A 72,089-nucleotide genomic window follows, 5' to 3' on the forward strand; every position below is an offset into this window, starting at 1 on the left:
GTCATCCAAACATTACATATAAAATTTATCACCTAACTTATAAATTATAATCTGTTGATATCTCATGATGCACATTAGCATGTTGCTGATGACTCCCGGATAAACTACCATGATCTAACACACCAAAACTAGGCATATTCCAACTATCGATTGGTTCATAACTTGTATAATTCATATCTAGCCGGTACCTCCTGTGGAATATATGAATGTTAATACAAATACAATACATAAAGCAAAATATCGTAATAAAAAGAAAAATTAAAGTTTACCACTCGACTTGTGGATTATGTAAACTTGGGGAGAAATTATTTCATCGCTCCTCATTCGTCCGTGGAGATAAGTTAAGATCTGGTCAAACTCTTTCAAATGGAACCTGTTCGGATAAAACTACTCCAAAAGAATCACCCGATGATTAAGGGTTATCTCTATTTTGTGGAACCTCAATATTGCGAACGTCTTCAGCCTTGACATATATTTCCAACTTTTTTATCACAAGAAGTTCCCAATTCATCCGGAGTTTTCAAAAAATCTGTCAGAGTTTCATTGTCTTTGATATTAAACTCAGCATAACAAGCAACCCCTTGCGAAGTAACAGAATACGAATATCTTTCGGTTACTTTAATATTAACCGAACGTTTCCTCACACTCATTTTTTTTACATAACAACGATACCAATCTATCGTACTCCATTGTAAGTGGCAACTTAACATGACACTATGGAGAAAAACTATAGCGTACTGAGTTATTTTCCACCACAACCTCACCCCCAACATAATGAAACCCTAATTTTTTACTCTTCAGACATTATGACAAAATGCAAAATAAGTTAACGAACATATATTTCGGAAAACTTGAAGGATCCTAAATGGATTTTTACCAAATTGTGAAACTCCTTAAATAAGCAAAAAACCAATCGGGGGAGGGGGGGGTGGTACAATAATTGGAGGTATAGCATATGCATAATAGGCGCTATATATGTAGCGCGTATTATGCATGCGCTATACTCTCAATTATTGGTGGGCCAGTAAAGTTCAAATGAATTATTGATGTGGCAGTAAAGTTTATATATAGCGGATGTAACCCATGCGCTATAACTTAACGGACAAACGTGCAGTTAAGGTATAGAGCGATGAAAAATCGTGTTATATATAAAATGATACTCAATTATTTTTTCTACCTATTTTTGTGCTTTGAGTCCGAAAAGACAATATTTTCGTTCTGGACTCCTCCTTCTCCAATATGAAATTATTCCAAGGGACTAAGGATGGAATAGGTCAAAGATTCTTACAGACGGTGTCAGTGATACCCTTCCGAAGATCGTGACCCATACCGTTGCTTCGAAGAAATCAACATCAGCTCGAGCCTCGTTTCCATTATTTACTCTCCTTAATGTGCAACCTCAAGATTCAGAACCGCTATCTATTTCCTTAGCTACAAATACCTAGATATCCCCACTTGTAATTTCAATTCGAGAAGAATAAGGAAAAGCCTTCTTAACACATGAAAATAGCTTTGTACTAGAACAATTGATATCGCTTCTCTAATTTGATCTATCCCACTTTTGGAGACTGTTCGAGATCAGAACTCAAGAAAAAGTCCTTGCCCCTTACTACTTTGCTCAATTTATATCCACTTTAATTATTTGTTACTGCTTATTTTTCTTTAACGCTTTGAATCAATCGAATTACTAATGGCCCTGAAATATAAATTCAAATATTTAATCTAAAACTAGTTTTTGGGTCACTAGATTGGCCTCACCGTGTGGCCTTGGAAATAAAGTATTCAATGTAAAAATTTTGTCGTCTTTATATTAAAAGTTCTTGCACAATATCACTTGATCTTTGTCAACCTAATGCGGGTATCATCGGACTGACGGCTAAAAAGACGGGGGGGGGGGGGGGGAGGGGGGACGCGAACTATAGACGATCACTCAACCAGATCCATATTACCTCGTGATTGAGTAGAGTCCCAGGCTAGATTTAGCAATAGTAATTCTGACATCCGTGGGCTGGAGAAAAATAATGAATGATTTCATGTCAGAACAACACTAATTGAACGCCCAAATCGGAGAAGCTCTAAAGGTTTGGACGAGCAGAGCAACTGTTATGACGTCAACCCCGCCTCCGAGAACAGACACAACTGATGGAACTCCCAACTCCAAAACGGAAAACACGAAACCCGAGAACTTCCGAACTGAGACGAAGCCGGAGGCTCAAGTACAAGTATAAAGGTTGAATTACAAATTATGATGCTAACCTTGCAGCATCAGCTCAAGGAGCAGAATGAGAGAGTGGAGCAAATTCCTGGAGTCTCACCAGTCGTGAAAAGGGATTGATGTGAACAAGTATTTATAGCAGTTGTCGAAGCCTAACGTGGTCTTGTTACTGATTTCGAAGAAATTCAAAATTTTAGATATCCCAAAGTACAATGGCATGCGAGACCCTCGTGACCAAATCATGGCTTATACAACTGGATTCAAAGGAAATGACGCCGGGAAGGAGAAAATCGGATCGGTGCTCGTCAAAAAGTTCAAAGAAACATTGACAAAAGGAGCCCTACCATGGTACTCTTGTTTACCTGAACATTCTATTAGTTCTTTTGCTGAACTTGCAGATGCCTTCATCAAAGCCCATTCTAGAGCACAAAAGGTGGAGAAATAGGTAGAAGATATCTTCAAAATCGTACAAAAAGGACAAAGTCACTCTGAGATTTCATTGATCGATTCCAGAGGGGAAGGATGTTGCTCCCAAAAGTTGAAGACAATTGGGTGGCTATGGCTTTTACCAGGAACCTTAATTCGAGCAGTTCGGAGGCATCGAGAAGACAGAAGGAGGGCATGAGAGAATTTCCTGTAAAACCTGGAATAATGTGTACCATTGATACAATACGAAGCTTTGAATGGAAGAAGACATCTCAGTGCTTCCCGGATTCAAAGGAAGAGATGTTTTCGGATATGACAGATGGTCGGATATGGCCTACAGACAAGATGATCCTAGACGTCGGGATCCCAGAGTATGCCACAAACCATATCCCAGACCCATATGGCGAGAAAGTAATCAGCGGCCAAGACTTACTCGAAATGATAGAATTTCTGGTCGAAGGGGTGAATTTATCACACACCGAGCTAGTAAGGAATCAGAAATATCCAAAGTTAGTGATTACCATTCTAGGCCAATAGTGGCTGACTACAACTTGGGCATGAACATAACGGAGTTGGTAGCGGCACTCAAAGATATGGGGGACAAAGTAAGGTGGCTAAAAGAAGTTAGGACGTACCAAAGCAAGAGAAGCCAAGAATTCTTATGCGAATTCAATAATGACCACGACCACACCTTAGATTGCAGGCTCCTCCAAGGCGAAATCGATCATTTACTCAAGAAAGGGTACGTAACCGAACTTTTAAGTGAAAAAGGCAAGTTGTCATATATGAAGAACATGAACAAATAAGAGCCACCAAAGGTCCTGACCCTAAGGGAATAATGAATGTCATCTTTGGAGGAGAATAAGGGAACAAAGTAACCTTCAAAGTGGCAAAGAAGTTCACAAAACTGTCCATCTCTCACGAAAAGTGCACTCGCCAAATACTAACCGGAGATAAATAACTTTTGATGATGAAGATGCAAATGGCTTGACTATAACACACAATGACGCCTTGGTAATCACTTTATGAATATTTGATAGTGACGTGAGAAGAGTTTTGGTTGATCTAGGTAGTTCAACAAATATCATCTAATTACGAGTGATCGAGGAAATAGAACTCACAGGCCAAGTCATCCCGAAGGTGCAACTACTCTCAGGGTTAAATAATTCCAGTGAGATGACCTGAGGAGAAGTGACCCTGGTATCCAACGCTGAAGGAATAATCAATGACATGTCATTCCAGGTGGTAGCAGAAGATATGGCATACAATCCCATCCCGGGAACGCCTTGTATTAACGAGATGGATGCAGTATCTTCAACTATACACCAAGTGATAAAACTCACATCGAAGTGGAGAATATGACAAATCCAAGGAGAACAAAGAGCGTCCCGGGAGATGAGTTTCATAGTAGCTGCAATTAACGCCCCCAAAGATGAAACTGCCAAATGCAACCACAACAACCAGGGGACAGGGACGCGGTTATCATCCCCGAAGCCAATCCCCATTTGGATAAAATCATCGAACCAGAAGAAGACGATGTTTTCACACCAAGTATAGAAGAATATGAAGAAGTGATTCTCTTTGTCCCACTATAAGAAAATTCACTATTTGAGACGGACACTTCCGTCACTATTCCGCCACAATTTAAGGTTTGCGACAGATTTATGATGGAATCGCTGGCATCTCATAAGCTTGGGTCACAAATCAGTTTTGACGTATCCACTTTCCGTTACAAATATTTGTGATAGAATTGTGACAAATTATCTGTCATTACATTCTAGAGCTCCACTGTGTTTGATTCTATCATAATTTTTGATTGATTTGTTACGACTCTATCCGTCATTAAATTTATAATAGAAATTTTTTTTTGCGACAATTTTATTTCTCACCACTCCATTCTTGACAGAATGTTATGTTACAAAAAATATAATCACGATAAATTTGCATAACTAATTTAATGATTGGTTAAATAGTTGTGACAAACTAAATCTGTCACAAATTTACTTTTAAACTTTCACATCTAATAAATAATAATTACATTCAATAAGCTAAAATCATAAAATAACTAACAATGACAACCAAAATATAACAAATATAACTTCAATATATTAACCAAAAGTTTGAAGTTAAAAACATACAAACTTCAGATGTTCTCTTAACAAAGCTACCAATATTAAACACTTATCCAGTAAAAAAGTAACAATATTCAATAGTTAAGCATCAATTAATCCCCTCTTAGAGGGACAAATATGATCACTAGATGGTTGGGGTGATAAGCCCATCTCTCCCATCATGCGCTTCTATTGCTCCTCTAAAGAATGAAGCCGATCTTCATTTTGTTGATTCAAATGCAAAACCTCATGTGCAACGCGTTGCTTCACCTCTTGCTCGACACGTTGTTGAAGAATCCTCTCTTGACTTTCTCTCATACACAACACCTCCTCCCCAAGAACTTTAATGCACTCTTCAGCAGCATGATTTGGCACAACATGTAAAGTGCGTGAAGTGGCAGTGTTGGAATATGGATATAAAGTCAAAGCTTGTGATCCCAAACCATACTTGCGACGTTTCTTCTCTCCACCCACAAGCTCAAAGTATAGACGATTCAAATCGACTTCCTATGAATCATCTAATGAGTTCGAATTAGCATCAGCTATTGCAACCTCCATTTTTTCCTGCATACAATTGTTAGAATAAATTCTTTTAACTTAAAGTAATCTCATAAACTTATTACATTTCTAATAAATGTTCAGATATGACTTTGAGCTCTTTTAGCTATGAGATCTGATGAGTTTTTCTTAAACAAGAAGTTACATAGGTAATCCAATATGGTTTTGATAACTTATCTTTTTTGGCACAGTCAATTCCATCTGCAAGTGATCAAAGAGGAACATTCTCTTAAAAGCTAGACTATTTCTTCTAAATGCTGTAGTTTCTATATTTTCCTTTCATATTTTGCTACTAAAATGAATGGAGCAGGTTTTAAGTGTACTAGCTAGGTAGTTTCCTCTTTGAAAGATGGGAAGAATCTTGTTTATGAAAACTTCTACAATTAAGTACTCAACTTTTAATTAGAATCTTGTTGCTTCATATGTTTTGATTTTTTTAATCTTTTTGAAAGATGAAAAACATGATCTCATGTTGTTTTCTTGGACATAAAGGGAAGCATGGGTCATCAAATCCAGAGGGTGAAAAGACCAAACATATCGAATCTATCCATTTTTAGAAGAAATAATTGCTTTTGTCCGATTAAAGGGCTAATAAGTGATTATGTTGAAGTGGGAAATATATCAAAAAGATAAAGATAAGTTAGAAAAGATATCCGAATAGAGAAAGGTGACAATGACACAAGAAAGAATGTTGATTTCCTAACCCAACAGATAATATACTAAGCACATAGTAAATCTAACTAAGTTTTTACGTGTATTCAAGTTAAAGTTGCTACATGGAATATGACCATGAAGTATATCAACATATCAAAGTAAATATAACTCTTAAGTTCAAAATGGTGATTACCAGAATCCAGGGAAGCAATATTGCCATCATACTACTGCAACATAGCAATCTCAATATTATCAAGAATCTAATCCCGTGACTGCAAACTACAACACTTGATATACTAATGGCATCACTAACACCAATAGTATTGAACCTGAACTCAATCATATTAGCTTCTTGAATTTTTGACTAAACCGCCTCGGCAAGTTCCAACAAATGCATATTACAAGTGTTGCCTTCATATCATATTGGTGATATTCCTGTATGGGATTTATTCATATCCTCGTAGGATAATTCTAGCACCCTCTCCAATACCAGTTTACTAGAAGCTATAAAAGCTGACAATCAGTATAAATTAGCACTCAAAAAAGTCGCCATACAAGATCATGAATAGGGAACTCAATTGAAAGCTTATAGATTTAGCATCAACAAAGTTGCCATCTTTTATTTGATGTAGCTTCTTGAATATATCCCATGAATTTGATGGATGATGTAACTCTTCTTCCTGTAAATATAATTTAATATTAAAATTAAAGATAATATTAGGTAATTACTCTATTAAAAGGTTAAAAGAAATACCAATTTTCTTGTATGCTCCATCGTAGACCTCTAGAACAACTAGTATGCTTGCTGGGACCCGTGCCCGGACCACCCATCTCGCTGCACCGGTTCTGAGCAGGAATACAAGATTTTTCAAGCCACTTGTCGGAGAACCAATGTGTATTCAAGTTGTTCCATACATCCTATGGAATCCAAGTAGGCTTGACTTTATCTTTTCGCCAAACGTACATCTTCTTATTGTACAAGGTGGATGTTACTTTATTTTAGGTATGTTTAATTATTGCATTTTCAATAGCAATCCACTGATACAATTTCTGTTAAAAGAAATCTCGATGAGTAACGACAATATACACAAACATACAGAATAACAATCAATAGTTACCATAAACTCATGTCAATAGAAGTCATAGGTGGATTGAGAAACATCCTTCCATGAGTAACCGGTAGCATCTTGTCGCTTCTTGAAGGTTTCCGTGATAGTTGTCGAGTTAGGATGACATTAGGAATGAACCCAGAGCATAATTAAAAATAAATACTTTACACATTTCATGATATTTAAACTTAGAAAAGTTAAAGAATATATACAAAAGCATATTTTCATACTTTTCTCCCTTAACTGAAATGACCGACCGACCAGATGTGCATAAGCCAGTAGTTGACCCAATAGAGACATCTGGAGTACCAGGAGTACTGGGAGTACTAGGAGTACTAGAAGCAGGAGTAGCAGGAACTGATGATGTTGAATCACTCATTCTTAACTAAATACACTTGACGATCAAATTCACCAAAATGATCAATAGTGGAACACCTATATCAACACTAATCAAATCAAAAAAAGTTCTAATTCATTAGTATATTAGGCAATATGTGGCATTTAGAAGTCAATCAAATTGAATTTGATAAAAAATTTGAATATACAAAAAAGATTTAGCATTTCAACAGTGATATGCCTTAACAACAACCAAAATTATTATAAGATCAAGCAACTGGTTTTCAAATTTCGGTTCATTTGACGATACATAAAAAGATGTATAAAACAAATTGCAAAATATAAGTAAAGGACATCACAAACTACCCATATTTCTATAGTGATACTAACTTATTTTACTGTCAACTTCATAAAATAGCTCATTCCACATCACGTGTTCTAACATATAATTCAAAATAAGGCCCGACCTAGACACAAATCAAATTCATTCAAAATTTGAGATTGTTATCACTTAAAATGTAACGACCCGATCGGTCGTTTTGCTTTTTAGATCCCCGTTCCTCTAACTAAAATTTCCTGTATGTGCTTTTACTATTTTATGACTTGTGGGAATGGTTAGTTTGGGTTGAAATCGGAACACTTAGTTCCTTAATAGTAGCATATAATGGTTAAGTTTGACTTGAGTCAATGTTTTGAGTAAACGACCTCGGAACCGAGATTCGACGGTCCCAATAGGTTTTTATGATGATTTTGGACTTGGGCGTGTGTTCGGATCGGGTTTCGGATGACCCGAGAGCGTTTCGGCATTTGATATTGAAAGTGTGCATTGAAGGTTTTCCAAGTTTTTTAAGTTTGGTTTGGAGTAGACATTGGTGTTATCGAGGTCCGTTTGAGATTCCAAGCTTGGTAATAGTTCCATACGGTGATTTAAGATTTGCACGTAAAATTTGGCGTCATTCCGAGTTGATTTGATAGGAATCGGACGCGCGGAAGTGTTTTTAGAAGTTTTTGAGTTTCATAATTTGATTCATACATTTTGGTGTCCAATTCGTATTTCTAGATATTATTTTGGTGTTTCGATCGTGCGAGCGGGTCCGTATTATATTTTTGGATATGTGAGTGCAATTGGATGGGGTCCCGGGGGCCCCGGATGCAAGACTGATTGAATTCAGACTCGAAATTGGACTTGGGGGAAAAAGTTCTGGTGCTTCTGATCTGGTGTGTTCGCACTTGCGTAGTTTTGGCCGCAGGTGAGAGCTCGCAGAAGCAAGCCTATGATTGCAGAATCGGCCTGGGAGTGGGTGGCCAGTGGTCTAGAGAAGCAAACTCGCTTCCGCGATGACTGGGCCACAGATGCGAAGGAAGGCCAGCTAGGCTTGGGTCGCAGGTGCGACTTTCGCAGAAGAGAAGAGAGGCGGCCTGGGCAAGGACCGCACCTACGAGGAGTTTTCCGCAAAAGTGGAGCCGCAGATGCGAAAATCGCTGGGCAGTGAGGCTTTTAATCCGAGACGTACACCTTTTTCCTCACATTTTCATTTAGTCTTGGGAGATTTTGAGAGCACTTTAGAGGGAAATTCTCATCAACATTCTAAGGTAAGTAGCTCCCACTCATTTTCAAGTTAATTATGCGGATTTTAGGTAGAGTAACCACGGAAAAATTGTGAAAACTTGGGGGATTTGTGAAAAACCTAGGGTTTTGATAAAAATGATATTTGACCATGAAAATTGGTTATGGAATTAAGTAAAAATTATATATTTGAGTTCGTGAGGCTATGAGTAATATTTATCTTCAAAAATTTTCGAAATTCGGGCATGTGGGTCCGAGGGCGAATTTTAAGAATCTTCCAATTTGGGTTGAGTAATTACTCTAATAGCTAAATTAATGACTTTTGAGCATATATTTATTAAATTATATAATATTTGACTAGTTTCGGATTGTTCGGCATCGACTTGGGTCTTTTAGAGCGGATTAGTGGACTGGAAGTGAGCTTGAAAATGAGGTAAGTTTTTTGCCTAACCTTGTAAGAGGGAGCTCATCCCATTAGGTGTATCTTGTTATGTATTACTTGTGTGGGAAGCTACGTACGCACTAGGTGACGAGAGTTCGTGCGTAACTATATTCCATGATATGTTCGGGTAGACTTAGATCCACATCATGCCTTTAATTGTACTATTGTGTTTATCATGCGTATTAACTGTCTTGAATAGAGCTGAGACTAAGGATTTTAAAGTTGCAATTATCGACTTAGCCTTCTTGTTTTGGAAAAATTGAGGAGTACTTAATAACTATGAAGAATCCATGTCCTCTCGCGTCACAAGTACTTCCACGAGCGAGGTAAACTTCTCTACTCTAATAGGATCACGCTGTTTGCCTCGGCAGTATAGTAACACCACTCTTATGGGGTCAGGCCGTTCGCCTCGGCAGTATGGTAATACCACTCTTATGGGATCGGGTCGTTCGCTTCGGCAGTATGATGGTAATACTATTCTTATGGGATAGGGCCGTTCTCCTCGGCAGTACTGAGTACCACTATTCTTATAGGATCGGGTCATTTGCCTAGGCAGTTGAGTACCACTATTCTTATGGGATCGGGCCGTTCACCTCGGCAACTTTGTGCTAAATAATCTAAACGGGTTCCAGTTTGGATATAATTGAGTTAGGGTCTTCACGACAAGTTATGAGATGTTGGTGATGTGTTACGAATTCCTGTTGTATTTATTGTAGTTGCTTTTATTTGCCTCATTGATACCCGTTGTATGTTCACCATGTCTACTTTATGCACTTTCATTATTATTATTGACCTCTAGTAAGTGTCAAGTCGACCCCTCGTCACTACTTCTTCGAGGTTAGACTAGATACTTACTGGGTACGCGTTGTTCTTCGTACTCACGCTATACTTCTGCCACTGATGTGCAGGTACTGAGATAGGTTCCACCAGTGGTCACGCAGGCGTATAGACGATTATCTACGGAGACTTAGGGGTGAGTTGCTTGCCTTGCTATGATCCGCAGCACGGGAGTCTCCTTCCATATTATTTACTATTCATGTCTATTACTTTCGGACAATAGTTTTAGTAGTTTTGTATATTCTCTAGATTGTTCATGTACTTGTGACGCCAGATTTTGGGATTTGTCGCACTCATGTACTGCTGTACTTGTCATTTTTATCTCCGCAGACTATGTACTCATTATGTTGATATTTTGTTTAAAAAGACTTATTACAGTTGCATGAAATTTAGTGTAATTCAAAAATATGTTGAAAAGGGATAAATAAATAGTAGTTTCGCTTGTGGGATTGCCTAACGACGGCGTTAGGTGCAGTCTCGACCTTGTACGGAATTTTCTTTATCTCATATCGTGCAGTTGATATTATACTAAGTGTCTTTCTATTGATCTTTCATAGATGGTGAGAACCCGCACGACGAATGTATCAGACGGTCGAGGGGCTACTCCCCCTGTTGCTAGAGGCCGAGGTAGAGGCCGGGGGAGGACTCCAACTCCAATCAGAGGAAGAGGGCGCCCTAGGGTTGCTCCTGTTGCACCACCATTGGATCTAGTGGAGGATCCTGTTGTTTAGGAGCAGGATGAGGTACCTGCAGCTGTGTCAGCCCCAACAGATTTCATGACTGCGTCTGGATTCCAGGAGGTCATGGGCCGTATGATACTTTTCATGGACTCTATGACGCAGGCTGGTTTATTTCCAGCGGACCCTGCCATATCTCAGGCGGGAGGGGGAGCACAGACCCCTACCCCTCAAGCTCCAGGGCACGCTGCTGCCGTTTATCAGACCCCATGTACACTACCTGCGGGCAGAGCCCAACCTGTTACAGCAGCTGTGCCAGAGGCTGTACCAGTCGCAACCGATGATCAGCAGAAGCGGCTGGACAGATGGACTAGGCTTTGCCCCCTACCTTTTGGGCTGAGCGGTCAGAGGACCCCTGGGATTTCATTGACCGGTGCAAGGATAGGCTCCAGAACATGGGGATATTGGAGTTCAACGGGGTGGAATTCACTATTTTTCAGCTTGAGGGCAAGGCCCGTAGATGGTGGCAGGCTTACCTTCTTAGCAGGCCAGTAAGTTCACCCCCTGACTTAGGATCAGTTTACACATATGTTCTTGGAGAAGTATATACCACCTTCTGAGAGAGAGGAGTTACGGGGTTAGTTTGAACGACTCCATTAGGGTCACATGTTTGTCACCGACTATGAGGCGAGATTCACTAACTTGTCTCATCATGAAACTATTATACTCCCCACAGATGTAGAGAGGGTGCGGAGGTTCATTGCAGGTCCGCACCCTAAGATTCATGTACCTTGGTTTTGTGACCGGAGTGTATTATAACTCTCAACTATATATTACTCACTCAATACCTCTCGGTTATAGAGTGATTTTGCCCAAATTGACTTTCTCAAACCCAATTGTGTATCAATTCAAATAGTTGATATTAGCTCAAGTCGGGTTTTTCCTATCTCTAGTTCAAACCCTTTAATTAGGCTAGCAAAAATCGTAACTAGCTCAATTTTTTGTTAGCCAAATTTTCCTAGACTAAGTCCATCTTTCTCAGGTAAGAACCAAGTCTAATAGGCATGAATAAATGTTTCCAACCATTAATTCTAGAAATAATGCATGAACAAGGCTAAATAATAAATACTCAATTATAAACAAACATTAAATTAATCACCCATAAGGTTTACACACTAGGGTTGGGTCACAACCCTAGAGAAAATCTAGCTACTCATGGTAGAAATTGAAGAAAACAAAGAAGAAGAACTAATTAAAGCCATAACAAATATTAAATGGATAAAACTAATAATTCCTGACCTAAAATAGTCACTAATTACCCAAAATAGTAAAATATAATGGCTACAACTCAAACTATTACAAAACTTTTCCTAAAAAAGTATTTTCCATCTATTTATAGTGGCCTAAAATTCGTTGACAAAAATACCCTTCGGGAGGTTCTGTGGCCATAGAATTCCATATGGGTCCGCACTTTTCTTGGCTCCAGCAAGTGTAGAGATTCTGTGGCCGCACTTTTCCTTCTGCAGTGGCACTTTGGGCAAGGCTTCACACTTGGTCATTTTGCACATTTTCTAAACTTTTTGAATTCTTATCAGTGCGACCCTGTTTTGCGGCCGCACATTTAGTATGCAGACCGCACTTCCCCAAAAATCCCTTGAGCTTCAGGAACCATATCTACGACCACTGAAGTATTTCTGCGGACTGCACTTTCTTCTGCGGACCGCAACTTTGGCCTGCTACACTCCTTCTTGCCTTCTTGAGATGGAACACTCATGTTTGAGTTAGAATTCTTCGTTGAGGTCCAATTCTCCAACATGCCTGCAATTTGCACAATTTCATTAGTTTTTGGAACAAGAATAAACACTTTTGGACTAAAAGTAAAGCAAGAAGGTACTAATAAGTAGTTAAAATTCAAACTTATCAACTCCCCCAAACTTAAGTCTTTGCTTGTCCTTAGGCAAATAGATTAGTTCCCACATCCTCAAAGTGAAAGGTCATTTCAAAAAGTCAATTGGAAGCCATTCATACTCAGTTGGGACCAACAATTACCCACAATACTCATGCATTTTCAACAAGGTGACAAATCACATATTATGCACATATAACTCCAATGTGACACTTGAGCTTCAAGAATTGACTTCACTCATGAAGGACTCTTGTTCTATCATGTAGATCACAGTGGACTCCAAACTCTTCCTCCTCTACCTTCCATTTGCCAAGCTCACTTCAAGAATTAGCGCTCAATCTTTAGATCAATGAAAGTTCCACTCTTCTCTCACAAAGGAATGTCACAAGTAAGGCTTAAAGTACCATAGGCTTGCCTCTCATGTAGATAACCACTAATGTAAGATCACTTAGTTCAAAATCAAGTAGGACTCCTTTTGGATTGTAATGAAGGTTTTTGGATTGGGGTAGGATACCATATGAGATAAGTGGTTCTACCCTTCCTTAAGCACTCAACATTTTCATTTCTTGGCTCACATTTACCAACTCTTAGAGGCATTTCCTTTTCTTGGGGGCTAGAGAGACTTGACATCACTCTTTTTCGTTCATTTCATTCTTTTTCTCCCTTGATGCTTGTACTAGAGATTGTTGCCTCTTTTTGATTTCATCAACCTTCCTTTTTATTCTCTTTTTGGCATTTTCTTCTTGCTTTTTTTTTCTTGCCTTCTCTTTTCATATAGATCATTTCTTTTCTCTTTTTGGTGCATTGATACCTCTTTTAAATTCCTCAACCCTCCCCCCAAACTTATGCCTTAAGACACTTATTTCATAAGAGTTTTAAGGAAGGTAAGAGTGCCAAGAGAGGACTTCAAACAAAATGGGTAAAGGCTTGTAGCATGGTTACCGATAGAAAAAGGCTAAAAGCTCAAAGGGGTTGACTAGGGATAACAAGCATTGGGTGGAAATAGAAAGCTCAAACGGACCAAGAAAATCCTACAATCATCTTTCAAACCAAGCAAACCTACGATTTCGTCTTGAAGCACATTTGGGGCAAGTTCTAGACCATTCACACAAATACTTGGACTAGTAACAAAATCACCTCACCCCTCATGTAACTAGACCATAAAAGAGGATAAGTCTAAAGCCTACAATAATCACAATCAATTTAAATATCATTATGGTCCAATCAACCACTCAATGATTATCAAAGTCAACTCAAGAGTCTCAAAGTCACTAACTAGAGCTATTTTCTTCCAAAAACCTTGTTTCAAACCATAAGCACGCAGTTAAGTGTGTTGGTGCCAAATGATGTATGAATACTATTTTTAGAGAATGACTTGATTAGGAATTTTATTCATTACTACTACTATTATTATCGCCTAAACACAAAAACGGACTCATTCCCTTAAGAAAGTTGTTGCACCATCCATCCTCGGGAAGAGTCACCCCATTAACACACAAGACCACCTTTGGAACGAACCGTGGCATTATGAAAACCAAAAGCTTATTATCCACACCACTATGAAAAACATGAAAACCACTAACATAAAAAGAAAATGATCTACTAACAAAAACAAAAATCAAAGTAAATAATTAAAGAAGCTAATGAATGCAATAACTAACTAAAGATAGATAAAAATATAAAGAAAGAGAGTCATCGAATTATTACAATCCAAATGTATCTAAATGTGTGAAATGTATCATTAAATAAACTCCAACTCCCTGAATAAAAGTAAGCATTGTCCCCAATGCTTAACAAAATAAGAGTAAAAAGAGAGAGGGCGAAGAAACTCCCTAAGCATCCTTGGACATCTCAGCGTCCCCAGCAGCATCAACCTCTGTTGGCTCAGCCAACTGAATATCATCATCATCATATCTGGTAGTGGCGGGAGTGGTGAACATCGCACGCACTACATCAGCAGTGTCGGCGGCAAGACATGGCTCCTCAGACTGGCCAACTTGAGCAAACTGTGTAGATGGATCTGGGGTGGTCTTGTTCGGATCAAGCAACATATCAAAGGGAAAATCCCCAGCTGTAGCTAGCCGGGTAACCTCAGCTCGTAGCTCATCCACTGACTTCTTGCTGGCTTGAAACTTCCTCATCTTCTTGACCTGCTTGATCAAGCCCTCAATAACTGAACCATGATGCACCAAAGTGTCAATAATCACCTTCTGGTTGTCTAGAATCTTGCCCAGCTTCTCATCAAGCTCAGTAGAATCCCGCGGTGCCTGTGTGGATGACTGCCCTGCAACAGTGCTAGATATCTCAGACAGTTTTGAAATGGCTGTCTGCATCCAGTTGTTGAGACTCGCCAATGTTTGGGAGACTTGCATAGCAGAAAGTGGGCCTATAGGCATGTGCACTGGTCTTAGAACCAAAGTAGGGACTGCCCTAGGAGCAGTTGAGGGAACTGTAGGCGGAGCTAAAGATGGCGGCTCAGTCATAGCAGCCGCTTCACTGGTAGAAGGCTCAACTGATATAGATGGTATCAGTTGTGTCAGAAACTACCACTATCGGCTCATCAGACTGGCCGACAGTAGTACAAGGCTGAGCACTCTTTTTCGGGTTGCTCAAATCCTGCAGCGAGTACCACTCAAATGGCTTCTTAGGCTTTACCTTTGTATCAAATGACTTGGGCTCTACCTTTGCATCTGTGAGGTACTTTGTAATAATGCTGGGGTAGGGGTAAGAAGTGTTAGTTTGCTACGCCACCAAACAAATGTTGGCCAACATTAGGGAACCCATATAGATCGGGTACCTGACCATGATACAAGCCACTAGAATAGCACGTGGAACAGGCAAATAGTTCCCATTCTGGCACGAGTCAAGCCTGCTACACACGAAGTTTTGCCAACCTTTTGCCTTAAAGCTCAATGTACTCCAGAGAATAGGTACCCCAGCAGTAATCCACAGTGGTGGTGGTCCTGGTGACGAGATCTCAGCAAGCCACGACTGAGCCTCTTCTTTCAAGGCCAACTTCTCTAGGTACTCCTTTGGCTTCACATTCTCAAATCCCAAATACGCGTTCAACGTGTGGTGATCAAACTTATCCTTGAGGTTGCGTACTTTGGTCACATTTTCCCTTTGCGAATGTGTGAAATGTTAGCATAAAACTCGCGGACAAGATGCTCCTTGACATCCACTACCTTCTCAGCAAACAACATCCATCCTTTTCTTGTCCTGAACTGCTCCAAAATTGCATGATTGTATCTATCAAGATCCTTCAACAACTTCCGCTCATGTGTCAATGACCTCAACGGCCACAATATCCGAAAATCAGTTAAGGCAGGCAAGCTCACAAATCTAGCTTCCCATGCTTCCTTCTTCTTTGTCCGATCAACCCCTGTAGATGTACCTTCTCCTCCTCTTATCATCTAGAATATCCTGTGCACCAAACACTGGAGCAGCTGGCTCGGAAGCCTGTCTATCACTTTCCGAACCCTCAAAAGTGCTGTGAGATGATGAAGGCATGTCCAGAGGCTCAGATCGCCCATGTGGCCTGGACTGTTCAGCTGTCTACTTCTCCGGAATAAATACGGAGTTTCCCTCGAAAGCCTCCCTAGACAGGGCATAAGAACTAGACTCGGAGAGGCTGCACCCTCCCTCTTCTTGCTGTAGCCTTCTTTTGAATAGTCTTGGGTACACTGAGGGGCAAGGCACCTCTGTCTCGACCCCTAGAAGACTCTCTTCTGCCCTTGGTAGTTTCACCGCGGCCTCGTTATCGAACCATTGTCTATATGAAAACAAAGAGGATTGTTAGTTGCAAGTCATCATTCAACACTGTTAAGACTCACGTAAGCAAGGGAGAATATTGTGGACATAGTAGGGTTACAATAGATTAAACATGCTGCAAAAAATGGGAACTGCAGTCTGCACTCTTCTGATGTACGGCAGCAGAATGGGAGTGTGGACCGCATATTTTCATGTGCGGACGCACTTCTGACAAGAAAGATCAGAGGCTCAGACACCTCCTCTCTGAAGACAGTGCGATGGCCAATGTGCCGCCGTAGAATTCATCTGCGGTCCACAGAATTATAAGTGCAGTCCGCACTTTTGTCATTTCAAGAGACAAGTCTCTGAAGATAGTGCGGACTCAAGTGCGGCCTCACCAGGAATTCTACGGTCCACAAAATTAAAGTGCAGCCGCAGAATGCACTTTCCTTCACCATTTACCAAAATCCACCAACTGCGGACCGCATAAATTTAAGTGCGGCTGCAGATTTTAAAATTTAACAAACATGTCTTTCTTTTTACCTAGATTTTACAAATACTAGTCCAAATATACATGGCAACATGGTATACACATAAAGTTTGACTAACCCAACCCATTTTAGCATGTATTAACAACTACCCAGTGCAGATCTACCCCACATGGATACATGGATGAAGCATACTAAACAGATGGCCTAAAAAGAAGCTAAAAATTCAAAAATTAAAATAACACAAAAGATTAACATGAAGTGAAGCATACCAGATGGAGTGAGTGTACTTGATCGTGTGAGCATAGATGGGTGTGTGTGTTTGACAGTAAAAAGTCCCCAGTTAATCTTGTAGAGTAACAATGATTCTAAGGAGGGTGAAAAGTGTAAAATGAATGCCAAACTCCTATTTATACTTAGAGTTATTGAGAGGGCAAGGGGCCAAGTGCGGACGCACAAATCCAACTTCGGTCCATACTCCTTCACCTGAGCAGCAATTGTTTGTGTCACTTGTGCAGTCCTCACATTTTTGAGTGCGGTCGCAGAATTCCTCTCACGGCCGCAGATTAGCCCCGCACTAACAAGCTAAAACTTCAGAGATTTTGAAATTTTAACATCTTGTGATCTTTCAGAACTACGGTCCGCAGGTGAAATTTGCGGCCACATAAACTCTTCTGTTGTGGAACAATTATTTCTGCGGCCGCACAATTAAAATGTGCGGTCCACATTTTCTTTGACACTTAGCCATTTTGTTCACCCTTCTTCATGTAACACTCAACCCTGTAGCACACTTCAAATCAAGTTAGAAACAATAAATAACACCTAACTACAAAAGAAAAAGGAAAACAACTTGGGTTGCCTCCCAAGAAGCTCCTGATTTAACGACGCGGCACTACGCAATGTCTAAGCATCTTCAAGTGAAGTAAATGACTGCCACCACGTGGCTCTCTCCAACTTACCCAAGTAGTGCTTCACCCGGTGACCATTGACTCGGAATATTTCATTGTTATTTTTCTTTAAATCCAATGTACCGAAGGGTGTCACACCACTAATTTCAAACGGACCACTCTACTTGGACTTGAGCTTCCCGGGAAACATCCTCAACCTTGAGTTAAACAATAATACAAGATCACCCGCCTTAAACTCTTTGTTCCAAATGTATTTTTTATGAAGATATTTCATCTTTTCTTTGTACAAGGACAAAATCTCATATGCATGGTACCAGAACTTATCCAACTTATTCAAGTGTGCAACCCGCAATTTAGCGGCTCCATCCCAATCAAGATTCAATTTCTTTAAAGCCCACATTACCTTATGCTCTAGTTCCACCGGAAGATGACATGCTTTCCCGAACACTAATTAGTATGTAGACATTCCGATAGGTGTTTTGTAAGTCGTCCGATAAGCCCATAATGCATCATCAAGCTTCTTGGACCAATCCGTCCGATTAGCATTCACCGTTTTAGACAAGATACTCTTTATCTCCTGGTTGGAGACTTCCACTTGACCACTATCTTGTGGGTGATAGGGAGTTGTGACCTTGTGAGTAACACCATACTTGCTAAGTAAAGTGTCAAAAGGCTTGTTGCAAAAGTGTGACCCCCCATCGCTTATGATAGCACGTGGAGTACCAAATCTTGTAAAAATATTCTTCTTCAAGAAAGCCATTACACTTCTCGCCTCATTGTTGGGTAAGGCGATGACCTCAACCCATTCGACCAAGATGTAGGTGTTTCCACAAGAACTCACAAAAGGGCTCATAAAGTCAATGCCCCAAACATTGAAAATATCAATCTCCAAGATGGTTGTTAGAGGCATCTCATTTTTCTTTGAGATTCCACCGGCTCGTTGACATTCATCACATATTTTCATTAAGCCACTTGCCTCCTTGTAAAGAGTAGGCCAATAGAAACCACAACTAAGAACTTTGGCCTCCGTCCTTGCTCCACCATGATGACCACCATATGGCAAAGAATGACAAGTGCCAAGAATATCTCCTTGCTACTCTTCCGGTACACACCTTCTAATCACCCCATCCATACAAATCCAGAAAAGGTATGGTTCATCCCAATAATAATCCTTACAATCTCTTTTTTTGGTTTAAAGAGAACTCTCCATAATGGTGTAATTGACTTGAAACACTATTCATGGTCTTACTAGCATAGTAAACCGGATGAAAAACTTTGTTAGTATGTTGCCCCAAAACATCCCCAACTGCTATGTCACTTGCATCACACATGAGTTCAAAAGGCAAACTCCAATTTAGAGCGGTAATGATAGGAGAGGTTGTCAACTTGATATTCAATAGTTCAAAAGGCCTCATACAATCATCATTGAAATGGAACTTGGCATCCTTCTCAAGGAGTTTACACAATAGGTTCGCCACTTTTGAAAAATCTTTGATAAAGCACCAGTATAAACCCACATGGTCTAAGAAACTCCGCACACCCTTCACCGAAGTTGGGGGTGAAAGCTTAAAAATCACCTCAATCTCTGTCTTGTCAACTTTAATTCATTCTTTGAAATTTTATGGCCAAGGACAATGCCTTCCTCAACCATGAAATGACATTTCTCCCAATTGAGAACCAAATTGGTCTCTTCACATCTAGCCAACACTTTGTCCAAATTTGCAAGACAATCATCAAAAGAATCTCCAACCACCGAGAAGTCATCCATGAAAACTTCAAGGTAGTCCTCCACCATGTCCGTGAAAATAGCTATCATACTCCGTTGAAAAGTCGCCGGTGCATTACACAAACCAAAATGCATCCTCTTGAAAGCAAAAGTACCATAAGAACATGTAAAGGTTGTTTTCTCTTGATTTTTCGGAGTAATAAGAATTTGGTTGTATACCGAGTAGCCATCAAGAAAATAATAGAAAGCACGGCCGACCAATCTATCGAGCATTTGGTCTAAGAACGGAAGTGGAAAGTGATCCTTCCTTGTGACTTTGTTGAGCTTATGATAATCCATACAAACCCTCGAAAAAGTCACAGTTCTGGTAGGAATCAACTCATTCTTATCATTGGTAACAAACGTCATCCCCCCTTCTTTGGGACACATTGAACTGGCAAGGTCCATGAACTATCGGAGATGGGGTAGACAACTCCTGCATCTAACCACTTGATAATCTCCTTCTTGACCACTTCTTGCATAACCTCATTGAGCCGTCTTTGATATTCAATGTACGGTTTAGCACCATCCTCCAACTTGATCTTATGCATGCAAAATGTGGAGATTATACCCCGAATATCCTCCAAAGTCCACCCAATAGCTTTCTTCATCTTTTACAACACCATCGATGTGGAATCAACCTGTACGTTAGTCAAACAAGAGGAAAGAATAACAGGTAAAGTAGAACAAGGGCCAAGAAATTCATACCGAAGGTGTGGAGGTAATGGATTCAACTCCAAAGTGGGTGGCTCTTCAATAGAAGGCTTTGTAGGGGGCGTTTTTCTATTCTCAAGATCCAAAGCTAATTTCCAGGTGCATAGTTGTACGACCCCATTCCTTGCAAAGAATTCACACACTATATGAAACCATCCATCTCGTCATCATCAAAATTGAGCAAAACAGCTTCCAACATATCACCAACAATGATTGTAGTACTTGAATCATCAACAATAACATTGGTCACCAAATCCACAAAAGAACATACCTCATGCTATTTGGTTGCCGCATAGACTTACACACATGGAATACCACCTTTTATCACCAACCCGGATAGTGAGTTCTCCCGTTTCCATATCATAAATAGCCTTACCCGTGGCAAGGAAAGGTCTCCCAATAATGATAGGAACTTCATAATCAACTTTAAAATCTAGAATAACAAAGTCCGACAGAAGAATGAACTTATCAACCCCGACCAACACATCCTCAATCACTCCCAACGGCCTCTTCATGGTACGATCGGCCATTTACAACCTCATAGATGTGGGTCTTGGTTTCCCAATTCCCATAGTTTTGAAAACCGAATAGGGCATCAAATTGATACTCACCCCAAGATCACAAAGAGCTTTAGCAAACTCGGCACTTCCAATTATACAAGGAATGAATAATTGCACTCACTTGATGAGTGACCTTGATAGTTTCAAAATTCATTGACCTTTTCTTGGTCACATGATCTTTCATAAACTTTTCATAACCGGGCATTTATTCCGAGCTTCTACAATAGCACATTAATTGAAAGACTCTTCATCATTTGAATGAACTTCTTGAATTGATTCTCACCATTTTGCTTGGCAAGTCTTTGAGGATAGGGAGGTGGAGGCTTAGGCAATGGTGCCTTAGACTTTTGTACTACCGGCTCTGGTATGTTAATGATGTGCTCCTTAGATGGGTTAACCTCCTCTTGAGTATCTTCCACACTATCATCAATGTTAATCCGAACTTCATCATTTACTTGAACAACATTGATTGGGATTTCCTCCTCTAGTATCACTTGGTCATCATCCACAAGTCGCCTTTCACTTGAGGTGGGTGCATTCCCGTATTTTTCACTTCTTGTGATAACTGTTATAGCATGCCCCGTATTGTTACCACCCTTTGGGTTCACCACCGTGTCACTTGGTAGTGCAGCCTTAGGACGAGAATTTAGAGCTTGAGAGATTTGCCTCATTTGAACTTCAAGATTATGGATTTATATGTTGTGTGAGGCAAGTTGGGAATCCGAATCAGCATTCTTTTCCATAATTTTCTTAAACATATTCTCAATATGACCCATCTCATTGCTTGAAGAACTTGAACCATGGGAAGGATAATGAGGTGAGTTTCTTGGTTGTTAATATATTGGGGCCCTTTGACAACCCGACCCCTGATTGCCTTGATTATTTCCCCAGCTACCTTGATTGTTGCCTCCCCAATTTCTTTGGTTGTTTCCACTCCAATTTCCTTGATTGTTGTTATTATGGCAATTCCCTTGATTGTTAGAACTCCAATTGCCTTGGTTATTTTGTGGTCGCCATTGTTGTTGATTGGAGTCTTGGAAGTTATTTCTTTGCCCTTGAAAATTATTCACATATTGAACTTCCTCTTCTTTCTCATGATAAGAATCATGTTGATCAAAACCACCATCATCTTGCACATAATTATCCACTCAGGTTTGCATTTGTGGACCTTTGGTCCTCTTGTTGTTCACCAACACATTCACCCCTTCCATAACATGAACTTGCTTGGGAACTTTCACTTGATTAAGTTGGGCCTTTTCTAGTTGAGTCATGGTTATTGTCAATTCGGCCATGGATTGTCCATGGTCTTGCAACTCTTTGTGGAAGTGTATCATGTTGGGATCACCTTGTGGAATATTAGTTCGAGATTGCCAAGCCGACGATATTTCCGCTATCTCATCAAGAATCTTACATGCCTCCACATAAGCCGTTGTCATAAAGTTTCCATTGGCCAATTTATTGACCACACATTGATTTGTAGTATTGATACCACGATAGAAGGTTTGTTGGATCATGTTGTTGGTCATATCATTGTTCGGGCACTCCGTCACCATTGTTCGATATCTCTCCCAAATCTCATGCAAAGGTTCATTTGGCTCTTGCTTGAAAGCCAATATTTCATCCCTAAGAGTAGCCATATGCCTAGGAGAGAAAAGCTTAGCAATAAAATTTGCCGCCAATTAATCTCAAGTATGTATTGAATGATTAGGCAAACATTCTAACCAATCTAAAGCTTTACCCCGTAGAGAGAAGGGAAAAATCCTTAGCCTCAAAGCATCCTCAGAGATATTAGTTTGCTTGCTCCCCCAACACGTATCCACAAAAGCCCTACAAATATTTATAGGCATTTTGACTTGGCGCACCGGTGAAATAGCCTCGTTGCTCTAGAAAAGTGAGCATCACATTGGTAATTTAAAAGTTATCCGCCCTAATACGAGGGGTACTATTGCACTAGCATAGCCTTCGTTGGGAAATATCCGATGTGTGCCACTTGTGGTTGTGGTGGTGGGGGTGGTGCGAGCACTTTGTCTTATTGACCCCAGCCTCGACTATTCAGTTTTGGCACTTGAGGTACCTCATCGAGTTATTCCTCCACGTTGTCCAAGTCCCCCAATGGCATATTTTCAAGTTCATTGTTCGTCATTTTGTACCTACAATTTATTCAACAGTTTAGTAATACGAAAGGGAAAGAAGATATTTCAAGAACACACTCAAATATATAGCTAACACTGTTAAAACTTCCCCGGCAATGGCGCCAAAAATTTATCCACGTCCAATCCGCACTCAATAATGAGTGAAAACGGTCATTGGAAGAATAGTACCCAACAAGAGTCGGGGTCGATTTTCACATGGTGTTTAGTATGGGTGCTAGGGTGTACACTTGACGAGAGTAAATGAAATAGCTCAATTGCGCTTCCAAACAAGGGATTTTGTTTTCTCCTTCTAAAATTAACGCTAACAAGATTAAGATAAGTAGAAGAAACTAGAAAGCAAGTAATTGTTTTTGTTGTTTTTATCAAATGGGTAAAAGGCCTAGGGGTGTAACCTTCGTCTAGGTGCTAACCTAATGGGTAAATCACGTTAATACTTGTTTTTATGACCGGAGCGTATTATAACTCTCAACTCTAAATTATCCACTCAATACCTCTCGGTTATAGAGTGATTTTGCCCAAATTGGCTTTCTCAAGCCCAATTGGGTATCAATTCAAATAGTTGATATGAGCTCAAGTCGGGTTTTCCCTATCTCTAGTTCAAAGCCTGTAATTAGACTAGCCAAGACCTTAACTAGCCCAATTTCTTGTTAGCCAAAATTTTCTAGACTAAGTCCCTCTTTCTCAAGTAAGAACCAAGTCAAATAGGCATGAATCAATATTTTCAATCGTTAATTCTAGAAATAATGCATGAAAAAGGCTAAATAATAAACACCCAATCATAAATAAATATTAAATTAATCACTCATAAGGTTTACACACTAGGGTTGGGTCACAACCCTGGAGAAAATCTGGCTACTCATGGTAGAAATTGAAGAAACAATGAAGAAGAATTAATTAAAGCCATATCTAAGATTAAATTAATAAAAATAATAATACCTAACCCAAAATAGTCACTAATTACCCAAAACAATAAAATATAATGGCTACAGCTCAAACTATTACAAAACTTGCCCTAAAAAAGTGTTTTCCATCTATTATAGTGGTCCAACATTCGCTGACAAAAATGCCCTTTGGGAGGTTTTGCGGCCGTACAATTCCATATGCGGTCCACACTTTTCTTGGCTCTATCAAGTGTAGAGATTTTTCAACCGCATAATCCCATTTGCGGCCACACTTCATCTTCTGCGGCCACACTTTTCCTTTTGCGGTTGCACTTTGGGCAAGGCTTCAGACTTGGTCGTTTTGCATATTCTTTGAACTTTTTGAATTCTTATCAGTGCGACCCTGTTTTGCGGCCGTAAATTTAATATGCGGACCGCACTTCCCCAAAAATCCTCTAAGCTTCAGGTACCAGATCTGCAGCCGCAAAAGTAGTTTTACGGACCGCACATTCTTATGTTTGCCTTCATGAGCTGGAACACCCTTTTTTGAGTAAGAATTCTTCGCTGAAGTCCAATTATCTAACATGCCTGCAATTTGTACAATTTCATTAGTTTTGGGAATAATAATCAACACTTTCAAACTAAAACTAAAGCAAGAAAGTACTAATAAGTGGTTAAATCCACACTTATCAATGTGCCTAAGAAGGAAAGGAGTATGGCACTCAGAATTATTGAAGGTTCTGACCTGGAAGATGATGTAATGGCAATGATTATCAAAGACTTCAAGAAGTACCTAAGGAGCGGAAAAGGGTTCTTCAAGAAGTGGAAGCTACAATAAGGCAAGAGCTCCAGAGAAGCGGGCTAATGATGGATGCTATAAATGTGGAAAGACTGGTCACATAATCAAGAATTGTCCTTTGTGGGAGATTGAGTTGAAAAAGGAAAGAGCTGAATGAACGAACCAAGAAGGAATAGGTTCATCCAAAGAAAGGCAATAACAAAGGATCAACCAAGGTAATGATCGCTGCTTGGGGAGAGACCTCGGATGAAAGCTCAGATGGTGATGATGATGATGAACGAGCTCTAATGGCTATTGGAGAATCCGATGAAGAATCTAAGGTAAGTGTCTTTCAATTAAAATATAAGATTAAGTTTTTGTCTAAAGAAATATTATCTTAATTACTGTTGGAGCTAGCTGATAAATCTGAAGATGTGAATAATGAAAAGGAACAGTTGTCAAAGGAGTGTGTCATTTTGAAAGCAAAGTGCAAACACCCGAAACTTAGGGCGTGTTAAACTGAAAATGAAAATAATGTGTTGAAAAACCAAGTTCATGCACTTGATACAACTGTTCTAGAACTTTAGATCTGAAAATCTAAAATTAAAGTTAGGAACATGTAAAGAGATAGCTAGGAACACACAACTCACACTAGAAGAAAATTTAGGTAAGGTAAAAGATGAGTTGTGTAAAAAAGATGAACATGTAAGAGTTTTGAAAGAGAACTTGAATAAGGTTAAGCATGAGCTAGATAGAACTTGTAAATGGAACAGGTCCTCTGATGCACTTTCATGGCTACAAGAACAACCATAAGAGCAACATAAGGGGACTTGGCTTTGGGAACTCTGCACCTAAATGGGATCTCAAAAGCAAGTACCTCATATTTCTTGAGAACAAGATTTGCACTCACTGTGGTAACACTAGACACTATAAGAGTGAATGTGCTGCAAAAGAAAAAGCAAGTCTAAGGAACAAAAATTTTGTTCTAGGAAAAAATAGGCTGCCAAGTTGGGCTAAAAAGAATTTAATTTATCTTTTTGCCTATATAAAGGGACACAAACTAGTTTGGGTTCCTAAGACTAACCCTTGATTTCCTTTTGTAGGTCCAAGTGAAGGAGAGCATCCAAATATAGTACATAGATAGTGTTTGCTCAAAGCACATGACAAGAAGCAAGAACCATTTTCTTTCACTTGAGGATCTTAAAGGAGGTAATGTATCCTTTAGAAATAGAAAGAAATGTGAGATAATTGGGGTTGGATAGGTAAATCTAACTCTCACTCTATTGAGAATGTCTACTTGATAGATGGACTGAAATACGGCTTGATAAGTGTATCACAATGGTGTGATATAGGAAACATGGTGGCCTTCTCCTCTACAAAATACTTTGTGATAAATCATACCACTGATAAAATAGTTTTGCAGGGATAAAGAGTGAACAGCATATATGTGGTGGATTTGTCCACTCTTTTAGATAATGAACTCACTTGCATAAGTGTGTTGGATAGTGATCCCCTCTTGTGGCATAAGAGACTTGGACATGCAAGTCTGAGTCAACTCAACAAACTAGTCTCCAAGGACTTAGTGATAGGGCTGCCTAAATTTAAGTTTAAGGAAGATAAAGTTTGTGAGGCTTGTGTAAGGGGGAAGCAGGTAAGATCCTCTTTCAAGAGTAAGAAAATGGTGAGTACTACCGGGACGATGGAACTGGTCCATATAGATATGTGTGGACCAATTAGGACAATGAGCAGAGGTGGTAAGAGATATGTTATGGTGCTTGTTGATGATTCTTTACTTGGACATTGTTCTTAATATCTAAAGATGAAGCATTTGACATGTTCACTTCATTTGTTAGAAAAACTCAGAAATAACAAGGTAATCAACTTGCATCAATTAGGTATGATTATGGTACTGAGTTTGAGAATGCTAAATTTGCTGAATTTTGTGATGATCATGACATAGATCATAATTTTTGTGCTCCTAGAACTCCACAACAAAATGGAGTAGTTGAAAAAACGAATAGGACTTTGGAGGAAATGGCTAGGACTATGCTACTTGCTAGTAAATTTTCTCATAGCTTCTGGGCAGAAGCTGTGAACACTACATGCTACATCATAAATAGGTGCTTGACTAGATCTCTTGTTGAGAAGACTCCCTATGAGTTACTTAAAGAGAGAAAGCCAAATATATCCCACCTAAGGGAATTTGGATGTAAGTTCTTTGTGCACAATAATGGAAAAGTCTCCCTAGGTAAGTTTGATCCCAGAAGTGATGAGGGAGTATTCATGGGATATTCTTCACACAGTAAAGCTTATAAGATATATAACAAAAGAACTATGTGTGATGAAGAAAGTTTACATGTTATTTTTGATGAAAATAACATTCTTTCTGAGAGGCAGAAACAAGATGATGAAGAGATTGAGCTGGTAAGAAACTCAAATGATGAAACCACAGTCCAACCTGAAGCTGCACCACAAGAAGGAACAAGTGTTTCCACCAAGGTCAACCTAATAGGGGGAACTGACTAGAGATGAACTGATCCTCAAACCTCGAGAGAAACTGTCCATGAACCTGTTCCTCAGCAACACATCATTGAAGGAATATCTAGGAAAAACCAGTTGGTTGTGAAGCCTTACAAGTATCAAAGTTCTCATCCAATTGGGAATATAATTACTGATCCAACCTCTGGAATTAAAACCATATCTTCTTTAAAGAATCTCTGTACTTTGATGTTTTCTTATCTCTTATTGAACCTAACAATGTTTTTGAGGCTTTGCAAGATGTAGATTGGGTGAATGCAATGCAAGATGAACTCAACTAATTTGAGAGAAGTCAAGTTTGGCACCTGGTATCGAGACCCAATGACAGAACAATGATTGGCACTAAATGAGTCTTCAGAAACAAACTTGATGAAGATGGAACAGTTATAATGAACAAGGCAAGATTGGTTATTCAAGGATATAGTCAAGAGGAGGGCATATACTATGATGAGACTTTTGCTCCATTTTCAAGATTGGAATCTATTAGACTCCTTATAGCCTTTGCCGCTTATATTGAATTCACTCTCCATCAGATGGATGTCAAGAGTGCCTTCCTCAATGGCTATCTAAAGGAAGAAGTGTTTGTCAAGCAACCTCCTGGCTTTGAAAGCAAGTAATATCATGATCATATGTACAAGCTTGACAAGACACTTTATGGGCTCAAGCAGGCTCCAAGAGCATGGAATGAAAGATTATCTAAATTCCTGCTAGAGCATGGCTACAAGAGAGGTAAAATTGACAATACTATATCTTTAAAGAAAAAAGGTAAAGATATCTTGGTAGTTCATATTTATGTTGATGATAAAATATTTGGAGCAACAACTGATAGGTTAAGTAAAGAATTTGCTAAGCTAATGGGGAGTGAATTTAAAATGAGTATGATGGGTGAGCTTATTTTTTTAGGCTTACGAATTAAATAAAATTCAAGGAACTATGATCCATCAGTAAAAGTATGTGAAAGAGTTGCCTAAAAGGTTTAAGATGGAAGATTCCAAAGAAATTGACACTCTTATAGCAACAACCGCAAAATTGGATTTGGATGAACCGAGTTCATCTGTTGATGAGAAAATGTATAAGGGAATAATTGGCTCTTTGTTATATCTCACTGATAGTAGATCTTACATTGTTTTTAGTGTAGGCCTTTGTGCTATATTTCAAGCAAATCCAAAGGAGTCCCACTTGAAGATTGTCAAGAGGATCTTGAGATACTTAAACGGCACAACTGACCTTTGCCTATGGTATCCAAAAGGTAGTAATTTTGATTTAGTAAGATATGTTGATGCTGATTATGCAGGTTTTCATGGGGATAGAAAGAATACTTCAGGTATGGCACACTTTCTTGGCTCATGTCTTGTATTTGGGCAACCAAAAAGCAAAACCACGTGGCTTTGTCTACCGCTGAAGCTGAGTATGTGGTTGCTGTCTCATGTTGTGCTCAATTATTATGGATTAAGCAAAAAATAATGGACTTTGAAATTGATGTTGGTTGTATCCCTATCTTTTGTGACAATACTAGTGCAATCAGTATGACCAAGAACCTGTTCCATCACAAAAGAACTAAGCAAAATAGATGTTAGGCATCATTTTTTGAGGGATAACTTTGAGAAGGATTTGATCACTGACAAGCAAATAGCTGACATCTTCTGTCACGACCCAAAATCCCTCCTTAGGGGTCGTGATGACACCTAGTCTCTAAGACTAGGTAAGCCTAACACTTACTGAATTAATAACAGATTTTAAACAATCAATAATTAAACATGAACCAGATATTTCTACAAAAAGCCAACAACCCAAAGTAGATATACAACATCCCAAAACCGGTAGTACAAGTCATAAGCCTTTCTAAGAATAACTAAAAATATCAAATACATCACTGTCTAAAATGGAAGTAAACAGTAACAATATAGAACTCCAGAAGGTGACTCCGAGGCCAACGAACGCAATGGCAGGTATATATTGAAGTCTCTTCCGCAACTCGCAATCAGCTAACTAATGACCAGCGCGCTCCGAAGTACCTGGATCTGCACAAAAATTTGTAGCAAGCGTAGCATGAGTACACCACAGCGGTACCTAGTAAGTATCAAGACTATCCTCGGTGTAGTAGTGACGAGGAACAGTCAAGACACCTACTAGACAGAATAATGTGTACAAGTATGAATACAAAACTAACATGGGACATTATCAATATAAAGCTAAACATGGTAAGAACAACAATACAATACTTGCAATTGAAAATTAGAAGCAACAATTAGCAACAAGGCGCAAACAAGTAATAATGTCGTAAAGTGAACAAAATATAGTCTATGTCCAGTGAAACCAAGTAAGGAAGAACAAGTGACAACCCAATAATCAATCGCTCGCACACAAGGTTTATACAAGAATTACTCCGAGGTACCATACCTCATAATCACAAATCACGGGTCCCAAATCACGAATCCTAATCATTTGGCATCTTATGCCCACATTACAAATCATAACCGCACGGACAACTCACGTGTTGCACAGACAACTCACGTGCTAACGGTGCAACTCATATATAGAAGGTAGGTATACAAGAATACATGTAAATGATCAATAAACATCAAGGTTCATCTTTTTGGACTAATATGAGTGACTAATTGCGGTGTATGCTTATGCAAGTGTTCTATCACAGCTCGACTCAACGAGTAAGATCAGAAGCGACTAATGGCACTTAGGAAACAATACGACAAAACTGTAATATGCATGACTCACACAAGGTAGGCACATCACTACACAAATATCATCAATAACAATGCCCCAAGGCCATCACAATTCATCACAAATCATCCCCGACATAGCCCTCCTTGTCTCACTGCGTGCACAATAATAAAGTAGATGCCCGCCTTGTCTCGCCACACACGCATAGCAATTATCCCACCTTGTCTCACCATATGCGCAAACCCAACATATATAGCCTGCCTTTTCACGCCTCATGTGCAAATATAAATAATAACAATAGCACCGACAACTCACGTGCAAACACCTTGACAATTCTCTCAACAATCCCACATGTGCTAAAAACATAAAAACACAATATAAACCCGCACTACAATTGCCCATATACCACAATGTTTCCATGAAAACATTTCCAATACCACAATCACACGTAGCCCACATCTCAACAACATCGAGTGCAACAAGAACAACAATAACACGAGGTAGGACAAGTAAATCAATACAAGAATGACAACAATACAAAGAAATGGAAGAATAAGCTCAACAATGAAAGACATAACAAGTACTAATGATGTCAAGTAAGAGTATTTCAACAATAAGGGAGGTAACATGTAACATTGACTTCAATTAACGATAATCAACTACGGAAGAGATAACCTGTAACAATAGCTTCAAATAAGGATAATCAACTACGGAAGAGATAACATGTAAAAATAACTTCAAATAAGTATAATCAACTACGGAAGAAATAACATGTAACAATAACTTCAATTAGGAATAATTCAACCATGAAAGAGGTAACACAATAATTAAGAGGCAACAATTACAATTAAAGCATGTATGTGTATATTTTGCAATAAAAGGTAGAATATGAACCAACAACTTCAAATAAGGCATATGAGAGTGAATTTAACAATGGAGGACATAACATGATAGAGCAACATCAATTTGATGTGCATAAGAACCCTAAGAGTCTAAACCGGTCAAATTTCTACATATAAAGCTCTGTACACACTCGTCACCTCGAGTATACGTCTTTCACGTAGTTCAAATGGTGCAAACAAACCAATCTCTACGGGGTAGTTCCCCCTCCCCCCCCCCCCCCACAAAGTTAGGAAAGATACTTACCTCCTGAAAGCTAAATCAATACTCTAAAATAACCTTCTCGTGTGAAATGATGAGCGCAAAACACAACACGAAATTGATGCTCGCTAGCCAAAGATAATATAGTTCAATGATCGTCTCCACAGGAATTGGATTTAAACAATGCTCAAGTAATTCTAGCTTAACGCTATTCAGGATGATCAAAACTTGATTTGTAATGGTTATAAACTACGATTAACTACTAAAGTAAAGCAATTAATGATTGACTCCAACTAACCAGAGATTAGCAAAGTCAGTTTTTTATCAATGTGAGGAACATGGATTTTGACAGGATAGGTGCAAGATAGCTATTTGGGATCCAACTCTAGTTTAATTCACTCTAATGATTCTCACGAATTCACTCGATGATTAGTTCAAATGTGTAGTCAAAACTCCTCTCTCGATTAAATCTTAACTCTATGAGGTGAAGTAATATAAGCACTGTGAAAGTATGCAAGCAAGCATTAATGGATTGGTCTTTAGGAACACGTCTCTCTAATATTCTCTTAACTTGATTTAATCAACAATTCAACAAGCTCTTTCGATTACTTAAGAGAATCAATGAATTAAATCAAACAAAATAATGCAAAGATAATCACCAAAATATTCATCTTTCGATTAAATAAACCGGTGAATAAAGTTGCAACAATTCAAAGCTCCATAAACGAATTCAAGCAAATAACTAGAGTTAAAATCCACAAATATCAGTCAAAACATCATATCCGTCAAACCCTAAGAGAAACTACTCCATAATCATGGAGGAAGTCATCACAAATATAATTAAAGAGTAAGAAAATATCAATCTAACATTACAATCCAAACTCCCGTATTGAATTGATGAAAAGATGATGAAATCTTGTGTCTTGTAGCCTCCAATACTCTCCAAAAGCTTCCCAGGTCAAAAGTCCCTTCAAAAATGTGTTTCTAGTGTATTTATACCAAGTAGGAATGAACCCGGACGAAACTACCCTCTTTGAGCCGAAATGGGAAAACCTACAAATTTTTTACACTTCATGCGTCACACAGTGCTACGCTGGGTGCGTCGCATTAGTGCATTTTGCTCGGTTGTAAACTCTCTGAACTTGGCTTGTCTGACAAAATTTTGTACTGATGCCACGCACTGCCTAACATTAGTGTATTTTTCTGTCAGACCTAAAAACTACAAGTCTCTGAACTTCTCAAATTTCTGATGCACATTTGCACTGATGCGTCGCACTGTGTTACGCATGGTGCGAAGAATTAGTACAAATGTCATAACCCTTGCACTTTCTTCCAACTTTCGTATGCAACGCCAGTCCACGAGCCCCGGACGCGATCTCGATTTAATTTCTTGGCTTTTACTCAGACTTCAAAGCTCCAAATTATTCTATTTAGCTCCAATTTATCTTTTTAACTCGGAATCATCTTCTACAAAGTATAAAACATGTAATAAGTGTAAATCACTATTATTTAAGCTCAAACACGCTCAAAGTGCAGTAATTAGAGTGCAGAATGCGGCCAAAACACGTGTTCCTAGCCTACCATCAATACCCCACACTTAAATCATTGCTCTTCCTTGAGCAATCAAACTGCACTTCATATAGAAACGACCTTCTCATCAGACAACTTACCTAACGTATCATGCCAAGAATATTTAAAATAGACTAAGCATCATATCATAACATCCTACCCTCAAGACTCAACTCAAAAGCACCACGCATTTTTCACAACCTGTTCACTTACTCTAACACAGAGGTCAAAGACTTTACCTTACCTTCGCAGATCATGTACCCTCATACAAACAATAGAGAGTATTTCCACACACAATAAAATTCAAGAACAAATAAGAACTCAAGATAGAAAGAATTCACTCACTCTAAGAAATAAAATTCATGCGCCACAGAGAATGTACCATAAGCTTGTCCGTAGTATAATACTCTACTAATTGAGCTCACTCAGTCAAAGATCAAGTAGGACTTTATTTTGGTTGTAATGTAGGCTGCAGAACGGGTAGGATACATATAGATATATATAGATATAGTAACTACACCTCCCTGAGCACTTTACTACATACAATTTCATAATTAAAACCCCACATTTATTTTGAACCAAACTCCAACCTTCACCACATAATAACCTCAAGCTCCCAATTTCTTTAAGCACAGACAAGATGAGAACCGCCACTAGCAAGGAATCTATTTTTTTTCTACTACATACACAAACTATTTTTTTTCTTTCTTATTTTCAAAGTTTTGATTGATTTTTCTTTCTCTTTTTTCTTCATCCAATTCATTAAATGTGACTCGCATAATTTTTCAAACAATGCACCTTTCTCTTTTTTTCAATAGTTTCACTCAAAAACCTGACCATACCTCCACTTAGCTTTTACAAGCTCATACAAATTCAAGTGCTCGTGAGAGGTAAAAGGTTCAAATAGATAGACAATTCAACCAAAGGGTTCAAGCTTGTAGTGTGGTTGCCAAAAAAATAGGAATACATGCTCAACGGGGCTAACTAAGATATCCATGAATTAGGTGGGTAAAAGCATATAATTGGCTCAACAATGAAATGCTTATATCACTTCCTAGACTGAACAAGACTACTATTTCGTTTTGCAAACAAACGGAGCAAGTTCTAGACATCTACTGACCTGCACAGAATATCAACAACCTCACATACACATAACACATAACTCACTCAGGATCGGATCTATCACGACTCTATGGTCAAAGCAGATAAGCAAAGTTTCCATCAACCAATTTAAGGCACTAGAATACATGAGTCAATACTTGAGCCTAGGTGTCACAACTAAGACACTCACTACTCTCAAGGCACAACAACATCAAAAAAAGTCATCTCCATTTAATACATAGCACAAGACTTCACTATTTCTAATAAAAAAAACTAACTGCACCCGGTTCAAACAAAACCCTTGGAAAATAACCACGACACAAAGAAAAACCAAGGGAGAGTTGTTATACTACCTAAGCAAAAAAAACAAAATAAACGGCTAAAATGTTTTTCTTCAACTTTAATCCCTCAAGAAGACAACCGAGGAAATCCATAGCCGGGAAAAGTCAAAAAAACTTTTCAATCAAAAGAAATGAAAAACAAACACACATATACATATTTACATCCCCCACCCCACACTTTAAATTGTGGCATGTCCCCATGACACACAAATAAAAAGCAAGAGCTAAAGGAAACTTCCCTGATTCATCTAGTCGGGTTCTGAATCAAAGTCGGGATCTCCTTTGCACGCCCGACCCAGTGCACACATCCATGCTGAGAGATTCATTTCAGCCTTCTTTGGGTACTACTTATTCACTTGACTCTCTCCAAGTTGCTCTTTTAGGGCCCCCCTTCTCCTTCCATCTTGAAGATCAGCCTTTCTTCCCCCACTCTGAGCATGAGTTGCTTTTCCTGAATATCCAGATTTGCTCTGCCCGTAGCCAAGAATGGTCTTCTTAAAATTAGAGGGACCTCCTTATTCTCCTCTATGTTCACCACAATGAAGTCCACAAGGAACACAAATTTGTCCACCCGAACAAGCACATCATATTTTATTCCTTCAGGTATGATCGTGGTATGATCCGCCAGCTGCAAGGACACAAGTATCGACCTGATTTCTCCAATCTCTCCCTCCAATTTCCTGAAGATAGACAAAGGCATAAGATTAATGGAAGCACTTGAATCACACAAACATTTCTTAAACTCAGTACTTCCTAAAGAGCAAGGTATAGTAAAACTCCCTGGATCTCCACACTTTTGAGGAAGCTTATTTTGCAAAATGGCACTACAATGCTCTGTGAGCTTGACCACTACTGTCTCTTCCACTTTCCGCTTCTTGGACAATATCTGCTTCAAATATTTAGCATAAGCTGGCATCTGTGAAAGCACATTTGTGAAAGCACATCCGTGAAAGGTATATTCACATGCACCTGACAAAATTTGGCTTGTCTAACAAAATTTTTAACTGATGCCACGCACTATGCCTAGCATTAGTGTATTTTTCTGTCAGACCCAAAAACTACAAGTCTCTGAACTTCTCAAATTTCTGACGCACATTTGCACTGCTACGTCGCACTGTGCTACGCATGGTGTGAAGCATTAGTACAAATGTCATAACCCTTGCATTTTCTTCCAACTTTAGTATGCAACGCCGGTCCACGAGCTCCGGACGTGATCCTGGTTTAATTCCTTGGCTTTACTTAGACTTCAAAGCTCTAGATTATTCTATTTAGCTCCAATTTATCTTTTTAACTTGGAATCATCTCCTACAAAGCATAAAACATGTAATAAGTGCAAATCACTATTATTTAAGCACAAACACGCTCAAAGTGCAGTAATTAGAGTGCAGAATGCAGCCACATCATGAAACAACCTCCGGATGGCTTGAATCTAGCCAAAATAACTCAATATCATAAATAAAAGTCATAGGAAACAATTTCCGATAATAAAGTTTCGATCTTTAATGAAAACCAAAAAGTCAACCTAAAAAGTCAAACCCGAGCTCGCACCTTGGAACCCAACAAAACTCACAAAATCCGAATACCCATTCCGATACGAGTCCAACCATGACAAAATTATCCAATTTCAACATCAAATTGGCCTTCAAATCGTCATTTAATATTTTAGAAAGTTTTTAAAAAAATCCCCAATTTTTCCAATTCAAATCACTAATTAAACGATAAAAACAAGGATGGAATCATCAAGTATAGTCAAATCCGGGTCAAGAATACTTACCCCAATCTAAATCGTGAAAATTTCCTCCAAAATCGCCCAAATACGAGCTCTACAATGATAAAAATAACCGAACCCTCGATATATATAAAGCTGCCTAGCGATTTCTGCATCTGCAAACAAAACAACGCATCTTCGCTCTCGCTTTTGTTAGCCAACACCATCATTTGCGGTTTCCACTTACCAGACCAATAATCGCACCTACGCAAAAGCGGTTGCACCTGCGACGCTGCATAAGCATCCAGGAAAACGCAGAAGCAGACCCTATCACATTTGCGGTCCATAACCCACAAATGCGACTATCACATCTGCGATCCTTCACCCGCCGAAGCGAAAAGCCTGACCATGAAAAATCTCGCAGAAGCGATTCCGTACCTGCGCTCCCACTTGCGCAGCTGCGAAACACCATAACCAAGCCTACCCAAAAACATGGAAATGGTAAAACTCTTGTCCAAAACACACCCGGGCCCCCCAAGATCCCGTCCAATCATATCAACAGGTTCCATAACATAACGCGGACCTGCTCGAGGCCTCAAATAAGGTAAAATAACATCAAAACTACGAATCATACCTTAATTCAAGCGTAATGAACTAATGAACTTCCAACTTCTACAACTCGCGCCGAATCATTGTAAATCAACGCGGAATGACCTCAAATATTGCATGCAAGTCCTAAATGACACAATGGATCTATACCAACTCCCGGAATCATAATGTGAACTCGATATCAACAAAGCCAACTCCCGATCAAAAGCTCAGCCTTCCAAACCTTCAACTTTCCAAATTTCGCCAAAATGTCAAATCAACCTATGGAACTCCAAATCCAAATCCGGACATACGCCTAAGTCCAAAATCACCATATGAAGCTATTGGAATCATTAAAACACCATTCCAGAGTCGTCTACACAAAAGTAAGACTCCAGTCAACTCTTACCACTTAAACTTCTAAAACAAGAATCATTCTTCCAAATCAATCCCGAAGCATCCGAAAACCGAACCTGACCATGCACGCAAGTCATATTACACAATACGAAACTACTCGAGACCTTAAGCCACCGAACTGAATGCTAATTCTCAAAACGACCGGTCGGGTCGTTACATTCTCCCCCTCTTAAACAAATGTTCATCCTCGAACATACCAAGAACCATTCCGGAGCCACGAAATTATTGAATGAACTCACCGTACATACACTCGCAGGTGATCCCACATCACCCCAATCCACATAAGTTTGGCAACACCATCTCAACTGAAGATTATTCCTTCCACCCACACTTATAAACCTTAGAACCAAAATTTTCACCATTCGATCATTTCCCAAAACCCGATTCTCACATAAACACATTGTATCAACCTCAACCAACTGCCACATCTCATGCATACACCCACAAGGTATGACCATCTGAGGTAATACATCGACCATATGCCCATAACAACATCTCTGATCATAATAGTTTCCCATGATTAAATCCATCACCGACAAATAACCTCATATAAGCTAAAACCTTACCTCAAACCATCACAACATTGACAGAAATACAAGATACATGAAGATCACATAACCACTCACCCAAAACAATAAGTCACAACCAACGCCACCTGGGCACATGCCTTGCAAGCTAAACCTAATAAGCACAACGCGAATATGACTGATTATGGAAAGAGAAACATATGAGAGAACTATCAAACAAGTCCGGCAAGCACAACTCCCTATCAGTACCATACTACGGATCCATTCCACAAGAGAGAATAAAAACATATGAACTAATCACCAGGACCTCATCCTAATATAACTCCACCGCGATACATAGCCCGTTCAAATACATCAAACCACACAAAAATGCGAGGATGATACTTCTTGAACCACTAAAGTCTCAGTTGTTCCACCTCAGATGCCCTTGGACTAACCTTAGGCTGAACCAGAATAACAGGTTGTGCTGGCATAACACCCGGAACTTGACCAATGTGGACTCGCTGCTCTAGAGTATGGGAGACGAGAGTCTGAGCACCTCTCCGAGTCTGTGAAGTAGCTGGCACAGCTAGAATCAATCCTACTTAAGCCAATGTACCAAACATGCTCAGGAACTACGCTAATGCCTCCTGAAGTCAAGGGGTAACAACATGCGCCTCTTGTGCCTATCCCCCAACCGGAGCTACTAGTTACTCCTCAGCTGCTACTCTGACAGGTGCCCTAGCTGTAGCACGTGCTCCTTCTTGGCCTTTGCCTCTGCCCCATCCCCTAGAAATATCGGCTCTGGGGGCAACGTCATCAGTAACTGCAATGCTTCTTATCACCATTTGTGAGAAAATAGAATGACTAAGGTTCATACTGCTAAACCAATAAACTCGCACGATAGGAATGAAAGAAGTGAAGATTCTTAATAGTTCCATAGCCTCTCAAAGATAAGTACATACGTCTTTGTACCGATCTGCAAGATTCTACTAAACTCACTTATGACTCGTAGCACCTATAAACCTAGAACTCTGATACCAACTTGTCATGACCCAAAATCCCTCCTCACGGGTCGTGATGGTACCTAGTCTATAAGACTAGGTAAGCCTAACACTTACTGAATTAATAACAAATTTTGATCAATCAACTATTAAACATGAACCAGATATTTCTATATAAAGCTAACAACCCAAAGTAGATATACAATATCCCAAAACCGGTAGTACAAGTCATAAGACTTTCTAAGAATAACTAAGACTATCAAATACATTACTATCTAGAATGGAAGTAAACAGAAACAATATAGAACTCCAGGAGGTGACTCCGAGGCTTGCAAACACAAGGGCAAGTATACCTTGAAATCTCCACCGCAACCCGCAATCAGCTAACTAATGACCAGCGCGCTCTGAAGTACCTTGTTCTGCACAAAACTGTGCAGCAAGCGTAACATGAGTGCACCACAACGGTACCCAATAAGTATCAAGAATAACCTCGGTGGAGTAGTGACGAGGAACAGTCAAGACACCTACTAGACATAATAACCTGTACAAGTATGAATACAAAACTAACATGGGACATTATCAATATAAAGCTAAACATGGTAAGAATAACAATACAATACTTGTAATTGAAAACTAGAAACAACAATTAGCAACAAGGAGCAAACAGGTAGTAATGCCGTAAAGTGAGCAGAATACAATCTAAGTCCAGTAAAACCAAGTAAGGAAGAACAAGTAACAACCCAATAATCAATCGCTCGCACACAAGGTTTATACAAGAATTACTCCGAGGTACCACACCTCATAATCACAAATCACAAGTCCCAAATCACGAATCCTAATCACTTGGCATCTTGTGCCTACATTACAAATCACAACCACATGGACAACTCACGTGCTGCATGGACTACTCACATGCTAACGGTGCAACTCACACACATGAGGCAGGTATACACGAATACATGTAAATGATCAATAAACATTAATGTTCATCTTCTTGGACTGATATGAGTGAGTAATTGTGGTGTATGCTTATGGAGTTGTTCTATCACAGCTCGAGTCAACAAGTAAGATAGAGACAACAAATGGCACATAGGAAACAACACGACAAAACCGCAATAAGCATGACTCACACAAGGTAGGCACACCATTACACAAATATCATCAATAACAATGCCCCCAGGCCATCATAATTCATCACAAATCATCCCCGACATAGCCCCCATTTGTCTCGCCGCGTGCGCAACAATAAAGTAAATTTCCACCTTGTCTCGCCACACGTGCATAACAATTATCCCACCTTGTCTCACCATATGCGCAAACCCAACATATATAGACCGCCTTTTCACGCCTCATGTTCAAATATAAATAATAACAATAGCACGGATCACGTGCAAACACCCTGACAACTCCCTCAACAATCCCACATGTGCTAAAAACATAAAAACACAATATAAACCAGCACTGCATGTTCCCATATACCATAATGTTTCCATGACAACATTTCCAATACCACAACCACACATAGCCCATGGCTCAACAACATCGAGTGCAATAAGAACAACAATAACACGAGGTACGACAAGTAAATCAACACAAGAATGACAACAATACAAAGAAATGCAAGAATAACCTCAACAATGAATGACATAACAAGTACTAATGACTTCAAGTAAGAGTAGTTCAACAATAAGGGAGGTAACATGTAACATCGACTTTAATTAAGGATAGTCAACTATGCAAGAGATAACATGTAACAATAGCTTCAAATAATAATAATCAACTACAGAAGAGATAACATGTAAGAATAACTTCAAATAAGGATAATCAACTACGGAAGAGATAACATGTAACAATAACTTCAATTAGGAATAATTCAACTATGAAAGAGGTAACATGACAATTAAGAGGCAACGATTACAATTAAACCATGTATGAGTATACTTTGCAATAAAAGGTAGAACATGAACCAACAACTTCAAATAAGGCATAGAAGAGTGAATTTAATAATGGAAGACATAACATGAAAGAGCAACTTCAATTTGATGTGCATAAAAATCCTAAGAGTCTAAACCGGTCAAAGTTTCACATATAAAGCCGTGTACACACTCGTCACCTCGAGTTCACGTTTTTCACATAGTTTAAATAGTGTAAACAAACCAATCTCTATGGGGTAGTTCCCCTCGCAAGTCATATTACACAATAGAAAATACTCGATGACTTAAGCCACTGAACGGAATGCTAATTCTCAAAACAATCGGTCGGGTCGTTACATTTTCACAAAAGCTTTAAGTAGAGATCACTTTGAAAGGAACAAGTTAGAATTAGGGATGATTAAGATCACCTAAAAAAAACCAGTTCTAACTCAATGATTGGTTAGATAATTTTTGAATTTTGTAAATAATTAAATTAGATATTACTTAGTCTCATACTTTTTTTAGTATACCCCTGTAACTTGTACTAAAATGTCTCACTGATGTCTAATGATATTACCCTTATTTTCTTGGAAAATTCTGTCTTACACAAGAGAAATATTAGTGAAGAACCTAGTTCATCGAGCTTATAAGGTATGTATTCTACACTCTGCATAATTTTTAAATCATTATATTTGGATTATGATCTAAAAAGAGTCCTACTTTGTCCCAAACTAATTTTTGAACTAATTAGTTACAAATGAACAAGTTTCACCAAGAGTCCCACGTGCCTGTCACGACCCAAAACCTAGCTAGTCGTGATGGCACCTAACCAAACCCGCCAGGTAAGCCAAATGATAGAAAACACAACTCAAATAGGATAACAAGAATCAATAAATAAAATAACTGAGCTTTCTATACAAAATCCCAAGGATTGGTGGTACAAGTCATGAGCTCTAAGACTTAGAATTTACAAAGTTGGTACGAAATAAATACATTATCTGTTTGAAATATACATAAACAGATTTATAAATCTAAAGCTACCAAGAGGAAGAGGCAGCTATAGCCAGAATGCAGGTATATCTTCAATGCCAGCTCCGGCCATACACAACAACATCAGCTCCAAAATCTGCACGCACGGTGCAAAAATCTAATATGAGTACAACCGACCCCATGTACTCAATAAGTAACAAACCTAACCTAAGGTTGAAAGCAATGACGAGCTCGGAAGAAGGTCAGTGTCATACACAAATAGACAATATTAACTCATAATAATATAATGGAGGCAGTAAAAGTGATAGCTCGAAAGATATTATGCTCAGCTCGTATAATAGTCAAGTCTAGATATTACAAATGAAAATCAACTAAACATGAGTTTATCAATAGAACTGTATTTCCAATTCACAATACCAGATAAGAATTTTCGTCTACCAATTAGCATGAGGAAAATACGTCTCTATGCCTACATGTCAATATACATGTCAAGTCATCAATTACCATATACCGTCTAGCATGACGAATATACATCTCTTTGCCTACATGTAAAATATACATATCAAATTATAAATGTCACAGTACCGTCTAGCATGAGAAAAAATGCATCTCTATGCCTACATGCCAAGTATGCATGTCAAATAAATGATTTCACAGTGATATTCCCAGATACTCTCACCCTTAACATCCTCAAGCTGTCTATTTCAAATGCCCACTTCATCACACACACACACACACAATAACTCAGCACTGTATGGGTTCTTGGATCATAAGCTCCTCACCAATATATATATATATATATATATATATATATATATATATATATATATATATATATATATCACTATGCCTATGCTCACTTCTGGTATGTCAGACTCCGGAAGGACGGAATCCTGCCCAAGCGCTAATCAAAAGCCTATATATACCTATGCTCACTACTGGTATGTCAGACTCCGTAAGGGCGGAATCCTGCCCAAGCGCTAATCAAAAGCCTATAAGGTTTGCTGTGGCGTGCAACCCGATCCACAATAATAAATAAGCCAATAAGGTCTGTTGCGGCGTACAACCCGATCCACAATAATAATAATAATAATAATAATAATAATAATAATAATAATAATAATAATAATAATAATAATAATAATAATAATAATAGCAATGAAACCAATATGGCCTGTTGCGGCGTGCAGCCCGATCCAAAATAACATTCACAACACGGCTCCCAGGCCCACTTCAGTCATCAATCTCTCAAGTCTCAAGGGCTCACAATCTCGTACCACTGAGCCCAAACAATGACAACATGTGATGTAATAGGGAATGATGAACAAAAACTGAGATATGATATGCTAATGAAGAATCATGACTGAGTATATGTGATGATCTGATAGGTCATCTAGAGTTTTAAACCTTAATTTTGTGTTTCGAAACCTCAAGTATCTCATTTTAGCCTTCCTCGATTTGCGTGTGCAGTCCGTGTCTTTTTTGGGAGGCTTTTATGTTAACAATTTTTTAAAATGTGAATTCGTGCCTTAAAAATCTATTTGAGTTGACTTCGGTCAGTGTTTTGAGCAAACGGATCTGGATCTATATTTTGACAGTCTTAGTGGGTCCGTATCGGGATTTGAGACATGGGCGTATGCCCGGAATCAAATTCAGAGGTCCCTAGCTTGAGTTATCGCAATTTGTTGAAAATTTGAAGTTTAAAGGTTTAATAAATTTATAAATTGGACTGATGTTTGACTTTGTTGATACCGGGTTCGAATTTTGGTTTTGGAACTTGGTATAGGTCCATTACAATATTTATGACTTGTCTACAAAATTTGACGCAAAACAGAAGTGATTGACGTGATTCAGACGCCCGGTTGTTAAAATAGAAATTCTTAAGTTTCATTAAAAATTTTATTTGATTTGGTGTGTTATTCGTAGTTCTAGGTGTTACTTTGGTGATTTGATTGCGCGAGCGAGTCCGTATGAGATTTTTGGACTTGTGTGCATATATGGTTTGAAGCCCCGAGGGCTCGAGTGAGTTTAGGATAGCCTACTGACCTTTTGATCTTCGAAAAATCTGGTTTTTGAGCTTTAGCTGTCATCTGGTGCATTGTGCTTCGTGATCGCGAAAGGGATATGGGACTGGGGAGGATTTTTTTCTACGCGAATGCGAGACCTTAGTCGGGAACGCGGAGCATTTGGGGGGGGGGGGGGTTGCTCTTCATGGACGCGACCAATCACATGCGAATGCGTAGCGTTAGATAGGCTTGACAGAGGAGTTGAGGTAACTCTACGTGAATACGAGCCCAGTCTCGCGAACGCGGAGGTGAGGTGGGCCAGACCTTCGCGAATGCGTGGAGTTACTCGCGATCGCATAAGCTAGTTAGGCCATGCTCTTTGCGAACGCGTCAGGTTCGAATGCGATGAACACGTGACGCCAGTGATTTAAAATAGTCCCAAAACGGGATTTCTTCCATTTTTCATAAACTCTCCATTAGAGCTCGGCCTAGCGGCGATTTTGAGGGAAAAACTCAACACCAATTCATAGGTTTGTACACTTTAACTCATTTTCTTCCATTTCTAACATCACCAATTAGTTTCTAGCCCTAATCTTTGTTCTTTCATGGTAGAAAACTAGGGATTTAGGAAGAATTGGGTTTTGTTTTGCAAATTCGGGATTTAGACCTCAATTCGAGGTCGGATTTCAAGGCTAATTACATAATCGGGATTAGGGGTGAATGGGTAAATAAATTTTGGTCTGAACCTCGAGATTTTGACCATGCGGGCCCAAGGTTGATTTTTTTACCTTGTGGGAAAAGTGTAAAAATCCTATCTTTATGTATTGTAATTCATCCCCTTAGCATTATTTGACATTATCGAGTCGATTATGGTTAGATACGAGTGGTTTGGAGGCGAATTCTAGAGGAATGGCCCCGGTAGAGCTCTGAATTGACTGCGGAGTGAGGTAAGTGTTATGATTAACCTTGACTTGAGGGATTAGGACTTGTTTGCCTATTTGCTATATGTTTAAAATGTCGGGTACAACGTATATGTGAGGTGACAAGTACTTATGCGTTGTTATTGGGTTAAAGCATGTAAGTGGGACTTGTTTATTGTAATTTGCTTCCTTTTTTTCTAGAAATTTAAAATAAAATACAATAACTGTTCGGAATACAACTTGGACAAGAAAGAAAATACAATACTCTGAAGGAGACTCTGCTAGCTGCGGTGCATCGTATAGAATGCAACTCACCTAAGTCCCCGCCATAATCGCGCCTCTATGCCCACAAGACCGCTAAATATATGTGTACCTGCACAAAAATATGCAGCAAGTGTAGCATGAGTACGTAAATCAACGCGTATCCAGTAAGTATCCCGCCTAACCCCGAAGAAGTAGTGACGAGTGATCGACTTCGACACTTACTAGTGGTCCAATAATATCAGGTACAGTAAAGAAGTGAATGAATATGAGACAAACAAGTATAAAATATGTAGTACAATTTTCCTCTTTTCAATTTACTCAAGCTCTCAACTAGCAAGTCCCCTCCGTAACCGGAGCATATGTATCGATGTAGTGGATTTCATCAAAGAGGTTGTTATAATCCAAATCAGGGAAAAACCCTCAGATACACTGGCTTCTTGCCAAACGTTACGCACGATTCCATGAGGATAATATATATATAGGAAATTCCAAGGCGTACGGCCCGATCCAACATAAAAGTAAATTGTGCATTGCCGAGGGTTGAATGGCGTGAACCATAGATGCATCTATTAACCTGCCGAGGCGAACGGCCCGCTCTCATGAGAGTGTGGTACATAAATCCTGCCGAGGCGAACGGCCCGATCCCATAAGAGTGGTAGAAGGAAATACCCCGCTCGTGAATCATACGTGCGACGCGGTCAAATATAAATTTAAGCAATCTCCCCGCTCGCGGATCATACTTGCGACGCGGTCAAATATAAATTTAACATTAAAATGATAACTCTTTCTTGATTCTTTTCAAAATATGGGAAATTCAGCTTGTAGCCTTTTAAGGAAATTACCCCGCTCGCGAAACATACATGCGATGCGGTTACACATAGATTTCTTAAGCTATTATAGCATTACTCAATCCTTTTCGAAATTACGAAGTTCCAACGTAACCTTTTAAATCTTAAGTTCTTAAATTTCAATTCCTTTCAAAACATTTAAAAAGCAAACTCAATCTTGCTCCCTCTCGAGGCAGACAATAAACATAAATCAATAACAATATCAACAAGGCATGATGTGAGCCTAAAACTACCGGACACAGGAATAGCTAGTAGCTACGTATGGACTCTCGTCACCTCGTGCATACGTAGCCCCCACAAATAGAAGCACACAATAATTTAGTTCGCCTATGGGGTTAATTTCCTCTTATAAGGTTAGAAAGGAGGCTTACCTCGCTCCGAAGTTCCATAATCGACTTCTGAGTTCTTCAAACAACTTGAATCGATGCACAACGCTCCAAAACTAGCCAATAATTATGCAAACCCATTAATATATACTTAAATACTCAATATAATCCAATTTATAACCTCGATCGAAAAGTCGATAAAAATCACCCTCGGGCCCACGTGTCCAGATTCCAAAATATTTCGAACATAACTTTACCCATAACCTCACGAACTCAAATATATAGTTTATTCTCAATTCCATGCCCAATTTCGTGGTCAAAGTCCAAAAATATCAAATTCTAGGTCCTCTACCAAAACCCCACAATTTATACAAATTTTCATGTTCCAATCCATGTATAATTCATGTATTTAACTCACAATGGGAAGAAACCACTTACCTAGAATTGTTTGATGAAATTCCCCCTTGAAGCTCTCCAAAATCGTCCAAACTAAATGAAAATGGGAGAAAAATGGGCCAAGTCCCGTTTATAAAAACCCTTCTGCCCAGCGACATTTCGCACCTGCAGAACAGAAGCCGCATCTGCGGTTTCACAGGTGTGGCCAGAACCTCGCACCTGTGCATTCCCTCTGCCTAGCACTCTCCACACCTGCGCCTTTCCTTCTGCATCTGCGCCTTCGCAGGTGCGGACATACCCTCGCACCTGCGCTCCTAGACCCTTCTCTCACTCTCGCACCTGCGACGCACCTCCGCATCTACGACCTCGTAGGTGCGGACAATCTTATGCACCTGCGATCATTGCCTAGCTTGGCCCAAACCGCACCTGTGCCCTCGCACCTGCGGCCCTTATTGTGCAGGTGCGATCACACCAGATATCAGTTGCCTCATATTTTCTTCCAAGTCCAAACTCGATCTGTTAACCATCTGGAATCCACCCGAGGCCCTCAGGACCTCAACTAATTATACCAACACGTCCCAAAATACATTACGAACTTAGTCGAGCCTTCAAATCACATCAAACAACGTCGAATTCATGAATCGCACCCCATTCCAAGCTTAATGAACTTTAGAATTTCAAACTTCTACAATCGATGCCGAAACCTTTCAAATCATGTCCAATTGACCTCAAATTTTGCACACAAGTCACATTTGACATTACGTACCTAATCCAACTTCCGAAATTGGAATTCGACCCCGATATCAAAAAGTCCGCTTCCGGTCAAACTTCTCAAAAACCTTCAAATTTTCTAACTTTCGTCAAACGACCCCAAAATGACCTGCGGACCTCCAAATCCACTTTCGGACGTGCTCCCAATACTAGTATCACCATACTGAGCTATTCTCAGACTTAGAATCCCAAACGGGTATTGATAACATTGAAATGCACTTCAACCCAAATTTATGAAATTCTTCCAAAAATGCTAACTTCCACAATGGGCGCCGAAACGCTCATGGGTCATCCAAAACCCGATCCGGACATACGTCCAAGTCCGAATTCATCATACGAACATGTTGGAACCTTCAAATCCCGATTCCGAGATCGTTTAATCAACAATCCAACCTTAGTCAATTCTTCCAACTTAAAGCTTCCGAAATGAGAACTTTCTTTTCAAATCAACTCTGAACTTCCGAAATTTCAATTCCGACCACGCGTACAAGTCATAATACCTGAAGTGAAGTTGCTCATGGCCTCAATTTGCTGAACGATGCGCTAGAGCTCAAAACGACCGGTCGGGTCATTACACTCTCGAATTCACTCAATTATTAGTTTACACTTTCAGCAGAAACTCCTCTCTCGATTAAGTCTCAACCTCAGGAGATGAACCAATTTAAGCTCTGTGAAGATATGCAAGAATGTGTAGTGGATTGGTCTTTAGGAGAACCTCTCTCGATTATCCTCCTAACTAGGTTTAATCAATGATTCAACTAGCCTTTCCCGATTACTAAGAAGAATTAATGAACTCAACCAAAAATATAATACAAAGATATCACAAGTTATGCCTCTCTCGATTACATGAACACGTGAATATAGATACAATAATTAAATTATCCAAAAATGATTCAATACATAAAACTAGAGTTATAATCCACAAACAATCATCAATACACCAAATCCATCAAACCCTAAAAGGAACTACTCCGTAATCATGGAGACATTCATCACAAATATAAATAAAGCATAGAAAAATATAGATTCGATCCAAACTCGGGTCTTGAGTGAGGAAGGAATGATGAAATCCTTGTGCTTGTGTTCTTCCAACTCCTCCTTAGCTTCCGTAGGTCAAACGTATGTCAAAAGTCCAGAAAATAACATTTTTCATGTATTTATACCAAGTAGGGTCGGGCCCAGACTAAACCTCCCTTTCCTAGCCGAAATAGGAAAACTTGCAAACTTATTACTTTTCATGCGTCACACTATGCTGCACAGGGTGCGTAGAATTAGTGCAATTTTTTCGGTTGTAAACTCTCTGAAATTAGCTTGTCTGACAAAATTTTGTATTGATGCTACGCATTATGACACGTGCTATGCCTAGCATTAGTGTATTTTTCTGTGAGACCCAAAAATTACAAGTCTCTGAACTTCTCAAATTTCTGACGCACATTTGCACTGATGCGTCGCACAATGCTACGCATGGTGCGTCACATTAGTGTATTTCCTCAGAGTGTTGCTTCTTCCTTGATTTTTGACGTCTAGCAGTGATCCTCGACCCTTGAACTCGAACCCGACTTAATCCCTTGGGCGTTTACTCAGACTTCAAAGATCCAATTATTTGATTTAGGTCCACAACATCTACATAACTCAGAATCATTTCTACAAGGGGTAAAATATGCAATAAGTGCAAAATACTATCAATTAAAGCTCAACACAAGTAAAGTGCAGTGAATTAGAGTGTAATAAGCGACTAAAATACGAGATTATAGCCTACTATCAGTATCAACCTCCGAACGACTCGAAGTTAGCCAAAAGCAACTCAAAAACATCAAATAATCCCTAAGGAAACAATCCCAAATGATAAAGGTCGATTCTTTACACATTTACTCAAAATTAACCAAAAAGTCAAACCTGAGCCCACACATCAGAACCCGACAAAACTCACAAAATATGATAATCCATTGAATTACAAGTCCAACCATACTTATTTCACTTAAATGCGACTCCGAATCAATGTTCAGACCTCAAAAATTCACTTTAGGAATATAGACAACCCCCCACAATTTCTCTTTAAAATTCATAATCCAAATGCTAAAATCGAAGATAGATTCATGAAATATACTCAAAACCGAGTAAAAAACACTTACCCAAATCCATATGGTAAAAATCGCCTAAATTCGAGCTCCATAACTCAAAATATGATAAAATTACCAAGACCTTCGTAATAGAGTACTTTATACACTGCTCCAGAGGTATCCTTCGCGATCATGGTCATCAACCTCGCGATCACAATTCAAAAAAATTTCAGCACATATTTTACTCATCGCAATCGCGGCCATTTTCCTGCCATCGCGATGAACAAATTTCCATTAACCCTTTCGAAACTCTTCTCAAATAGCCTGTAGTGTATCGGTCATAACATTTTGAACATAACTCCAAATAACAATCAGTTTGACTTTCTGAAAACTAGAAACAAAGGACTACAACTTTTAATTTTTAATCATCTCCAAATTCCTTATAGATTGCAAGATATAAACTTCCGAAGTCAGCTCACTGACATCACAATTTCTTCTTCGTGAATGCGAAGCTTCCTCTGCCAACACGATTCACAGGTTCACTTTTTCCATTTTACTCTTCGCGATCGTGACCAATGCTCCACGATCACTATGTACACCTCCGTGGCCAAAAACCATCAGTTGAAAATGGCTTGAAAATGGCCCGAAATCAATCTGAAACACACCCGAACCACTCGGGACTCCGTCCGAACATTCCAACAAGTCCCATAACATAACGCGGACTTACTCGAGCCCTCAAATCATGCATAACAACATCAAAACCACGAATCCCACCTCAAATCAAATTTAATGAAGTTTTGAACTTTCAACTTCAAATACTTGTGTCGAACCATATCAAATCAACTCGGAATGACCTCAAATTTTGCACATAAGTCCCAAATGACATAACAAAGTTATTCCAATTACCGAAACCACAATCCAAACCCGATATCATCAAGGTCAACTGCCGATCAAACTTATGAACATTCCAAACCTTCAAATTGCCAACTTTAGCCAAATAGTGCTAAAACCTTCTAGAAACATCCAAATGCAAATTCGGACATATGCCCAAGTCTCAAATTACCATCCAGACTAACGGAACCATCAAAACTCCGATCCGAGATCAAATACTCAAAAGTCAAACTTGGTCAACTCTTCTAACTTAAAGCTTCCTAGTTGAGAATCATTCTTCTGAATCAATCCCGAATCACTTGAAAACCAAAACCGTCGATTCACACAAGTCATAATGCATCATATGAAGCTACTAAAGACTTCAAACAGCTGAACGGAATGCAAATTCTCAAAATGGCCGGCTGGGTCATTATAACGCAATAATTGTCGAAAATCTAGGGAAGAGCCCAACTTCCTTTCAAACTGAAACTCCCAATGTGAGTAGAACTCTAGACTTCAAAAAGTTCCGTTATACACTTAACCTCCCCTTTTTTGAATTGACCTGCTATTATCATCTTCTTTCTTCTCTCATTTTCTAACGACCAAATCCGCAAAATCCTAAAACTTTCTCAAATTTCTTCATCTACCAACAGTAAACAAATGACAAATCTTTCTGAAATCCTCAAGGACACTGAGAACCCCTCATCACTACCCAAAGAACCATCACCCATGACTTACTAAAGAAAGTATCTGATAGTTATAATCCAAAGAAAAAGAAAGTTTCATGAGTTAAGATCCCTTGAAAGGCAATGGGCGGCAAGAGGAGAAAGGCTGCCTCTTTCTATCCCTGTAGAGACTCCTCCCATAATAGGATGAACTACAAGGAGCCAGAGGAAGCATAGTGAGGCCGACCTAGAAAAGGCCTTACCTAAGAGTGCAAAGAAAGTTGCTGCTAAAGGAAAGAAGGAGGTGGGTGAAATAAGTAAAACCATTGAGATAGAGGAAATGGACCTGGTCCTTCATGATGAGGATGAGGCGGAGGAAGTGGAGGAACCAAGTCTTCCAGGAAATCAAGAACAATTCAAATTATGGAGGAAGGGAGTGAAGAAGAGGAGACTGATGAGGAAAAAGACAAAGTAATGAAATTCAAGAAGAGAAAAATCCTGAAAGGGAGGCTTCTTAGTGATTTGGAAGAAGAATGGATGGTTTTGTTACTAGAGAAATTGGAGATACAACGCTGGAATGACATGGTCCTTCAGTTGGAAGGGAGGATAGCCAGGGATGAGATTCTTGAGTTCTTTGCAAATTATAAGATTGAATATGGAATGGTCAACAACGAAGTGAAAGGAGTGAAGTTGAGCTTTGATGATAAAGAACTAGGGGAGATTCTTGGTGTACCTGGTGAGGGGTACAATGAATACACCAAGTTGAAGTGGTCTAGTCTACAAGGTCTTCCTACCTCACTGGCCATCACCAGGAAATTTGCTGATAGGGACTTGGAGCAAGAACCCAGAGCTGTTTATAAGAGTGAAACAAAACCTGCCCACAAAGTGCTCTTTGAATTTTTCAACAAAGCGGTTCTGCCCAGGAAAAAGAGAAGGCACATTGCTACCTTCATGGAACTGGTCCTAATAGAATGTCTGGATATTGGCAAGCAAATCAACTGGCAAGGGTTCATAATCTAGCTCCTTCATATGGCTGTTTATGGCACCAAAACTCATGCCATTCCATATGGCTTTATCCAAACTATTGTGCTTGTTCACTTCAAGGTTCCCCTCAAGAAATGGGATGTTAGCAAAACTTTGAATGATTGTGATTACCAAGTCTAAACCACACCTAAAGAATCAGGTTCATCTAAGAGGGTACCCAAGAATAGTAAGGTTAGAGCATTGGAGCAGGAGAGTGGGGCTAAGGATGCTGAGATTGAACGGCTGAAGACTAGGTTGGCTGAAGTAGAGGTTGAGAGAGACTCTCAAATTTGAGATTGCGAAGGAGAAAGAGAAGAATGAGGGCATTTTTCAAGATGTACTGAAACTGCTTTAGGCCAAGAACCAAGAACCTGGTTCTTCCCAAACCTAAACCCTTCCTAGACCAGTTTGTAACCAGTGACCCAAGTGGGATAGTTTTTGTCTTTTTTGCTCATAGTTCTGTGCTTTTATTTTTTTATGCCTTGTGAAAGAATCTTATCAATAAAATTCACTGTTTTTGCTCTAATTGTTTGTTGATATTTCTTTGATGGCTAATATACTTAGATTGATAAGAGAAAATTAAATCCATGGTTGCATTTGAAGTAGCCCTAGTGGCCATGAGTAATATCTGCTAAAATCTGGTTACTTAACTTAATTATGCAACTTTTCGATGATGCCAAAAGGGGGAAGATAAGGTGTGCTTTTTCTTTGGACTGTGATGTTTATAACCTAATGAACCCGGTCTTTGATGATTTGTGACTTTAAATGAAAAGTGTTCTTACATTATGTTTAATGTTGAGCTAAGTTGAAACAGGTTACATGCTTCAGAAAAGCACAGAGTTTTTCATCATCAAAAAGGAGAAATTTATTAATCTAAGCGGTTTTAGTTTTGATGATTGACAAAGAAACACATGCATGAACCAGGTCCATGGACAGTGTGCACAGGTTACAGTAAGATTCAAGCAAAAGGCATGCACGTGCAATGGATAAGTATAAGTGGTTATTTATGATATTCCTTGAATGAAAAGATTGCATAATTGATAAGGAGAATGACTCCTTACCTGAAGAGAACTCTATCCAAGATAAGGAAAGAGTTAGAAGTTAAAGATAACTAGAACTCTTCCACCAAGGAAGAGTAAAGAATTAGAACTCTAGTTAATCCTTATTCTACTAACTCTATAAATATATGTTGTGTTCTCTTTTACAGGTGACACACACTGAAGTTAAGCAAAAACTGAAAGCAAATAATCAAGGCATTTTGCAAGTAATTCATGTGTGTTTCAAATGTGCGAACCTGAAGCTATAAGAACAAGATAGAAGAATCAGTTCCATGTTTATGTCTTTTACTCTAGTTCAATTGTAGTAGGGCTTTTGAATTGTACCTTTCAGCTTTCTTAGAAGCAAATTGTATTAGGTACTTGTGATTTATTGTTCAAGTTAGAGTTAACTTGAATCTATCTCAACAGCCTGTGGCTGGTTGCTACAAGGGTTAGAGGTAATCCTTAGGTTTACAAGAGTTTTGTAAACATTGTTGTTTGTCTCTGGATTTTAGTGAAGTGTTGAAAAACATCCTACTGGGAAGTAGATTGTGATTTTTTTACCTTTTGAGCCAGGTATTTTCCATATAAAAATACTTGTGTTCTTTACTTTCTACTTTATTTATTCTGCAATAGTCGTGTAACGAATGCACAGAAGAACCAGGTCCTTCTATAAATCAGTGCATGCAAAAATTGGACACCACACAAATCACTCCCACTCTTGTGTGGTATTGAAGTATAAAAATCAATAGGGATACATCCATCGGCCTTGAACTGAAGCCTCTAAACGTGCTTCATAAGCTAAATGAACAGGAAGATATTCCATAGGGTCAAATAAGCTCGGAGGAAAATTGCGCTCAATCTTACACATAGTATTAGGATTATTTTTTTTCTAATTATTTCATATCTTCCTCTTTAGTTGTAGTATATGTGATATTCTTGAAGAAGAGACTCAACTCTATCAATGATTGCCATATGTCAATGATTGCCACACATTTGATGGAAGTAGTTCTCGAAATGCAATAGGTATTAGTTGTTGCATGAACACGTGACAATCATGACTCTTCATACCAAACATTTTAAGGTTACACATATCGACATATCTACTACCCATGTTAGACACATAGCCAAAAGGAAATCTCAACTCTTGCAACCAGTTATAAAGCACTTCTTTTTATTCTTCTCTATCATATAACAAGCTTTCGGATACTTTTTGGTACATTCATCTGGATGTAACTCTGGATGATGTCATAATACTTTTAAATATGCTCTAGATTTGGCATTGTCTTTTGCTTTCCCTTGACATTCATCATAGTGTTAAACATGTTATCAAACACATTATTTTCTATGTGAATTAAGTCAAGGTTATGCCTAACGAGAATTCTTTTTCCAATAAGGAAAATCCCAAAATATACTTCTTTTTTTCCAACCACATAAATGATTCTTTGAAATTCTAGCATTTATCGCTTCAGAACCAAGTTCTGTGACTTTTTTGAGTCCAAAATCCCCAATCTCCCTAAGTATTTATGAACCTGATTGTTCAGTGCATAATACCTTATGTACTGCTTCACCCTTCTTGAACCATCTTTTTGTCATGACCCAAATCACAAAATAGACCGTGATGACACCCAACGATGCTGTTAGGCAAGTCAACGCGTGAACTTCCGAACATAATCATCCATTTTAACTTTTAAAACCAGAAATTCCATTAAATAAATAGAATTAAATTTAGATCTCATAGAAACATATGTTCTTCTTTACCAAATTACCGAGTACGAACAAATCATAAAGCGAAATGATAATAATAATAATATTAGGTACAGCTGTGAACATCCACTAGAAATCTCCAAAACCTAGTATCACAAGTGCATGAGCAATTATTAGGAAGTACGATACTGCTACAGCATCTTTCTGGAATATAAAATAGACACGATATAATAAATAAATAAGATGAGGACTTTGTCTGTTGTGGCTCGTAACAAGGAATGTAGCTTATTACAAGTCTCCTCAACAGCTGCGCTTATGCGCCAAGATGACCACCAATTGTACCTGCCTTATTACCTACACAATTAGTGTGGAATTGTAGTATGAGTACGTAAATGAACACGTACCCAGTAAGTATCTAGCCTAACCTAGAAGAAGTAGTGACGAGGGGTCGACATCGACACTTACTAGTGATCCAATAAATCAAGTACACTAAAAATAGACAGGTATGGAGTATGGCAAGTAAAATAGTGAAGACAGATATATGTACATAAAAACAATCCTCAACAGAAAAGTAATCACGAAGTCCTCGAATACCGAATATTACCGCGAACGGTATGTATGTCAGTCAATAACCACTAAAATATCATGTCTCAAGTCAGATAGATTCATAGATACACTGACTCCTTATCGAATATTATGCACGATTATACCAAGGCGAATAGCCCGATCACATAAGACTAATGGTATGATATCCTATCGTGGCGTACTGCTCGATCCTATAAGAATAGTGTACTCTGTAGAGGCGAATGGCCCGATCCCATAAGAATATGTACTCTGACGAGGCGACCAGACTGATCCCATAAGAGTGAGCACTTTGCCGAAGCGAATGGCCCGATCCCATAAGAGTGTGTTACATGATACTTCCAAGGCGAACAGCCCGATCCCATGAGAGTGTATTACATAATACCCCCGAGGCAAATAACCCGATCCCGTAAGAGTGTATTACATAATACTACCGAGGTAAATGACTCGATCCCATAAGAGTATTGTTGAGGCATTCAACCCGATCCCATTAGAATATGAAACTTTGACGGATCACTGGCTCCACTCATGAATATACGTACAAGTTATAAAATTCAAGAAAACTCCCGGACGAATATGCACAATGCGAAAGAAATTCGTAAAGGGAAGTACAATTTTCACAGCCAATCAAGTAGCTCGTCAAGTATCTAAAATAACAAGTCTGATTCTCTATGAAATTTTAGTCTTCGGCTAAAATGTAAATTAGAGTATTTAAACAGGGAAGGGTAAGCCAAGTAATACAGTCAAAATATGGTGTGATCTAAATCTAACCGGGCATGATCAAGAGTCTAGCATACGCACGAACACTCGTCACCTCATACGTATGTAGCTCTCATAACCTGTATCACATACCAATTATAGCACCTAACGGATAAATTCCCCCTCATAAGGTTAGACAGGAGACTTACCTCACTCTGAAACTCGATAACCAGCTCCAACGCCTTTCTAGCACCTCAAACCAATGCTAAACGATCCGAAACTAGTCAAAAAATATGCAAACTAATCAAAATATACTCAAAGACTCGTCATTTAACAATTAGAAACAAATTCCCAACTCCACACGAAAAGTCAACAAAGTCAACCCCCGCACCCACGTGCCTGAATTCCAAAAATTCTCAAATATAAACATTACCCATAGCACCACGAACTCAAATATATAATTATTCCCAATTATATGTCCAATTTCGTGGTCAAAATTCAAAAACATCATTCTAGGTCATCTTCCAAAAATCCCACCTTTTCCACCTCAAGTCTTGAATTTACAAGCCTAAATTCATACATATTCATGAAAATATAATCAAAAGTGGGTTAGAAACACTTACCCTAAATATATTGGTGAAATGACCCTTCAAAATTTCCCCCAAAGCCGGCTCTAATTGATCCCAAATGAAAAATGTGAGGAAATCGTGAAACTCCAACTTATAAGTTCTGCCCAGGCATCTCTTTGCGAATGCGGCATGTGCTTTGCGTTCACAAAGCACAACTCAGATCCTGCTCCAAAATCCTCTTCTCATACTTATGATATGCTTTGAATACCCTAAATTCGTGCCCATACGTGACACTTTATTTCTACAATTTACTTCCTTACATGTGACATTACCATAATGACAACTTCGTCATGTGGAGAATCTCCCAATCCATAGCGAGAGTGTGAATCATCTCTTTTATCTTGACTTGTCTACTTTCTAAAAGTCTTGAGGGTTTCCTTACACCCCCACCCCATCCCCCCCCCCCCTAATTTTAGATGCTTTTGGTCATTCTTGATATTATCCCAAATAAGCCTTCATTCTTATAAGTCACAATGTGATTTCTACGAACTTGGTTGATTCACATTCCCTTACCAATTTGATTTTTTTATCATTCCTCGACACCTCATCACGATGATTTGAGATACAACCTTCCTATTTATCTTGGAACTATTGTGTTTTCTTCTTTGTACCTTTGACGTACTCATTAGTGGTGACAGTCACAGTGACCGATCGTTTTAACATCTTGACTAAAAATCTAAATTCTAGATTAGGGCCTTACTCTTTTGAGGTTCCCTCTTTCACCTCCTCTAATATAATCTTTTGTACGCTCTAGCTCTATTTTGACAACACTAGGTGACATCGAAATATTAATCTCTTTTCCTTGAGCCATCAATATTCATTTAAAAATTCTTATTCACCAAAGTCATACGTGTTGACTATATCAGTCCTAATCTATTCTCGACTTATCTTTCCATTTGAACAAATCTGACACTTTCGGGCTATTAGCCCAAACATCTTGTATTATAACTTGAACCTTGAGCTTTATTCTCGTCACTTCTATATCTTCCACAACAGGTAATTAATACGATCAAGAGTCCGTACCCTCACTTCAGGCACAAACGCACTATCTAGAGTATGAAGAAAGTGAAACACCCTAGATGTCATTATAGCCTCCCCGATGTGTGGTCGGCAACACACCGATAAGAGGGACTCTAATTAACACGGCTCCATAGACTTCCTAGGACTCGACTTAGAACCTAGTGCTCTGATACCAAGTTTGTCACGACCCAAAATCACGTGACTGGCACCCGGCACACTACCCAACCCGAGCGATTCAAACCATGCAATGCACCCAAATCATATGCATGAAAACTAATTTAACTGCGGAAGCTCCTTGAAAGTCATATACATTTTCAAGTTAAATGATAAAATATTTTCCAATTCAAAATCACACATGACGTTTTTCATGATAATAACAATGAGACTAAGTAAAATAAATATACTTTCATGTATCTCGTGTATAACCCCGTTATTACAACCTTTCACAATTATCTATGGAGCCTCTATACCAAAGAATAGAATTAAACACTTGGGTTAATACCAGACTAGCATAAATTAAGAAAACAACATGATAGCTACCACGAAATAGGAGTGGTGCCTCACCATATACCTCAGAAAGAGATTCATCCTAGCCCTGACAGCATGCCACGTATCATACCCCATCCTGAAATATGTAAAGTAAGCGGGACCCTGAGAGTGGGCCTAAGGGCTGAGTACACCACATCGGTACTCAATAAGTGTCAAATCGCTAAATAGTTTTATCATTTTATATCAAATATTGGTGCATTACTTTTATAAAGTTTGTCCTAAGAATTTAAATTAGAGAGAGTCTATGACACTCTCTCTAATTTAAGTTCTTAGGACAAACTTTATAAAAGTAATGCACCAATATTTGATATAAAATGATAAGAAATATTTTCAATTCATGACCCTTATCATTTTAAATAACAACCAAGTGAAATATAACCCACAATATAAACTTTTAAAATATTTACATCAATCCAAGATTTGGATAAAATCATACAAAATCATTTTGTTTGCTTTAAGTCATTGAAATCACTTTCGGCTCCTTAGGCCTAAACATAAGAAAATCATCCTTACCTTTCACTGGGAGTACTATACCATCACTGACATAAGAAGGTCAACTAGGTTAGGTACCTAGTGGCAAGTATCATATACCCTACTTGCTCAGGTCGTCTCATCGTAGTACCGTACGAATCGACTCAGCGATGCTAATAATAGCACAAAATAGTACCCTCTCCAGGGAGAGCACAAAATAGTACCCTCGTCACTTCTATATCTTCCACAACAGGTAATTAATACGATCGAGAGTCCGTACCCTCACTTCAGGCACAAACGCACTATCTAGAGTATGAAGAAAGTGAAACACCCTAGATGTCATTATAGCCTCCCCGATGTGTGGTCGGCAACACATCGATAAGAGGGACTCTAATTAACACGGCTCCATAGACTTCCTAGGACTCGACTTAGAACCTAGTGCTCTGATACCAAGTTTGTCACGACCCAAAACCACGTGACTGGCACCCGGCACACTACCCAACCCGAGCGAACCAAACCATGTAATGCACCCAAATCATATGCATGAAAACCAATTTAACTACGGAAGCTCCTTGAAAATCATATACATTTTCAAGTTAAATGATAAAATATTTTCCAATTCAAAATCACACATGACGTTTTTCATGATAATAACAATGAGACTAAGTAAAATAAATATACTTTCATGTATGTCGTGTATAACCCCGTTATTATAACCTTTCACAATTATCTATGGAGCCTCTATACCAAAGAATAGAATTAAACACTTGGGTTAATACCAGACTAGCGTAAATTAAGAAAACAACATGATAGCTACCACGAAATAGGAGTGGTGCCTCACCATATACCTCAGAAAGAGATTCATCCTAGCCCTGACAGCATGCCACGTATCATACCCCATCCTGAAATATGTAAAGTAAGCGGGACCCTGAGAGTGGGCCTAAGGGCTGAGTACACCACAGCGGTACTCAATAAGTGTCAAATCGTTAAATAGTTTTATCATTTTATATCAAATATTGGTGCATTACTTTTATAAAGTTTGTCCTAAGAATTTAAATTAGAGAGAGTCTATGACACTCTCTCTAATTTAAGTTCTTAGGACAAACTTTATAAAAGTAATGCACCAATATTTGATATAAAATGATAAGAAATATTTTCAATTCATGACCCTTGTCATTTTAAATAACAACCAAGTGAAATATAACCCACAATATAAACTTTTAAAATATTTACATCAATCCAAGATTTTGGATAAAATCATACAAAATCATTTTGTTTGCTTTAAGTCATTGAAATCACTTTCGGCTCCTTAGGCCTAAACATAAGAAAATCATCCTTACCTTTCACTGGGAGTACTATACCATCACTGACATAAGAAGGTCAACTAGGTTATGTACCTAGTGGCAAGTATCATATACCCTACTTGCTCAGGTCGTCTCATCGTAGTGCCGTACGAATCGACTCAGCGATGCTAATAATAGCACAAAATAGTACCCTCTCCAGGGAGAGCACAAAATAGTACCCTCGTCACTTCTATATCTTCCACAACAGGTAATTAATACGATCGAGAGTCCGTACCCTCACTTCAGGCACAAACGCACTATCTAGAGTATGAAGAAAGTGAAACACCCTAGATGTCATTATAGCCTCCCCGATGTGTGGTCGACAACACACCGATAAGAGGGACTCTAATTAACACGGCTCCATAGACTTCCTAGGACTCGACTTAGAACCTAGTGCTCTGATACCAAGTTTGTCACGACCCAAAACCACGTGACTGGCACCCGGCACACTACCCAACCCGAGCGAACCAAACCATGCAATGCACCCAAATCATATGCATGAAAACCAATTTAACTGTGGAAGCTCCTTGAAAATCATATACATTTTCAAGTTAAATGATAAAATATTTTCCAATTCAAAATCACACATGACGTTTTTCATGATAATAACAATGAGACTAAGTAAAATAAATATACTTTTATGTATGTCGTGTATAACCCCGTTATTACAACCTTTCACAATTATCTATGGAGCCTCTATACCAAAGAATAGAATTAAACACTTGGGTTAATACCAGACTAGCGTAAATTAAGAAAACAACATGATAGCTACCACGAAATAGGAGTGGTGCCTCACCATATACCTCAGAAAGAGATTCATCCTAGCCCTGACAGCATGCCACGTATCATACCCCATCCTGAAATATGTAAAGTAAGCGGGACCCTGAGAGTGGGCCTAAGGGCTGAGTACACCACAGCGGTACTCAATAAGTGTCAAATCGCTAAATAGTTTTATCATTTTATATCAAATATTGGTGCATTACTTTTATAAAGTTTGTCCTAAGAATTTAAATTAGAGAGAGTCTATGACACTCTCTCTAATTTAAGTTCTTAGGACAAACTTTATAAAAGTAATGCACCAATATTTGATATAAAATGATAAGAAATATTTTCAATTCATGACCCTTATCATTTTAAATAACAACCAAGTGAAATATAACCCACAATATAAACTTTTAAAATATTTACATCAATCCAAGATTTTGGATAAAATCATACAAAATCATTTTGTTTGCTTTAAGTCATTGAAATCACTTTCGGCTCCTTAGGCCTAAACATAAGAAAATCATCCTTACCTTTCACTGGGAGTACTATACCATCACTGACATAAGAAGGTCAACTAGGTTATGTACCTAGTGGCAAGTATCATATACCCTACTTGCTCAGGTCGTCTCATCGTAGTGCCGTACGAATCGACTCAGCGATGCTAATAATAGCACAAAATAGTACCCTCTCCAGGGAGAGCACAAAATAGTACCCTCGTCACTTCTATATCTTCCACAACAGGTAATTAATACGATCGAGAGTCCGTACCTCACTTCAGGCACAAACGCACTATCTAGAGTATGAAGAAAGTGAAACACCCTAGATGTCATTATAGCCTCCCCGATGTGTGGTCGGCAACACACCGATAAGAGGGACTCTAATTAACAAGGCTCCATAGACTTCCTAGGACTCGACTTAGAACCTAGTGCTCTGATACCAAGTTTGTCACGACCCAAAACCACGTGACTGGCACCCGGCACACTACCCAACCCGAGCAAACCAAACCATGCAATGCACCCAAATCATATGCATGAAAACCAATTTAACTGCGGAAGCTCCTTGAAAATCATATACATTTTCAAGTTAAATGATAAAATATTTTCCAATTCAAAATCACACATGACGTTTTTCATGATAATAACAATGAGACTAAGTAAAATAAATATACTTTCATGTATGTCTTGTATAACCCCGTTATTACAACCTTTCACAATTATCTATGGAGCCTCTATACCAAAGAATAGAATTAAACACTTGGGTTAATACCAGACTAGCGTAAATTAAGAAAACAACATGATAGCTACCACGAAATAGGAGTGGTGCCTCACCATATACCTCAGAAAGAGATTCATCCTAGCCCTGACAGCATGCCACGTATCATACCCCATCCTGAAATATGTAAAGTAAGCGGGACCCTGAGAGTGGGCCTAAGGGCTGAGTATACCACAGCGTTACTCAATAAGTGTCAAATCGCTAAATAGTTTTATCATTTTATATCAAATATTGGTGCATTACTTTTATAAAGTTTGTCCTAAGAATTTAAATTAGAGAGAGTCTATGACACTCTCTCTAATTTAAGTTCTTAGGACAAACTTTATAAAAGTAATGCACCAATATTTGATATAAAATGATAAGAAATATTTTCAATTCATGACCCTTGTCATTTTAAATAACAACCAAGTGAAATATAACCCACAATATAAACTTTTAAAATATTTACATCAATCCAAGATTTTAGATAAAATCATACAAAATCATTTTGTTTGCTTTAAGTCATTGAAATCACTTTCGGCTCCTTAGGTCTAAACATAAGAAAATCATTCTTACCTTTCACTGGGAGTACTATACCATCACTGACATAAGAAGGTCAACTAGGTTATGTACCTAGTGGCAAGTATCATATACCCTACTTGCTCAGGTCGTCTCATCGTAGTGCTGTACGAATCGACTCAGCGATGCTAATAATAGCACAAAATAGTACCCTCTCCAGGGAGAGCACTCTGTCGTAGTCTATACCATAAAGTGGTCATTTATGCCTACACCGGCACGTGTAGTTTCATGACAACGAACACGATATATCCGAAGACAATCTCGGTGAACACAAGTAACTCCCAAAATATCTGATACTTCAAAAATAGATTTATTGCATAGTAGCTTCAAAGGATCTGATTTTATCAACTCATAGCATTTATAGAAAATCTAAATCATTTAAACAAAAATTAAATAAACAACCTTTTATGTGCTAAAGCTTTTAGCAATTTAACATCAATCTTTAAAAGATACCACAAGTGTTATTCTGCTCATCAATTTCTAAAAGAAATACTTTTCATGAAAACTTATCTTTAGCACTCAAATATGTATACTATTGTCAATACGTAAGTTTTGATAAAAATGTATAACATTTACCTTGAGTGTCATTTTGCCAACAAGATTTAAAATGAAATTTTATAAAATAACATAACACTACATATGCAACATAATATTTTAATACCTGGAGACATCCGTACTTGTTTGTCCCCACAAACACGAAAGCACATTCGCAAACAACTTAAGTATTAACTCGAAGCATGCTTTTAGAGAAAGTCCCTCAAGAAGAGTAAGTTTTGATCAACTTACCTCGCTTTCGCTTTATTAACATTTACAAGCTTTCAATCCTCCTCCATCATTCCAATGTTGATTAAAATGTTCAACATCACCAACAAGTCGATATCTACAATTAGATATCCTAATTACATCAAAATATGACCTAAGATATTGATCAACATCCATATATGGCTCATAAGTTGGCTACAAGCCTCCAACAACTCAAATCGCTAAATAGTTTTACATGCTAGACCATTCAACTTCATTCTTATGTTTTAATACCCATTCAAAGTCATTAATGATACTACACCAATTGTCCATTACCACCAAGTTACTATTCATCGTCTTCCAAAATTAACACTTGCAAAATATACAATTCGGGTGATTACTTAGTTGATCACTTCCATCTTTTGCTAACAAATAATTCTATAGGTTCATTGTATTCATAAATTTCATCGCCAAGATTACCATTCATCGTCTCTCTTATTTTCTTAAAAGTACTATTCATGCCATGAACTAGAGTTTTAAAATCCAATCTTTCAACCATTAAAATTTGTAACAAATTCTTCAAATACTTCTAACTACTCATAATAAACAAGTTTGAAGCATTGGAATTACCTCTAGTAGATCAATCTTGAAAAATCATAACTTTGGTGATTTTTGTGTTCTTGAGGATTTGATGATGAAATCTAGTATTTGGATGTAATAATGATGTTATAACTCATGTATATTGAGTAAGAATCAACCCAAAACATCATTAACAACTTACCTTAGTTGATTGGACTTGATTTGAGCTCAAAAGCGTCTCTTCACCTCAAGAACCCTAACACCCGATACACAAAATACTCTCTTCCCCCGATTTTGTATTTATAGGCCCAGATTTCTGGGTTTCGGATGCAGCCCCGGATTCTTCGCATCCTCACTTCACTCCTCTTTGAAGCTTGGATGCGAACTCGGACGCTATGGCAGTACTTCACTGCTAGCCTTCGGTAATTTGATCATAACTTCTTGTAGGAATGTCCAAATGACAAATGGTTTGAAGCGTTAAAAACTAGACTCGAAGGCATTTTATTTTATATGTTGTAAATCCACATAACTCCTTATATATATATATATATATATATCTAGATATGCTCATCCATAGTTTGGTCTTGTGCGTACTCATTTGGAACTTTGGTATATCATGTAATTTCCAACTTGACTTGGACTTAGAGCTATCCTTAGACTCCACATCACTTATAATATGCCTCGTACACTTATTATCATATCCAACTGATATCCATCATATTAATAGTCCTCGTCTGCACACAAAATAATATAATTAGCGCACATCAACTTTCTTAATAGCGCTTAAGTACTTTAAAAATTTTTACGTTGCTACAACACAAATAGTCAGATATCTCACTGAATCAGACCCATACAACCTAGTAATGAGTGTATACAGACGAAATATCGTCTGAATTTAAACAAAATGGAGATTGATTCCCTCGATTCGGAGCTTGGCACTTGCCAAAAATAGGCAAGTACTCTGTGATACCAAAATCGTGTAAGAAACAATGAGACAGAGCATAAATAGAAAGGGAATCATGGAGTGATTCCATATTGAGGTCGGAGTTGGAGAGAATAAGGGAGGAGGCTGCTAGGGTTTGAGAGGAGAGGAGAAATGAGGATTTAGGGAAACGCGGTCTTAGAGAAATAGTAGGGTTTCGGGTGGGTTTGGTTAGTTTAAATCATATGGGTGATTGTGGGTCGTTGATCTCTCAAGATCAACGGCTAGGATTAGAAGAAAACAAAGCGGGTCGTTGTAACGGGTCCCGACAGGGTTTGGGAGAGGGGTCGTTTGGTTTGGGCCAAAGGAGGTTGGGCTAAGGATTGGGGATCTCTGGGCCAGTGATTTGGGTCTGTTTAGTCCGAAATTAGCCCCAACTTTGGGCTACAAATTAAATACACGAAATATTATAAAAAATATTTATAAAAAGTAATTAACAAACAAACAATAAAAATATTGTTTGTGTAGTAAGATGCTTGAAAATAATAATTTAACATTCTAAAAATATAAAATACTATTTGGGTACAAATAATGTAATAAAAATATAATTATGCACACCATATAGGCTATTATTGCAAAGTTTTGTAAATAGCTTAAAAATATAAATATACTTATATAAAATAAAGTAAAATATTCTGCAACATATATGTTGATGCAAATAATAACTTTGGATAATTAAGTCATCACAAAATAATGTAAGGGGTAATTAATAAATATTCAAGTAATTAAATGCAAGAAAATTAATTTTAAAAATAAATTATAAAAACTATAGAAAACACTTGTATAACTCTTGTAAATTAAGTAATGATGCAAAATGATATTTTGAAAGTATATATACTATTTGAAAAAAAATATGAGGGCAAAATTGGGTATCAACATTGACCCCACTCACGAAGATACATATGAGTTATGAAATGTAAAGAAGCTTTTCAATGAAAATGCACAACGTGCGAGAACTTTGTAAGGGAAAAGACAAATTATTCCGCGGATAATCAAGTAGCTCGTCACATCCCTACAATAGCGAGTCTATCACCCTATGAAAGTCTAGTCTCAAGTCGCAACGCGAAATAAAGGAATTAAACAAGCAAAGATAACTCAAATAGTACAATTACAGCATGGTGTGCACCTAAGTCTACCAGGACATAATAAGGAATTCTAGCATACGTACGGACACCCATCACCTCATACGTGCGTAGCTCCCACATCATGTAGCACATAAGAATATAACACCTACGGGGTAAATTCCCCCTCACAGGGTTAGACATGAGACTTATCTCGCTCCGAAGTTCTATAACCGGCTCCAACGTCACTCTAACACCTCAAACCAATGTTTGTCGCTCCAAAACTAGTCAAACAATGTGCAAGCCAATAAAAATATACTCTAATACTCATAATAAATCAATTTATAACAAAATTCTCATCTCCGCTCGAAAAGTCAATAAAGTCAACCCTCTAGCCCACGTGCCCGGATTCTGAAAGTTTTTGAAGATAAACTTTACTCATAACATCACAAACTCGAATATATAATTTATTCCTAATTCCATGTCTAATTTTGTGGTACAAGTTCAAAATTACCAATTTCTAGGTTTTACTTCAAAATCTCAAAATTTTCACTAATCTCCATAAATTTCCATGTTAAAATCTATATATAATAATGTGGGATTCACTTACCTCGTGTTGCTCGATGAAAATCCCCTCAAAATAGCTCCCCAAATTCGGCCAACCCAAATGAAAAATGAAAGAAGTGCTAAATCACGTTCTTAAAACAATTTTGCCCAGCGATATTTTTGCACATGCGGAACAGTAGCCGCACCTGAGGCGTCGCTTGCGCGACCAAAACTTCGCTCCTGCGGAGAAGCACTAGAGCCCGCCCTTCGCACCTGCGGAAACCGCCCCGCTCCTGCGGCATTGTGGGTGCAACAAGCTACCTCGCTTTTGTGCCCCTCTACGCTCCAAGAAGCCACACCGGGGCCATCGTAGGTGCGGTACAAACGTCGCTTCTGCGAACCTTCCCCACTCACCCCCCTCCCGCTTCTGCGTTGAGCAGTCTGCTTCAGCGGCTCCGCACCTGCGCCCAAATTTCCGCAGGTGCGGTCGCACCGGCAATTGGCCAAAACCAGCATTTCCTCAATTTCGAATTTCGATCCGTCTTCAATCCGTTTCAAACTCGAGGCCCCCGGGGCCCATCCAAACATTCCACCACATCTCAAAAATACGATACAAACTTAGTCGAAGCCTCAAATAACGTCAAACATCATTAAAAATTACGAATCGACGGCCAAAACCTTTCTTTCAACTTTCCAACCTTCACACTTTGCCGAACGTGTCCGAATTATGCTTAAACATCCCGGAATGATGCCAAATTTTGCGTGCAAGTCACAAATCACGATACAAACCTATTCTAAGGCTCGAAACTTCAAATGGACAACGATAACACCAAAATTCATTTCAAATCAAACTTAAGAAATTCTTAAACTTTTAAAATGCCAACCTTGCATAATAGACGCTGAAATGCTCCCGGACCACTTGATACTCAACCCGAACATACACTCAAGTCTAAAATCATCATACGAACCTATTGGAACCTTCAAATCCTGGTTCCGAGGTCGTTTACTCAGAAGTCAAACCTTTGTCAACTCTTCCAAATTAAAGCTTCCAAATTTAGAATTTTCCTTTTGAAATCACTCTGAACTTCCCAAAATACAATTCCGACCACGCGTACAAGTCATAAAATATGAAGTGAAGCTATTCGAGGCCTCAAACAGCCGAACGGCGCGCTAGAGCTCAAAACGACCGGTTGGGTCGTTACATAACCGGTCATAAAAAAAAATTAATTAACTCTGTATAATCTAATTATCTTAGCTCAAATAAAAAGAAAAATTGAGAAAAACCTTTTGTGAAAATTTATGCTTGATTCTTTGGGTATTCAAAAGAATGTCCATGACTCTTTAATCAAATCTTCCTTCTATAAAATTTATGAAAAATATACAAACACTTATTCTAATAAATACTAATCAACAACAACAACAACAGACCCAGTGTAATCCCACAAGTGGAGTCTGGAGAGGATAATATGTACGCAGACCTTACCCCTACCTTCAAGAAGGTAAAGAGGTTATTTTCGGAAGACCCTCGGCTCTAATAAATATTAATCAAATACTATAAATTATCCTAATATTCACAATTATTATATTCTTTAACTTAACATCGGATTTTAAAAATATTTTTGATGTAATGTTTAACAATTACATGTCAGGTATATATAGTTTAATACTAATATTTACATGACTTTTTAAAGCTTTATACTTACTAATATAAGGTACATGCGCAAAGTACGTATCCTAAAATTAGCTAATTGTAATATGTAAACTCAATTAATTCCCCATTGCTATTGGAAAAATTAAAAGGTTTTTAAGTTTAAAAATTTAATTCTTTAAACACTTTCTTAATAAAAGAATTATGATTTATGATACTTCTAAAGTAATGTAAACATTATAAACTTTATTTAAAAATTCTTTAAGTTTAATTTTAAAATTTTCATCCAACACTTAATGACATACTCTTATGTCATAAAAATATTACGATTTATTTTTTATCACAAGTTCGAAGAGTACCTTTTTTTTTTTTTAATTCTAAGAGTACTTTGAGTATGTCTCACATGTCTTTTTTCTTCTTTTTTTTTAATTGTTCCCGGTGAAAACGCTATTGTATAAAATGAATCGAATGGAGTACCAAATTAATAGGTTTGCTGAATCTCAGAAGCATATCTATAGAAGCTTGTAAGAACTAGAAAGGCGAAATACATAAACGGCCCCTTTAAGTTGTCCACAACGATCAAGCTGCCACCTCAATTGACCCATTTACCATTTAGCCACTTCAAGTAATTATTAAGTGTATCAAGTAAACACCCGAGTACAGAAGACCATATGTGTGAGCTACACTTGCCAATGACGTGTCAAATGAGACAATTAAAGAACGACACGTGTAAATTATAATAAAAAATTGACACATATAATTAACAAAAAAGGAAAATAGATCTAAAGAAGGAAGAGAAACCCTTTTCTTTTTTATCAAGACCAGCGCTACCCCTCCCCTCCCCCCCCCCCCACCCCCCACCAATCCCTTTCATCTTCTTCTTTGCGCCATTCGTGTCCCCCATCCTCTTTTCTTAAATCCACCCAACAAATTAACACTCATACAAATATTAAACAACCAAGAATAGCCAAATAGAGAACTCGCTAAGGGATCATTAATGGACCTGGTCAGAAAAGCTCATTATGCGACCTCTATCGTCGAAAATTTGTTCTCCAAGCAAAGCTAAAAACGATTCTACTGGAATCTTCAATCTTCTCTCCATTATTTTCTTGATTATGAAATTTGGGCTTATATTACTTTTTTTCTCTAATTTGTTATTTTTGGTGTAAAATTATCCTTCAAATTTCTATCGTGAAAATGGAATAGGGTGGAGAAAGTGTGTTCTTATGCTGGACATGAGAGCAGCAAGACTACAGAGAAAAATATTTGGTAGTTTTTCGCAGCTCTTGTTGCTGCATTTTTGCTGCTTCTTTCAGCTGGGTTTGGGACTGATTTTGGGTCGATGGAACTAGGCTGAGCTCCGAAGGTTACGGACAATAGATTTTTGTGGTGAAAGGTGATAGTTTCTAGTGGTTTACCGTGACTTAGTTCGAGCTTTAATGGCTGGTTTCCTGGCCTCTATGGTGATTTCATGGTGGGTTGAGGTGGTTTAGTTAAGAAGAAAGGAAGAAGAGAGGCTAAGTTGCAGTTGCTTCAGCTAACTACTATGCTGCTCTAATGTTTCTTGGTTTTTGTTTTCAAAGAAAAAAAAAATTAGGCTTAAAAAAAAAAACTTTGCGCGCCCAAAACTTTGTTAGCAAACAAGCATATGCCACATCAGAACCATATATTTGCTTGATACACTTAATAACCACTTGAAGTGTCTAAATGGTAAATGGGTCAACTGAGGTGTTTGTTTGATCGTTAAGGACAACTTAAAGAGGTTGTTTATGTATTTCGCCAACTAGAAAACACATCAAGAGCATGCAGCACACAAAATTAAGCCAAAACAGGTTTCCAGCAAATATTAAAAATGCCCAAAATAGGCCCACTAAAAGTGAACCAAATTACCAAAGATAAGTCTCATCCTTTTTTGGTCTAATTTTCTTAAATCTTCACCTCAACCCTGAGAATAAAAGGGCGAGTAGGAAAAAATTTCTCGCTATCATCTTCGTGTAGTTCATAATTATCGATATAAGCATTATAGTGGCAACATTTTCTAGCTGAATACTGCACCACCAGGGTAGCCATTCTTCCGCAAGCATCACACTATATTCACGGCTTTATGCTGTTCTCTTGATGATGTGAACCCCGCTGTCAGTTTCCACGATGTCACTTATCTCGCCAACTTTTAGAGCATAAGTTGCTTCTTCAAAAGGTTTCTGCATCTGACCTTTGCCAAATGGACCTGCATGTGAATTCTTTAGAGGTTTGTATAACTTGCTAAACAATACAAGTAATACCCGATTCAAAAAGATCATTAACGAAACAGAACTCGTTGCTGTCCAAGAAACTATGAGAAATTGTGCACGTCCATTAAAACCATTGGTGATCTCTATATTCAGATACATTCCATGTGATAGAGCAGTATATGTGCTTGTTAAGTAGGTTTTGCTACAAAGGCCTATGCAACAGCTAATTGATTCAGAACTACGTATTTTCTTTTATAAGTAGTTGACCTGGAACTAAGTTAGCGACAATAAAACAAAGTTAGACAAATTTTGTGGCCTTTAGGAAGCCATAAGAACCCGAAGATGAGAGGCATCAACACTAAAATATTTGTTGACAGATTCTGAGCTATGGAATGGGGCAACATGTTATAGAGAAAACTACTATACAAAACTTGAGCTGCATTAATCTGGATACAATATTTTCCTTTTCTTTTTTGACTAGTGCGGATAATTTATTTCTCATCTTTCAAACAATCTACAAGTTCAGTTAGCAAGAACAAATGTATCAGATTGCTTTATTCCACAGCTCCAGAACCTCGAAGCCTTTCGATGACACATTTATATCCAAAGAATCACTTCACTGAGCAGAGAATGCTAGTTTCTAATAAACACTCATAGGAACATCTTAATACATGCGCAGGAAGAAGCCTTCTCTCCAGTGAAAGATACAATTAGGTGGCGTTCTCCAGTGAAAGATACAATTAGGTGCCGTGGAGAATGTTTCTTCTGTAATAATCATCTCTCTCTACAGGTAGTTCCTTTCAACCTTAATTTCAGACAGATAATAGGATAAATGAATGTGAAATGCCTCTGCCAAACGGGTCTGTTAGTCACAATGACTTTTTAAAAATGCCTCTTCTTTTATACCAGATCACTAACTTAACAAACACGCTACTAGAATTAACATGGAACCAATATGAGGGTCTGGATTAGGCCGCTATGAAACAGTTAGCAAGTTAAATGTACCTGTTTATGCATATGAAGGAAAATACCAGTTTGTGTATTCATCCGTAGATTATGATTTTGAACTTCAAATTTCCTACCTTGGTGTAATCAGAAAGGAAGTCATAGGATGTTGATGGAGGAATTATAGTTTCGGCCACTAAATCCTGTTTGTTGCTTCTCTTTCAAAGCAAATGGCTATATAGGGCAAACTATTTTAGAATCTATTGTATGCAAAATCAGGACTTTATATAACAATCAAGTTTTAGTTAAAACAGTTAATTGCCGAATAGTGTCCAAATATAACAAACTGTGGAAGTTGTTCTGAACCTTACACATGCTATGCATAGTGGATATGTTAAAGAATTATTCATGGTTTCAGGCTTTCAGCCAACTAGAAAAGCCTGGAAATTGCAGCGCAAGCATGTGCATGAAGAAAAGTTTTCGTGATACCAAATTATGTAAACTGTCAGATGAGGAATACAAGTTAAGCCACAGTTTTGAGCTAATGTACAGTTCTCCAGGAAATAAGATAAACTAAGACAGCATCCCTGCTGATTAGCAAAAATGCTTTTATATCAAATAAAAGTGCAGAATATATGGTTAAAAAAAAAAAGAATCTGCAATCAAGAAGATGGCATCAGCTTGCTATGCAACATTGAAATACATTCAATCAAACACTCATCCTTCATCTAGATTGCTGCATTTTAAATCCTCGTGAGGATAAGATTAATACTTCCTCAATTCCATTTTGTACTATTTCACTTTTTTCTTGTACTATGTTCTACAAATATTGACCTATTTTCTGGTGACGAAATTACAACCTTCAAAGAATATAACATATGACAGTTACTGCTTTGTATTGTTTTAAACTTACTATGACTTCCTTATAGCCTGTTTGGCCAAGCTTGAGAAATCAGCTTATTTTGAGAAGTGTTTTTTTCAAAAGTGCTTTTGAAAAAAAGTACTTTTGGAGAGAAACAGTTTGTGTTTGGCTAATCACTCTGAAAAGCACTTTTGAGCAATAATTTGTGTTTGGTCAAGCTTTTCAAAAAGTGCTTTTAAGTATCAAATTACGAATAAGGACATGAATAGATTTACTTAATAGTTAATATTATAAGTAAATAAATAATCTTAAAAATTTATTATTATAGGCAATAATTAAATCTTTTCATTTTATTTAAGTAAAATATGAAAATAAAATTTAAAAGTACTTAATTCTTTTAATATAAGTTAAATATATTAAAAA

At 38.3% G+C, this 72,089-nt stretch overlaps 2 protein-coding genes across 2 annotated transcripts in view; one reads left to right on the top strand and one right to left on the bottom strand.

The window, feature by feature from the left end:
* The first annotated feature begins 28,354 nt into the window (after positions 1 to 28,354).
* LOC117276393 (secreted RxLR effector protein 161-like) lies at positions 28,355 to 28,837 on the top strand. Its single transcript, XM_033655740.1, has one exon. The coding sequence runs from the start codon at positions 28,355 to 28,357 to the stop codon at positions 28,835 to 28,837; it is 483 nt and encodes a 160-aa protein (XP_033511631.1).
* Positions 28,838 to 69,446: 40,609 nt separating this feature from the next.
* Positions 69,447 to 72,089, bottom strand: part of LOC104119371 (peptidyl-prolyl cis-trans isomerase Pin1-like) — a 6,121-nt gene continuing 3,478 nt past the window's right edge. The window contains exon 2 of the mRNA XM_009630862.4: positions 69,447 to 69,855. Within this exon, the coding sequence (XP_009629157.1) occupies positions 69,731 to 69,855 (125 nt within the window). The 3' untranslated portion in view covers positions 69,447 to 69,730. The remainder of the gene's footprint in view (positions 69,856 to 72,089) is intronic.

The sequence above is a fragment of the Nicotiana tomentosiformis genome, chromosome 2, assembly GCF_000390325.3.
Source record: "Nicotiana tomentosiformis chromosome 2, ASM39032v3, whole genome shotgun sequence".
Lineage (NCBI taxonomy): Eukaryota > Viridiplantae > Streptophyta > Magnoliopsida > Solanales > Solanaceae > Nicotiana > Nicotiana tomentosiformis.

Coding starts and splice junctions, on each gene's coding strand:
- LOC117276393 (XM_033655740.1), top strand. CDS start 28,355: ATGGAAGATTCCAAAGAAATTGACACTCTTATAGCAACAACCGCAAAA.